The 67,974-nt window shown below is 59.8% G+C and overlaps 4 protein-coding genes across 7 annotated transcripts in view; 3 read left to right on the top strand and 1 right to left on the bottom strand.

Moving 5' to 3' along the window:
* Positions 1-7,453: 7,453 nt before the first annotated feature.
* TEPP (testis, prostate and placenta expressed) lies at positions 7,454-14,708 on the top strand. Its single transcript, XM_055146350.1, has 8 exons — positions 7,454-7,477; positions 8,310-8,534; positions 10,842-10,903; positions 11,121-11,299; positions 11,891-11,948; positions 12,140-12,204; positions 12,509-12,541; positions 14,615-14,708. Exons 2-8 carry the CDS (start codon positions 8,312-8,314, stop codon positions 14,634-14,636), a joined length of 642 nt encoding a protein of 213 aa, XP_055002325.1. The 5' UTR covers positions 7,454-7,477; positions 8,310-8,311; the 3' UTR covers positions 14,637-14,708.
* Positions 14,709-20,097: 5,389 nt separating this feature from the next.
* On the bottom strand, positions 20,098-27,533 carry ZNF319 (zinc finger protein 319). Of its 2 annotated transcripts, none has more exons than XM_055145666.1 (2): positions 27,417-27,533; positions 20,098-23,715 (listed from the first exon to the last, which is right to left on the bottom strand). In XM_055145666.1, exon 2 carries the CDS (start codon positions 23,443-23,445, stop codon positions 21,682-21,684), a length of 1,764 nt encoding a protein of 587 aa, XP_055001641.1. In that variant the 5' UTR covers positions 23,446-23,715; positions 27,417-27,533; the 3' UTR covers positions 20,098-21,681. The 2 variants fall into 2 exon arrangements, with proteins under 2 accessions (XP_055001641.1, XP_055001640.1); XM_055145665.1 differs by lacking the exon at positions 27,417-27,533 and adding an exon at positions 26,597-26,716.
* On the top strand, positions 27,499-39,088 carry USB1 (U6 snRNA biogenesis phosphodiesterase 1). 3 transcript variants are annotated; one of them, XM_055145668.1, is made up of 7 exons: positions 27,499-27,760; positions 28,496-28,662; positions 30,142-30,325; positions 34,646-34,699; positions 35,809-35,914; positions 37,347-37,430; positions 38,843-39,087. In XM_055145668.1, exons 1-7 carry the CDS (start codon positions 27,657-27,659, stop codon positions 38,945-38,947), a joined length of 804 nt encoding a protein of 267 aa, XP_055001643.1. In that variant the 5' UTR covers positions 27,499-27,656; the 3' UTR covers positions 38,948-39,087. The 3 variants fall into 3 exon arrangements, with proteins under 3 accessions (XP_055001643.1, XP_055001642.1, XP_055001644.1); XM_055145667.1 differs by lacking the exon at positions 38,843-39,087 and adding an exon at positions 38,615-38,825; XM_055145669.1 differs by lacking the exon at positions 37,347-37,430 and having other exon boundaries at positions 38,843-39,088.
* A 16,273-nt stretch (positions 39,089-55,361) lies between these two features.
* The window catches only part of MMP15 (matrix metallopeptidase 15), a 19,837-nt gene continuing 7,224 nt past the window's right edge, over positions 55,362-67,974 (top strand). Inside the window, exons 1-3 of the mRNA XM_055146155.1 lie at positions 55,362-55,665; positions 66,583-66,731; positions 67,175-67,303. Of these exons, the coding sequence (XP_055002130.1) occupies positions 55,498-55,665; positions 66,583-66,731; positions 67,175-67,303 (446 nt within the window). The 5' untranslated portion in view covers positions 55,362-55,497. The remainder of the gene's footprint in view (positions 55,666-66,582; positions 66,732-67,174; positions 67,304-67,974) is intronic.

The following is a 67,974-nucleotide window of genomic DNA, read 5'->3' as shown; positions in this document are numbered from 1 at the left end:
GTAAAGGAGCCATGTCCATGGGCCCCAGAGTTGCTCCCACGTTTTGGAGGCTGCTTTGCTGCATTGCACATTTCCCCCTTTCCTAATCTTACCTTTGGTCATTTTTGCAATCATGCCTTAAGGAATTTGCCTTCTAGAAATACTCAAGTCTGCACGTTATGCATAACGACGTTGGTCATGACAGTGTCTTAGGAAAAGATGAAAAAGGGGGCTGGAGCGATAGCACAGCGGGTAGGGCGTTTGCCTTGCACGTGGCCAACACGGGTTCAATCCCCGGCCTCCCATATGGTCCCCCAAGCACTGCCAGGAGCAACTCCTGAGTGCAAAGCAATTCCTGAGTAACCCCTGAGCATTGCTGGGTGTGATCCAAAAAGAAAAAGAAAAGATGAAAAATACCCTTTCCTGGAAGATGGGTTATTGGAAAGTATCTACATATTCCACTGTAAGAGGGACATCAAAATTAATTATAGAGGGGCCAGAGAGATAGTACAGTGGGTAAGGTGCTTGCCTGGCATATGTCCAACCTGAATTCGATCCATGAGTCCAATTCGATCCATGGATTTGGTCCCCTGAGCCCTGCCTTGACTGAACCTTGAATGCAGAGCCAAGAGTAAGTCCTGAGCACAGCCAGGTGTGGCTCATCACCAAAACAAATAAAACACAGAGTCAGAGAGATAGTACAACAGGTAGGGTATTTGCCCTTGCATGTTGCCAAGCTGGTCCACTGAGCACTACCATGGGAGGTCTCTGGACAGGAGAACATTCTACATAGGCCAGGTGTGATGTCCCCTAATAAAAAAGAAAATGCCTCTCATGATGGAATATTATAGACTCGTTAAAAAGTAAGGAATCCATCAATTTGAACTAACATGGAAAGATGTACATGCTCTAGAATTTGGTCATGAGCCAATAAAACTCTATGCCTCAGTTTGCTTGTCTGTAGAATGGAGATGATAGTTGTACCTACCTGGTGAAGGTGTACAAGTGAATAAACTAAGCTGAGAGGAATGGGAACTGACACACACTTAGCACTTACTAAATATTGTTTAGATTATTTGGTATCAGACAAAAATTCTAATTGTGAAATGTTCAGCAATGACAGCATTTAACATTTTTAGAAAGGAGTGATTAGTAGCATATAGATAAAAAATTTTGGTTTTATGTAAAAAATTAATGGATTTTAATGTTTTAAGGACTGGAGTGATAGCACAGCGTGTAGGGCCTTTGCCTTGCATGCGGCCGACCTGGGTTCGATTCCTCATCCCTCTCAGAGAGCCCGGCAAGCTACCGAGAGTATCCAGCCCACACGGCAGAGCCCAGCAAGCTCCCCATGGTGTATTCGATATGCCAAAAACAGTAACAAGTCTCACAAAGGAGATGTTACTGGTGCCCGCTCGAGCAAATCGATAAAGAACGGGACGACAGTGCTACAGTGCTAACGTTTTAAAAGAAAAAATGTCTGTTGGGACTAGAGGGACAGAACAGCAGATAGGGCACTTGCCTCGTACTTGGCCAATACAGGCTCAATCCTGATCACTGCTAGGAGGGATTCCTTGGTGCAGAGCCAGAAGTCACCCCTGAGCATTTCCGGGTGTGGCCCCCAAACCAAAAAAAGCACCACAATGGTCCCCCAAGCCCTGTCAGCAATGATCCCTGAGTACAGAGCCAGGAGTACTGAGCGAAAACAGGATCTACGAAAAGTCAGTGGTTGGAATCAACCGCAGGTGTGCCTGGAGCGGAGGGAGGTAAGAGAGAAGGGACCAAGATGCCAGCAATAGCTGGGAATGGTCACACTGAACAACGTCTGAGTGTTAAAAGTAGGTAAAGGGGTACACACAGGAACCTTTCAGTATCTGTACTGAAACCATAGCAAACCACAATGCCTAAAAGGAGAGAGAGACAGAGACAGAGACAGAGAGACAGAGAAAGACAGAGAGAGAGAGAGAAAAGAGAGAGGAGAAGAAAAGCACCTGCTATAGAGGCAGACAGAGGGTGGAGGGTGGGGTGACGGGAGGGAACCTGGGGACACTGGTGCTGGGAAACATACACTGGTGGATGGATGAGTGTTGGAACACTGTAGGACTGAAACCTAGTTATGAAGAGCTTGGTAAAGATCTATCTCACAGTGACTCAATAATAAAGTCTTAATAAAAGGAGTAAGCCCTGAGCACCACGGGACAGGGGGTCCCAAAGACTGAGAAATGATGAAGGGCTGTTAAACCCTCTTCGCGGGCTTCACTGAGCCCTCCCGGCCCTGCTGTAGAAAGGCGGAGTTTCTAGAAGCATTTCTGGGCGGGGAAGGCTCTAGCCTCAGACTCAAACCCCTGCCGGCTGTCCCGGCTGACACCACCAGGCCAGTGCGGGCCAAGTGAGACCCGGGGCCCAGCACCGCGCACGCCCACCCAGCCGAGCCGAGGGAAAGGGCAGGAGCAGACCCCGGGTCCAGAACCCCAGCCCCAGGCCCCGCTGCCTGCCCCTCCGGTCCCTCCTGACTCTGGGCGGAGTCAGACCCTGGCTCTCACCCCTCTGGTGTTCACTGCCCCGCAGGTAGTGGACGTACCGCGGTGCCTGAGATCTCATGTCTAGGATGGCATGTGGCTCTGGCCCGACCAGCCGCAGGAGCGCCAGGGCCCAAACCCTGAGGAGCGCTCTCTCAGACCACACACCCCTCAGACCACCCTTCATCCCACCCTCCCCGCAGGACCCAAGAGGCACAGAGAGGTCAGGCATCCTGCCCAGAGCCACACAGGCAGGATGTGGCAGCTCACACCAGGCCTGCCTCCAGAATCCTTCAGGTCGGATAATAATGAGGTGAAGGCGCTGGCCTTGCTCCATGCTGACCCCAGTTCAAATCCCGGGTACTGCACCTAGGGTGCAAGTGCTACCAGGGGGTCGCTCCTGAGCACGGAGCCAGGAATCGTCCCTCACCCACTGCTGGCCAAATTGCCATTTTTCAGGCAGGGGCCAAGAGGCGGTTGGAGGGCAGGTAGCTGTCATAGGCTGGTTCTGCAAAACATGTCCCATAGGGCAGCACTTTTGACTTGTGTTTCAGAACCTTCTGGAACCTTCTGGAAGGGTCTAAGGAAGCCTTCCTCACTCTCAGTGTTTCCCCTCTCCCCCAGTACTGCCTTTTAGGCATGTCCCTGTTGGCCCCATGTGGCTGCGGGACAATCTGTTGAGACAGTCCCCTGGGAAGGGCTGTCCAGGATAACGGATGCAGCTTGCACCACAGCCTTCCAAAATCTTCTGGAAGGTTGGTAAAGACACAAGTTCCAGGTCTCCACATGCTGTGGGGACATATTTCACCAGCTGCCCTGAGGATGCTGAGACAGGCTGAGGTGTGAGCGCCACAATGTAGGGGGGTGGGAGTGGGGGGGTGTCCCCCAACCTAGCACAGTGCTCAGACCTCACTAGCAGAGGCAGGGGGGGTCCCACCAACTGCCCCCCCACCCCAGCCCCATTACCTGCTCTGAGTGTCCCGCCAGCCAAGAAGGGCCTTGTCCCGGCCACTCAGCGCTGCAAACACTCAGGATTAGTGACACGGCCAAGCCGAGAGAGAGAGCCGTGTGCAAAGGATTAGCAGGTGCTGAGAGGGGTGGGAGGTGGCGGGCGGAAGAGCCCTGTTCCCCAGGGAGAGAGCACCACTACCCGACGCCCAGCGGCCGCGTGCAGGGACCCTCCGGGACCTGCCCGGGAAGCAGGGTCCAGCTCCGCCGCCCACCCCGCTGACTGCGGCCAGGACACGGCCGGGCTGCCGGGAGGGAGCGCCGAGGCCCACTGTTGTTCCAGGAGGGTCTGCGGGCGGGTCCACTCGCAGCACAGCTTCAGCACAGGAGACGGGCTGGGCTCTGCCCGACCCACGCGGGACGCCGGCGGCCGCGTCTCCAGAATCTGTTGCTGCTGCCGCTGACCCCCCGATCGGGCCTGGACTCTGCCTGCACGACCGTGAGTGTGGCGGGGGGCCGGAACAGGAGAGGTGACAGACAGACAGGCAGACAGACAGACAGATGCTGTGGATGCTGGCCGGGGGCGCGGCAGGGCGGAGAGGAGGCAGAGCCCACCGCAGCGGGAGGGAGCCGAGGGTGCGGTGATGTGGGGACAGTGCTCGGCGGGTGCAGAGCGAGAGCAGGGCCAGGTGGCCTGGGTGAGTGGGGGGGGCCTCCAGGCCACGGTGGGGTTTGCTCCTGGAAACCCGGGGTGCTGCAAGAGGGACCAAGCCCCTCTGTGGTGGGGCTTGGGAGCACATCACCGGGAGTCACGCTAGACTCATCTGCATCTGGGACACCCCAGGGCCACCCCTCCTGTGTCAGGCCTCTGGAGAATGTCCTCTGTGCCCTCAAGGGCTCTGCCCGTGGTAACCCTCCAGAGTGCCCTGCCCCTTCTCTGTGCCAAAGAGGGGAGGGGGAGTCTGCCCTTGGCTTCGCCTCCAAGCCCCCCTGGACCAGCCACCCTTGTGCTCTGCCAGGCCTGCAGGCGACCACGGGGCATCGGACGTGGCCCCGGCCAGGGCAGGGATGGTGCGCCCAAGCTAGGCTGGTGGTGGCAGGGGGGAGGAGAAAAGGGTGGAGGGAGGGGAGAGGATAGGGGAGTCGAGGGTGCTCGCCCGGGGCTGTGGGTGACTGGGGAGGAGCCTCTTACTGAACAGGAGACTTTGTCAAGGGGCCTGAGAGCGGCTGGAGACCCTGTGCATGTGTGCGTGTGCATGCATACGTGGGCTGCGTATGAGCATGTGTGGGTGATGTGTGTGACTGTGTGGGGGCTGTGTATCGTGTGTATGTGTAGGATGTGTACCTGTGTGGTATGTGTGGCTGTATGTGCATGCATGTGTGTGCATCTACACGTGCCATGTGGGCTATGCAGCTGCATGTGCGCCTTGTGTACACATTGTGTCCCTGTGCATGTGTGTGTGGCTTCATGTGTGTATGTGCACATGGATGCATGTGAGTGGTTTCAGGTATGTGCGTGTGTGTGTACTGTGTGACTTCATACGTGGGCATGTGTGTATGTGGTATGTGTGGCTTCGTGTGTGCACGTGTACATGCGTGTGCCTGCGGGGGTGTGCAGTCGGGCACAGGTGAGCTGGAACTGGAAAGCTTGCAGGTGTCGGCTCAGTTTGTGGAGGCCGCGTGGAGCCCCAGTAAGCCCATCTCAGAAAGGGACAGAAACGACTCCTGCAGCGCTTGGGCATCACTCAGCTGGCAAAGGAGGGGGATGACGAAAGTAGAGAGAAAGAAAGAACACACGTGCCACCGTGGCAGGGGATGGGATGGGGTGAGGGGTGGGGGAGGGATACGGGGGACATTGGTGGTGGAAAATGTGCACTGGTGGAGGGATGAGTGCTCGATCATTGTATGACTGAAATGTAATCATGAAAGTTTGTAACTATCTCACAGTGATCCAATAAAAAAATTTTAATTAAAAAAAATATAAGGAGAGGAATGAGTCACGGAGGGGCGAAGCATCAGGAGATGGGATGTTGTGAGCCCAGAGCAGAGAGTGCGGGAGGAGGTCTGGGAGGGAGCCCCGGGGTGGGCGTGCCCATGGGAGCCAAAGTTGACAGGTGCCCTAGGCTAGACCACCCAGAGGCAGCTGCTCCCCCATCCCCCTGGGGGCCGCAGTTGGGTCTGAGTAAGTAATAACAGATCCGAAGGTGAAGAAAATAAGCAAATGTCAGTCACACCGCAGTTTGCGTAAATGTCCTGTGTGTATGGACAGGACAGGGAAAGGCCAGATTCGAAGGACCCCATGAGGCTGGAGAGGTAGTTCAGGGGTTAAGAGTCACCCTGGTGAGGCTGGAGCGATAGCACAGTGGGTAGGGTGTTTGCCTTGTACTCGGCAGGCCCAAGTTCCATTCCCAGCATCCCATATGGTTCCCGGAGCACCGCCAGGAGTGATTCCTGAGTACAGAGCCCGGAGTAACCCCTGTGCATCGCCGGGTGTGAGCCTAAAAAGATTCATCCCTTGCATGACCCTGACCCCGGCTCAATCCCTGGCACCAGATAGTCCCCTGAGCATCACGTCCTTGAAGCTTCATACTGAACAGCTGTGCCTAAGAACTGCTGGGCGGGACCCCCTGGACTCCTGAGTACCACTGAACCCCTCATGAGAGACTCCAGAGGTCCTTACGTATAAAATTCAAAAAGGGCAAAATCAGCCTGTCTTAACAGAGCCCAAGGGTTTATTTTCATTCATTGGTGAATTGTTCATGATCCTTCGCCCTTTTTGTTTCTTTATACACGTCTGCATGAGGTCATTCGGTACTAATTTGTTTCACTTAACAAGACCCTCTAGTCCCACCCATGTTGTAATAAAAGGCAATATTTCATCTTACAGAGGAGTCGTATTCCATCGTACGTATAGACTACAATTTCTATTCTTTTTTTTTTTTTTTGCATTTTGGGTCACACTCGGTGATGCACAGGGGTTACTCCTGGCTCTGCACTCAGGAATTACTCCTGGCAGTGCTTGGGGGACCATATGGAATGCTGGGAATGGAACCCGGGTTGGCCACATGCAAGGCAAATGCCCTCTCTGCTGTACAATTGCTCCAGCCCCTAGTCTGCAATATTTTTATCCACTCATCTGTTGTTGAACATCTGGGTTGTTTCCAGATCTTGACTCCTGTAAATAGGGTTTCAATAAACATAGGTGTAACATAGGTGTACATATATCTTTATAAATGAGTGTTTTTGCATTCTTGGCATCACTGCCAGGGAGTGAAACTGCTGGTATTGTTAACTTTTTTTATTGCTAGTTGAGAAGTCTTCTAGCTGTTTTCCACAGCGGCTGAACTGGCTGACCGCCCCACCAACGGTGAATGAGGATTCCGATTTCAGCACATAGCTGCAATTATTGGTTATTTTCAGTTGTTGTTTTCTAAAATCACTGCTCTCCTGGAATAGTGACCAGCTGACCAGTGGCAGGAACCAAGGGTGGGGAAGGAAAGTACTCAGGGAGTACTCAGCTTAATCACTCATGACCTTGCTGCCCTGGGAAGGGGGCGGGGTGCCTGGGGGGCTGCTAATCCCTGTCCTGCTGAGCCACCACTCCCTGATCCCCATATGCTGGACAGGCTAACCCCAAATCCCCGCCCCAGCACCTCAAAGGCAGGGCAGCCCCTCCCGAGGGGACACGAGGCCTCCAGGCCTTCTGGTGGGGTCCAGAGCCTAATTCAGACGGGAGGACTGAGACCCAGAGTGCGCTAGGACCTCGCCCAGGGTAACACAGCCCAAGCTGGCTGGTCCCCAGGAAGCCCCAGACCCAGCACTTCCCCAAGTGCCTGAAAGGAGCCCTCAGCCAGCAGGGGGCGGGGGGCGCCTCACAATCCGGCTGCAGTGGCATCGCCAGGGCACACAGCTCCTTTGTTCTGCCGCTGCAGAAGGCCCAGCCCCGCCCCAGCGCCCTGTCCACACTGGGCAGGCCAGAGAGCAGAAGGTGGACCCAAGCCGGGGGATCTGGACCCGCACCACGCACACAGGTAGTGAGGAATGGGAGCTACAAAATTTGGGAACCGCAAAGCAGGGATTCCTCCCCAGACAGGGCCAGCCCAGGGCCTGTCCCCACCCGTGCCCCCCCCGCCCTGCCTCCTCTAACTGGGGTGAGGAGGAAGCTGGCTGAGGCCACACTGACCCCCGCATCTCCTGGGAAGACCTGCTGTGTGACGTTGTGGCAGCAGCTGTTATTTTGCTATATTTATGTGACACTCGGTGACACTTGGGTGGCCCAGTCCAGGGGCCTGACCCTCTGGTGTGACTCGGACTGGGCGATGCTGGGGTCAGGGGACATGAGGTGCTGGCGATCAAACTCGGGGCTTCAGGCCTGCCCTGAGCCATCCCTCTCCCTGGCCTAAGGCCCGCTTTGGAAAGGTGACCAGGGTGACCGGCAGCAGGTGTCCTAGTCGCAAGGTGGCATCCGTTCCTGCGTCTTGAAAACCTCGCTGCCTCCTGGTGGCACGGAGCAAATGCAGAATCCTGAGCTCAGTCATCATTAGCTACCCAGAGGTTTATCTGAGCTAATTCTGAACCCACTGGCAGCTGCTGCTGCCTCCTGTTTGTCACTTAAAAATAGACATCGAGGCCCCTCTTTTAGCGCATTCCCTGCATACCCCAGCCCGGCCCTCGCCGCCTCACCGGGACTGACCCATCACTGCCCTCAGCCTATGTGTGTGAGAGCAGCCCTGGCCTTAGGGGGACCCCCCGGCACACGGCAGGCGCCACGCCTGTCAATGAGACACACCGGCCCTGGCCACGGTCAGACTCCCAGGAAGGGGTCTGATCGGCCTGAGCCCCTGGGTGTCTTCTGCTCCCCAGCCATGGCCCGCATCTTGGAGCTGGTACCCTGGGACGATGGCTCCATCCACGCCGTCACCTCTCCGGTCTTCCTGCTCCCTGTCGTGCGCCAGCGCCACCCACTGGCGAGTGTGAAGCAGAGCCTCTACCACCCGCAACTGCCCACCCTGCGCCGCATGGACATGGACTCCGTCAGAGGCTACCTCCCGGACGAGCACTGCCAGTCCTCCACCTATTGCACCAAAGGTCAGGCACCCAGTTGCCACCAAGTCCCTTGGGCCTTTGGGGATCCCTTCGGTAGGGCGGGGGGCTGGGGATTGAACCCAGGCCTCCTGCATGGCAAGCAGGTACTCCACCCACTGGGCCACCTCCCTGGCCCCCGAGACTTGGAAGCAGGAGGTCTTGGTGGACAAAGCCACAAACGGCAGATCAAAAGGCCAAAGGGGCCCAAAGAATAACCTTCCTGGGGCTGAGAAGCTGGTCGCAGAGACGGGGTGCCGCCTGGACAGACGTGTGCATTTCAGCATATGTGTTCAGCATGTGCTTCCTGCCTGGCGTTCTGCTACGTGGAGACATGGGCAGACGGGGGAGGGGACAGCATGGGCTAAGGGCCGCAGGAGGAACGTGGGGAAACCGGGGCGAGGATTTTGAGAGCTGCAGCTAGGCCTGGGAGGGGAATACAGCTCAAAAGAGAGTGACTGGCTCCGGGACGTAACTCAGGAGGGATGCGTGAGACTGGGGCTAGCCTTTACCTCATCGGAGCACTGGCCCAGAAGGGAAGAGAAACCTCTATAAACTCTAAGCAGAAAGGAAGTGTGATATCTGTGTAGAGGAACGGGGACCAGGGGTGGGTCCTAGGAGGTTGAAGGGGAGTGGTTAGGACCCAGGGAGAGACATGGGGTGTGTGGGGGGGGTCAGGGGTCAGGCAGAGAGTTGAGAGATAAAGGCGGGACCAGAGAGCTAGCTCAGTGAGACTGGGTGCCTGCTCCCAACCAGGCATGTGGGAGGCCCAGGCTCAGTCCCCTGCACCCCATGTTTCCCCGAGCGCTGCCAGGAGTAGCCCTGAGTACAGCCAGCTGTGGCCCCCAAACAAATTCAAAACAAAGGTAAAGCAGGCACCTTTGGTAACGATGTTGGCAGGAGGGCAGGAGGGGGTGCCTGGGTTCTGGGTGCAGGGCTGGGTCTGTGAGGATCAGGGGCCGTAGGGGGGGCCTGAGGTGGCACAGAGGGCCCTTGAGGGCCCAGGTGGGCAGCCCAGAGGCAGGATGCAGGTGAGGAGCAGTAGGCAGGGACAGGAAAGGGCTGTGCAGGGCTCCCTGTTCCTCATCTCTCTCTCCCGGGGACCGGCGTGGGGGGTGGAGCGACACAGCGACTAGCCCTTCCCATCTTCTGGCCTTGGGGGAAGCCCTTCAAACACACAGATGCTTTTTTTTTTTTTTTTTTTCTTTTTGGGTCACACCTGGCGATGCACAGTGGTTACTCCTGGCTCTGCACTCAGGAATTATCCCTGGCCGTGCTCAGGGGACCATATGGGATGCTGGGATTTGAACCCGGGTCGGCCGCGTGCAAGGCAAACGCCCTACCTGCTGTGCTATCGCTCCAGCCCCAAACACACAGATGCTTTGAACACCAGTCACCAGAGCTTCGGAACTCAGGATGCTGGGTCGGAGAGGGAGTCCAGGGGCTCGAGGGCCTGCCTTGTATGTATCCAAGCCAGGCTTGTTCTCGGCACCACGTATGGTCCCCTGAGCACTCCCAGGAGCTCTCCCTGAGCACGGAGCAAGGGGTAATCCCCAAGGACCACTGGGTGTGCCCCTCAAAAAACAGAAACTTAAAACACTGTAAGCATGTAACTTACTTCCCTTACTATAGGAAATCACAGAAAGTTTTCACCTTATCCTACTGTTGTATACTAATGCAAACACACATATTGTTTTCCCCAACTTTTTTGTTATCAGGCTATTCAATCATAGAGAAAGCCTGAAAGAACAATTCAGGGAAACTTCTACCTTTCTCCAGCTTTTAGTGAACATTTTGATGTATTTGCATATTTCCTTCCCCTCATACACACACACACACACACACACACACACACACACACACACATACTTTAGGAAGCTGCTCCAAGTGATATGAACAACTTTTAGTTGTTTGGTTTGGTTTTCATGTTGGCCACACCCTGCTGTGCTCAGGGCTTACTCCTGGCTCTGCACTCAGGGATCACTCCTGGTAGGGCTTGGGGGGCCATCTGGGGTGCTGGGGATAGAACCTGGGTCTGCCACATGCAAGGCAAACGCCCTACCCGCTGGACTATCTTGCTGGACCCTAGATGGTTTCTTTTTTTTTTTCCTAGATGGTTTTTTTAATTAAAAAGAAAAGAAAAGAAATCTTTGATGTATTGAGTTTATTGTGAGTTGAAAGTAAAATTCAACTTTAAGAGGGTGTTTTGGTCAAAAAAAAAATTCAATATAAAAGCAATGTGTATGGTCCAAGCCCACCCCTCTCCCAACTGGCTGCTGACACAGGACCGCCCCTTTTCTCTTCTTTCTTCAGAGGACTTTGACAGTGCCTGCTTCACACTCCTAGGGATCCCCAACAAACCCCTACACTGTCTGGTGAGTGGCAGGTGTTGGGGAGCAGCTTCACCCAGCCCCAGGAAACGGGAACCACCTGACCAACTTAGCTGCCTCCTTGGGGCCCCCTCGTGCATCCATCCCCCCAGGGGCGCGTCAGTCCCACGCGCTGGGCACCGGCTCCAGCTGACGGGGTGGTCTGGGTGGGCACGTCGGGCTTCCGCGCCGACTGAGCGGCCCTTACTCCCACCCCCGGCAGGACATCACCAAGGAGGGACAGAGACTCCGGAACAGGTACCGCGAGGGGAAGCTGGCGCCCCTCGCACCGGGCATCAACCGGGCCAGCTGGCCCTCCTTCACGCACGCCATCGAGGACTGGTCCCGCCTGGTGTCCTGCACCGAAGAGTTCAAGCTGCCCTGCCCGGACAACAGGGGTCAGTCCAACCGGTGCGGGGGAATATCCAGTGGGGGACAATGCCTCCCAGCTGGGTCCCTGGAGCAGACACTAGGGGAGAGCGCAGACTGCGGGCAGGAACACCGGGTGGGCTCCTGCAAAGACAAGGCAGGGCAGGGATGGGAAGGGACAGAGACTGATCTACCCAGGAGAGCTGCCCGGGTGGGGCAGAGGTGGTATCAGATGGGGCGGAGCTCCATGCCATGGGCGGGGCTATTTTGAGAGGTGGAGCATTGTGGGCGTGGCTACGCTAAGGAGCGAGGTTTAAGAAACAGGGCTCCTTGAGGGGCGGGTCCTTAGGCGGAGCTCTATGCAAGGAGCAGGGCTCCGCACTGTGGGCGTGGCTTTGCAGGCTGGGGGAGGGGTTTTTGAGGGGCGGAGCTTTGTGGGGCGTGGCTTCACGTCAGGGGCATGGCTTTAAGGGGAGGGCTCCTTAAGGGGCAGTGCTTTGTGGGCGTGGCTGCACTGAGGGTCGGGGTTTTATGGGACAGGGCCCCTTGGAGGGGCGTGTCCTGGGGCGGGGCTCCATCTCCGCGCTAGTGGAGGCCTCAGGAGCTCACCTTCTCTGCAGTGAGGGGTTGCAGTGGCTATGCGGTGCGGTACCTGAAGCCGGAGCTGACCCAGAAATGGAGGGTAAGGGCAGGGCTGCTGCACCCTGCCTGGGATTTGGGAATCCAGAAGATGGGGAGGAGTGAGGACAGGGGTGAGCGGATAGGAGGCCGAGGGCAGAGGGTCCTGGGTGGGGCGTAGGAAGGGGCTTCATGTCTCACTTCCCCACCCGACTCACGGACCTTTCCACTCCCATCTCTTTTGATTCTCTCCAGTACTTCATCAACCAGAACCCTAGCCTGGACCGCTACGGACAGAAGCCCCTGCCTTACGACTCCCTGTAAGTGAGGCCCGGGCCCCATAGCCCTGGAGAGGGGGTGGGGGCTGGCCGCTTCCTCTGGCGCAGACTTTACGCCCTGGCAAGTGTGAGACCTGGAAGGAAAGGCTCACAGGAAAAGCAGGAAACTCCTGCTTCCAACCCAATACATGTTTCATTCCCCGCTTTTGGAACCCGGGCACCCAGCCCCGGGCCCTCCTTTCTTTCTGAGTGGGATGCAGGTGCGTTGTAATAATCCTTCATGGGGGGCAGGTTTCAGTTTCCCACCTCCCCCTCGTCCACTAGGCTCACTCTTCTTCTTTCCCAGAAATACTTTCCGGAACTTCGGAAACGCCTTCAGGTAGGCGAGCCCTGCCCCCACCACCTGGCCAGGCCGTGCCACTGTTCAGGGTCCTCCCTCTCGCTGCTCCAGTGCTCAGACCCACCTCCAACCTGCGGGGTCCCCAGGAAGAAGGGAGGGCCAGTGTACGCTCCCGAGTAAGCAAAGGGGGAAGCGAAGGGGGAAGCGAAGCGCCTTGGGCACCAGCCCTGAGAGAGGAGACTCTGGTACCGGGTGTCTCAGGAAAACTTGGCCCGGTGAGGTCTGAGGAAGAGGAAGAAAAGGGCCTGAGGTGGAGATAGTACAGTGAAGAGGATGCTTGCCTTCCAGCGGCCAGCCGGGTTCGACCCCCAGCTTCCCATATGGCCCCCAAGCCCTGCCAGGCATGATCCCTGGGCGCAGAGCCTTGAGCACCAGCAAGTGTGCCCCTCCAGAAAAAGAAAAGTGGGGTTGAGGGGGGGACAGGCAGGGAGGGTACAAGGAACCAACAGAGCGAGCAGATCACAGAAAGAACTTCAGGGTGCAGATCCCAGCAGGAGTTTCTTGCTCCTGACAGGTGTTTGGGCCTCCTCCCTCTGGGCCACACCATACCCTGCAGCTCCCTTCCGCCCCTCTGGGCCCCCACACCCGTGTCCTGGCGCCCAGAGGCTCCCCCTAGCCTGGAGACCAAAGCTCCACCTCACAGAGGTCCATCCTGAGGGCCCACCCTCACTGACACTCTCTCCCACAAGCCACCCATCCCCCCTCCCCAAACAGGGGTGGACTGTGGCCAGGTAAGGTGGGAGCGGCCTCCTCTTCCTCACACCCTGTGCACATACGCACATACGTGGTGGCGGAAGTGCCAAGGCGTGTCTGGGGTTTCACGCCTACAAACGCCTGGGCCACCACCGTGAGGTGCATGAGCCAAGCAGAGCACGGCTGCAGGCACAGGCCAGAGAGATCGGGCATGGGCTAAGGCACGTGCCTGGCAGGAGGCAGACCTGGTCTCTGTCCCCAGCACCACGCGTGCTTCCCCAAGTCTCAGCGGGAGCGGCTCCCGAACACAGAACCAGGAGTAAGTCCTGAGTGCGGCCCGACCCACTCTCCCCCACAGCAAAAAGGTGACTGGAACCTCTCCTCGAATCACGCGGAGCAGCTGCCGACACAGGGAGCAGGAAGAGCTTGACGGTCTCTGAGCCAGAGGCGGGGAAGAAGCTGTGTTCTCGCAGCTGGAGGGCAGCAACTCAGGGCTTTGGGGAAGGACCCCAAACCTTAAACTGTTTTTATGTTTATTTTTATTTTTGTTTTTATGTTTATGTTTATTTTTGATTTTTGGTTTTGTTTTTTGGGCCACATCCGGTGATGCTCAGGGCTTACTCCTGCCTCTGTGCTCAGGAGTCACTCCCGGTGATACTTAGGGGACCCTATGGGGTGCTGGGGCTCAAACCTGGATCAGCTGCATATAAGGCAAGTGCCTTACCCACTATACTACCTATATGGCCCCCTTTTCCCTCTTTTTTTTTTTTTTGCTTTTTTAGGTCACACCCGGCAATACACAGAAGTTACTCCTGGCTCTGCACTCAGGAATTACTCCTGGCGGTGCTCAGGGGCCCACATGGGATGCTGGGAATCAAGCCCCGGTTGGCCATGTGCAAGGCAAACACCCTACCCCCTGTGCTATCGCTCCAGCCCCCCTTTTCCCATTTTTGACCTCTTTTGCCAGGGAAAAACTTTGCCAGGCTCTTGGGTCTATGGATATCTAACATAGCTATACAAATTTAAAATGTTACTGATAATAAATCATAAATAAAATTATCTAGTAAAAAATTTCTAGGGAACAGAGTGATAGTACAATGGGTAGGGTGCTTGCCTTGCATACAGCCTGCCAGGTTCAAACCCAGGCATCCCATATCGTTCCCCAAGCACCGTTAGGAGTAATTCTTAAGTGCATAGCCAGGGGTAACCCCTGAACATCACCGGGGTGGCACCAAAACAAACAAACAACAACAACAAATTTTAAGTTATAAACCACAATTTCCGGAACCGGGGCCTAAACAAGCCCCGCCCTTGTTTCCCGGGAACACCTGGAGGTGCCACTTATGTTTCTCTCCACAGCTACACAACCCCGTGGCGTTAATCCGGAGAGGGGAGCTCCTGCACAGAGAGTGCCACACTTTCAGAGTTCAACCTTACCGGAAGTAAAGCTAACACTCCTCAAGGCGGTATCAGACCCTCTCTGTGTGTGCGTGTGTGCAGAGAGGGGCCAGGAGGACCTCGGGGGACCGTGTCTTACCCTTAGCTTCCCAGAGGCCAGGTGGGGGCTGGGGGACGCTGTGGGGGATCCCAGGTGAGGGGCAGGGCCCTGGACATGAGTGAGCGATCTGGCCCTAAAGAGAAAAGGGGTTTCGTGCACCTCTCCTTGAACCCCTCACCCTACCAGTGTGTCCTGGGGTCACTAGGGAACAAACAAACAGGACGAAGCTGAAGAGGTGGAGGCAGGCTTGGAGGGCTGGCCAGGCCCATGGCCTCAGGTCTTTAGATGCTGCGGGGTGAATAAGTCTGCATCGACACGAGGTGCTCAAGGTGAAGGGAGTCACTGCACCCGAGTCACTGCCATTGAGCCCCCATGCAAGTGAGAAAGAGTCCTTATCACCACGACTTCAGGACTTGCCTTGTCCTAGCAACATGGAGGAGGTAAGGTCTGGTGTGTTGGGGGACAGCCCTGGGCCGCCCCGCGCACCCCCCTCTCCAAGGGCATATGCAGCATGGCCAGAGGTTGGAGAAGCCCCAGGTACACTCAGCTGCCATCTCCCCGGGGCTCTGTCCCCCTACTAGGCGGTCTGCAGGAGAGCCTGGGACCACCAGGCTCCAGATGGGCAGAGCAGGGCTCCTGGGGTGGGGGCTGGGGCTCCAGGAGCCCAGGCACCTCCTGACATGACCGGGAAGCTGGCAGGTGCCCGTTCTCCAGAAAGGCTCGGGGGAGTCAGTCTCTGCCCCGGCCGCACAGGTTCACCAGGAGCCAGGTCCCGGGAGGAAGTTTTGATCTGTCTTTCATGGTATGGGTTTGGGGGCCTCTCATGACTTAGGCTGAGGAGTTATTCCTGGCTCTGCACTCGGTGCTCAGGGGACAGTATGGGATGCTGGGGATCGAATCCAGGTTGACCTCATGAAAGGCAAACACCCTACCCACTGTACTATCTCTCTGGCCCCTAAGTCAAGCTCCTTAACCCCTGTGCTCTCTCTCTAGCCCACGGTATGAAGGGTTTAAAGGATACAAGCCCCTCACTTTGGAACCCAGTCTTGTACTGGTGCAAACACATTACACATGACCTAGTTAGCTCCTCCTCCAGGCCTCAGACCTCATGCATTTCAAAGGAAAGGGAAACCGTGTCAACCTATTTCACAGATGGGAAAGCTGAGACCCAGAGCGGGGAGCAACACACCTCTGGCCAAACCCAAGATTCAAAGCAAGTCTTTTGGATCTTACTTGTAAAATAAATTCTCAGAATAGGGTCTTCGAGCCACCACCCCCAGGCGTGGTCTGTGGAGCAGAGCGAGACTGCCTTACAAACTTGGGGCTCTCCTTGGGGTGGAGCTGACAGTTACCACCCTCCTCGGGGTCCCCCTCTCTGTCCTCTGGGCAAAGATGAGCACACGAGGCAAGGGCTGAGGGAGAACAGATGGGAGCTGGAGGGAGGGGCCAGAGCAATAGTTGAGTGGAGAGTGCATCTGCCTTGCATGTGGCCGACCCAGGTTCAACCCCCAGCATCCCATGTGGTCCCCTCAGCACCCCGGGAGTAATTCCTGAGCATCGCTGACTGTGACCCCCACCCCAGACTAACGGAGAAGGAGCAGAGCCCAGAGCTCCTTCTCTTGGGGAGGCAGCTCTCATCTAGAAGGTACCTGGCCTTCCCCATTTCCCAGGACCCCTCCCAGGAAGAAGCTCTTTTCCCCCAGCTCAGCATGGTGTCCCAGGGAGCCAAGGCAGAAACCCCTGGGGGTGCTGGCCCCATGCTGCATCTCCCAGTGCCCCCTGCGACGTGGCAGCTCAGAGAAGAACCGGGTGTGGTCCAGGATCCCGTCGGGGCCTGGGTGAGACAGGGTCGGCTGAGTGAGTGCTCCCGAGAATACCTGCAGCTGTTTTGGGGGAAACGAGGGCCAGAGCCCAGCTCCCGGGACACCCTCAGGAACTTGGCACAGACATCAGAGGCCCTGTGTGGGGTCCAGAAGGCTGTCTCGGCCTTGGTGGGGCTTTGGGTTCAGTGGGAGAGGACATAGACACAACTGCTTCAAAAGCCAGACCAGGGCCAAGGAGATAGCTCCGAGGGCTGCAGTGCTTACCTGGCATGCGAGAGCATCCTTTAATCCCCAGCACTGCATGACCACCTGGACACGGCCAGAAGTACCCCTGCACCCAGCTGGGAATGGGCCCAAAGCACTGAGAGTGCCCCTCCCCCCACTAAAAAAAAAAAAGAGGAAAAGAAAAACCTGGGGCCAGAGAGACAGATAGGATAGCATGCCTTGCACGCAGCTGACCTGGGTGTGATTCCGGCACCACACATGGTCCCCCAAGTCTGCATGATCCTTGAGCCCAGAGCCAGGAAGACAGGAGGAAGCCCTGAGCACGACCTAATGTGGCCCCCCCAAATGGACAAACCCGAGTGAGGACATGAGTGGGGTTGTGGATATACCCACCCCACCTTCTTAGAACCCCACGACTCTGCCCGGGGTCTCACACCTGCAGTTCCGTTACTCACACCCACAGTCGTCCTTTGGGCCCGATCTCATAAAGATGCGTGCTGGCTGTGGATGGAGAGCACTTGGAGGCCGTGTTCCACGCCGGGCACCTGTGGCCCCTGAGCACCTCTGGGTGGATGGTGACCTGGTGTGGCCCCCAGGCACTGAGCGCCACCCAAGGCAGGTCCGTAAATCGAGGAGATGCAGATGAGCACAGGAACCTGGACTGGGACACGTCCCCTGTTGGCTGAAGCCCAAGGCGACAGCAGCTCGGGCTGGACAGGCGAGGATGTGGACTCGGCCTGCAGCCCTCCAGGGCAGACCTGGTGATGGACAGAGTTGGGACCTGTAGCCAGGGACCTGCCTGACCCCAGAGCCCAGGGCTACCCACTCTACTGCCGGGGGTGGGGCGACTCTCCGGGTGGCCACCAGAAACTCCATCCCCACCAGAAACTGATTTGCTGCCGGTGAAAACAGCACGTGGACCTGGGGATGGGACGAAGCCCAGATGCCACTGCGCCAGGCTCCCCTCCTCCGGCCCCCACGTCCCCTCCTCCTACAACTCTTTGCTCATCAGGCTGGTTGTCTTAAAAACCGCCCCTGTGGCCACCCCTGGGGGACAGCTCACCTCCAGGCTTTCCTGGCTTGGGTCCAGCCCACCCCGGGCCCCCCCAACACAAACCCACCGCCAGCCTCACCAAGCCTGGGTTCGTGTCTACCTCCAAATCTCTGGGCTATACTTTCCTTCCCCCCGGAAATGCTCCGTCTTCCCCTACCCTGAGTCCACCCATTCTTCCCAAAAGGCTCTGCGAGTGCTCCCTCTCCCCACTCTTCTCTAAGACCACGGGACGGGCATAACTCACGGCCCAGTTGGTACTGACGGACTTGCCTGGCCAGCTGGGACCTCCAGAACCCCCAATTTGGAAGGGACAGGATGAAACACCTCTGACACAGTAAGCGTCAGGCTTAGTAGAGTAACGCAAAACTCACCTCTTTGCCCAGCAGCAGCAGGGGGGTCAGGGAGGGGTGCTGGGGTGAGGGTTGGGGGGACTCCTACACACAGGGATGGGTGCTGGGGTGAGGGTCAGGAGGGACTCCTACACACAGGGAGGGGTGCTGGGGTGAGGGTCAGAGGGGACTCTTACACACAGGGATGGGTGCTGGGGTGAGGGTCAAGGGGGACTCCTACACACAGGGAGGGGTGCTGGGGAGAGGGTCAGGGGGGACTGACTCCTACACACAGGGAGGGGTGCTGGGGTGAGGGTCAGGGGGGACTCCTACACACAGGAAGGGGTGCTGGGGTGAGGGTCAGGGGGGACTCCTACACACATGGAGGGGTGCTGGGGAGAGGGTCAGTGGGGACTCCTACACACAGGGAGGGTTGCTGGGGTGAGGGCCAGGAGGGACTCCTGCATACTGTACTAAAACACCGGCATTTACTTGGTTTTTTTTGGGGGGGGTTGTGAGGTTGTTTTTGGGTCACACCCAGCAGTGCTCAGGACGTACTCTTGGCTCTGAGCCCAAGGATCACTCCTGGTGCGATTAGGGACACTGTAGGATGCCAGGGATTGAACCCGGGTTGGCTGGCCACGCGAGGCAAGCACTGTATTACCTGCTGCACTGTGGCTCCAACCCCGAACACCAGCGTTTTGGAGCCTGTCGTCTGCTACGGGAAAGCTCAAAACTCAAGGACAGTCCTGCTCCCCCCTGGGCCCGTGCCTGGCACACCGCGGAACATGGTGTCTGACTGACCGTGCCCCCTAGCTCTGCCTCATCCAGAGGCGGCTAAGGCATAAGGCATGAGGGTCTCCAGAGGAAAGAAGAGCCCTCCCTGTCCCTACTGAGGTTCCCCTCTGAGAACACGTTTGTGAGGGCGGGTGGGGAGCTGGGGGGTGGGGTGAGAAGCGGGAGACGCGGGAGGGCAGTGGGTAGGTAGGGGAGCCGGCGGGTTTGCTGCAGTCTGAATGGCGGGTCTCTATTTTTTTTGTTCGGGTTATTTTTTGCTTGGGGGTCACGCCCAGCAACACTCAGGGGTTACTCCCGGCTCTGTACTCAGGAATCACTCTTGGCGGTGCTCAGGGGACCCTATGGGATGCCGGGGATTGAACCCAGGCCTGCTGCGTGCAAGGCAAACGCCCTACCCGCTGTGCTATCACTCCAGCCCCAATGGCAGGTCTCCGAGGACCCCCAGCAGGATGACAGGGGCCGGGCCTCTGCTGCGGGTGAGGAACGAAGGCCCTGAGAGGTGCAGGGACCGGCCCTGGAGTCACGGGTGTCTGAAGGCCCCCTGCGGGCACTCAGGCCACTCCATTCACTGTTTCTCCTCTTCTCCCCCACACCCCATGCAGGCCTCTGAGGAATGAAGGAGCCAGCTGCAGCTGGGCCCCGGGGGGACAGAGATGACGTAGGGTGGGGTGATGAGACCAGAAGGGCAGCTGGGGGCAGGTCAGTGGGGCCAGAGCAGGGGAGATGGGGCAGGGTCTGGGGGCGCCATCCACTGCAGCTGCAGGCTGGCATCAGTCTGAGGCTCCCCAGGTCCCTTCCCCCAGCCCTCGACGTCCCATACGCTGCGGGCCCCTGCTGTCTGCTCCCTTTCGGGGGGCGGTGGGCCCAGCCCTGCCTCTTCTCAGCTTCCCTTCCTGGACCGCATGCACGCGTCCTGTCAGTTGCACAAGCACTAGGCTAATCACTCTCCCATTTTATAGACAAAGTGATGGAGTCTCAAAGAGGTTCAGCGATGCGCCCAGCGCCACGGCCCAGACGGCTCCGCGTGTAGCACGGCGCTCTGCCCGCCACCCCCTGCCTGGCCCGCCTCCCACCACTGCCCAGTGGAAGAATGACCAGAACAGCAGTGCTTTAGGTCTCGGAAGGCCAAGGACTTTACTTCTAGGACATACATTGGACTCACTATATATTAACATTGAAGGGGACTATCTAAAATGGAGCTGATCATTTTAAATCCAAATGCTTTATGAGATTCAAAATGATACGAAATTAAACTATACAGTTACGAAGAGTATAACAACCGCTTTTAGAAAGCAGAATGACAGGGAAAGCAGGTGGACGGTTGCCAGCCTGGGCCCCGTGTCTCCAGGTACTGCGAAGGACAGTCCGTGCCTGGGACCCCATTCCTGGGGGGGCCCGGGAAGGGCGCCCAGTCAGACGGAGGTGCTACAGGCTTCTCAGATGTCTTCAGAGAGAGAGAGAGAGAGAGAGAGGACAGAGGAGAGGAAGAGAGAGAAAGAGAACCGGGTAGAGACGGGTGTCCCTGCCCCTTGGTGCAAGCACTGATCAAAGTCTTCTTTCGGGACCCAATATCTGCAGCGGGACCTGCCAGAGGCAGGAGCAGAGCTGGGCTCAAAATCATCATTTTTATTAAGGGGTCCTCTGCCTCCTGCCATCTCAGATGACGCCACCCACCTTCTGTTTCCTGGGCGACCCTCTTCCTGTTCTGGCTGAGGCCCCTGGGAGAACCCAGGGAGAAAGCTCAGCTCCTGGAATTAGCAGGGTGGCATGGAGGGGATCTGGGACATGCCAGACCGTGGGGTCACGGTCAGCCGCCAGACTGATGGCAGAGGCTTCCCAGAGGCTGGGAGGGCACCGTGCCCTCAGGGGCTATGCCCATAGTCCCGGCCCCTCTGACCTTGGGTCCCCAGGCCCAGTCTAGGTCCGGGAGCAGGACGAGGCATGCCCTAAACAACCTGAGTCCACACGCCGCACCACTCCACCTCCACTGGGAAGGGAAGAGCATGGGCTTGGCCCTGCTTCCTCCAGGCACCAGGGCCCTTCATGATCCCTCCTCGTCTGGGGGAGAGCGGTCCCCCAGTAGCCTGGGACCAGGCTGCCCAGGTGAGAGGCGGGGCTGCCCTGCCTCCCTTCTTGGGGACTCACTGTCCAGCTGGTATCTGAGCTTCCCTGCCTCCCGCCTCTGGCTGGGTCCCCATTCCCTGGGTGGCTGAGCTCACAGAAGTGCTCTATCCTGCCTGAGCCTGGGGAGCACATCCCCACACTCGCTGGGGTGGACAGAGGGCACCCAGCCTGGTCTTCCTCCCGCAAGCCCCCCGCCCTGGCGAGCCCATCACACTACTGTACCCTCACCCTCCTGGCTGAAAGGCTGAAAGGGGTGGGGGGGAGGGGAGGCCGCCCGCGTCCACTGGGGTCAGGAGGCCATTGGCCTTACAGCCTGGTTGTGCCGGCGGGGAGGGGGAGGTTGGGAGCGACACACATGAATCCTGTGTAGCCAAGAGGCTCCCGAGCAGGCCGAGCTCCAGCCACCTTCCCCCACCCCCACCTCCCGCTCCGGCTCCCCCACCCCCACCTGCCCATTTTCTTCTCCCTGGGGCCCTCAACACAAAAGAGCTGGTTGCGTGGGGCGTGGGGCGCTCAGTGCCCGGCATCCGGGCGGCCGGGGGGGCCGCTGGGGGCGGCGGGGGCGGCAGGGGCGCTCAGGGCAGGCAGGCGGCCACCTGGTAGGCGCCCTCGGCCGCGGCGGCCGCGGCGGCGGCGCTGTGCTGCGCGCTGTGCTCCTGCAGCAGCGCCACGTCCAGGAAGCGCTCGCCGCACCACACGCACTTGAACTGCTGCTCGCGCGCGTGCACGCCCTGGTGCTTGTTGAGGTGCTCGCGCTGCTTGAAGGCCTTGTCGCAGCTGGGGCACTTGTAGGGCTTCTCGCCCGTGTGCACGCGCCGGTGCCGCTGCAGGTCGGACGCGTACTTGAAGCGCTTCTCGCAGTCCGGGCACTTGAGCGGCTTCTCGCGCGCCGGGTCGCAGCGGTGCTGCACGAACTCGGACGAGGAGAAGAAGCGGCGCTCGCACAGCGTGCAGCGCAGGGGCTTCTCGGCGGCCGCGCAGTGCGCCAGCTGGTGCTTCTGCAGCGCCCCCGCCCGCTTGTAGGCCTTGCTGCACACCGGGCACTTGAAGGGCCGCTCCGTGGTGCCGGGCAGGCACTTGTGCCGCAGCAGCTCGGCCGACTGGTCGAAGCCCTTCTGGCACACGGGGCACTTGAAGAGGGTCTCGAGCGAGTGCACGTGCTGGTGGTAGAGCAGGTGGCTGGGCTGCCCGAAGCCCTTCTCGCACAGGCCGCACTTGAAGGGCTCCTCGGCCTTGTGCGTGCGCCGGTGCCGCATGAGCGCGTACTGCTGCTTGAAGCCCATGGGGCACAGGTCGCACTTGAAGGGCCGCTCGGCGCTGTGCGTGCGCTCGTGCTGCCGCAGGTCCGAGGGCCGCTTGAAGGCCTTCTGGCACTCGCCGCAGCGGAAGGGCCGCTCGCCGCTGGGCGTGCACGGGTGCTGCAGCAGCTCCGACGACTCCTTGAAGTGCAGCTCGCACACGTTGCAGCGGAACAGGTGGTGCTCGCCCGAGTGCGCGTACATGTGGCGCACCAGGTGCGAGCGGTGCTTGAAGGTCTTCTCGCACACGGCGCACTTGTAGGGCCGCTCGGAGCTGTGCGTGCGCTTGTGGTGCACCAGGTGGGAGGACTGGCTGAAGCTCTTGTCGCACAGCGTGCACTTGTAGGGCTTCTCGCCCGTGTGGATGCGCTCGTGCCGCGACAGCTCCGACAGGTGCTTGAAGGGCTTCTGGCAGATGGGGCAGCTGTAGGGCTTCTCCACGTGCTCGGCGGGGGCCACCGCGCGCGGCGCGGCGGGGGGCAGGGCCGGGGTGCCGGTGGGGCCCGCGTCGGGGGCCTCCGAGGGCTTGTAGGTCTTCTCGCAGATGGAGCACTTCACCAGGCCGCCCGCGCCACCCGTGTGCGCGCTGTGGTGCTGCGCCAGCGAGGTGAGCAGCGAGAAGCCCATCTTGCACACGCCGCAGACGAAGGGCTTCTGCTCGGCCTGCACGCACTGGTGCTCCAGCAGGTCAGTGGCCTGGTGGAAGATCTTGAGGCACTGCGTGCACTGGAACGAGCGGTCGTGGCCCGCCAGGCACTGGTGCTCGTGGGGGCTGGACAGGTGCGCCAGGTCGTGGCCGCACACCCCGCACTTGGAGGCCGGCTCCCCCGCAGCCTGCAGGGGCGGGTGCTGGGGCGGCTGCAGGCCCCCGTCGGGCTGCAGGAGGATGCCGTAGACGGCGCAGCCCAGCGGGTTCTCGGCCGAGCCCGGGGGCAGCGCGTGCTCGCCCAGGGCGGGGGGCGGCTCCGCATGGTGCTGCGGCTGCGGGGGCTGCGGCTGCTGCGGCTGCGTCTGCGGGGGCTGCTGCCAGCTCTCCGACATGCTGGGGAAGATGAAGCAGGGTTTGGAGAGTAACGGCTTCAGTTTCCCGCTTTAGGTGGCCCAACCAAGAGAGAGAGGGGGGCGCTGCCCGGGGCTGGGGGAGGGGCCGGGCCGGGAGCTGGGACCAGGCACCGAGGCAGGCAGGCGGGGCGGCCCAGGCCAGGAGCTAAGCCGCACAGAGCTCCAGAGCTCCTCGGCACGGCTCCTCTCGGCGCCTCAGCAGGGTCCAGGCGCGGCTCCAGGCAGGCTCCGTCCTCCTTGCTGACCGGGCTATCGGGGAGAGAAACAGTGAGTCAGGGCAGGGGCACCGAGGGGCAGGGCTCTCTCCCTGTTCGGCCCCCGTGTGACACCTGCACAGCCCACACACAGGGCAAGGAGAAAAGCTCCAGAGGGGCCCGATCCACATGCCACCCTAGAATCGTGCTGGCACTCAGTGCCACCAGCCAGGGGGACAGACAGACAGTGTCTCACCCTCCCCCTTCCCCCCTCCAGGGCCAGGGCAGCCCAGCTCCTGCTCTCTGCCAACCTCAAATCAGAGGTCTCAGGGGCTACCTGGGGTCATCTGCCAAGGACAGAAAGGAGTCACCAATTCTACCACCAAGGGAAGGGGAGTAGGGGGCAGGGGATGGACATGTTAGGGTCATGGTTTCCAAAAATTAATAATAATAATAATAATAATTTTATGATCATAACTGTTTCATTTTTCCCCACAAAGTTTTCTTGGAAGCCCAATATATATCTTTTTTTTTTTTTTGGCTTTTTGGGTCACAACTGGCGATGCTCAGGGGTTACTCCTGGCTCTGCACCCAGGAATTACTCCTGGTGGTGCTCGGGGACCCTATAGGATGCTGGGAATCGAACCTGGGTCAGCCGCGTGCAAGGCAAATGCCCTCCCCGCTGTGCTATCACTCCAGCCCCTAATATATAAGATAGAAGCAGAGAAGCTCTGGCTGACATCTCAGGGATATTCCCGCTGTTGCCTAGAATCTCAGCTCAGGACACCAAGAGAAAGGGGTGCTGGGTTCAGGTCCCCCCAGACCTAAATGCCTAGCAACAAACAGCCACAATCAATATCGGCTTAAGTGGCAGGTCCTTGTCTCTTGACTAGACCCCTCCTCACACACACCCGGTCTCTATGATACTGACCTGTAACAGGCTGGTACCTGAGTCTTTTTTATTTTTATTTTTTATTTTTTTGGTTTTTGGGTCACACCTGGCGATGCACAGGGGTTACTCCTGGCTCTTCACTCAGGAATTACCCCTGGCGGTGCTCAGGGGACCATATGGGATGCTGGGATTAGAACCCGGGTCGGCTGCGTGCAAGGCAAATGCCCTACCCGCTGTGCTATTGCTCCAGCCCCTTTTTTATTTATTTATTTATTGGTGGGGAGAGTTATCATAGTCCACCCAATCCAGAACTCTCTCTCCTGCCATCTCCTAGAGACCCAAAACAAAGGAAACTGGCTCAGGAAGACAACTCAGTGAGTTCCCAGGTTCGATCCTCAGCACCACTATCACTGTCACTGTCGTCCCATTGCTCACAGATTTGCTCAAGCAGGCACCAGTAACGTCTCCATTGTGAGACTTCTTGTTACTGTTTTTGGCCTATCGAATATGCCATGGGTAGCTTGCCAGGCTCTGCCGTGCGGGCGGGATACTCTCGGTAGCTTGCCGGGCTCTCCGAGAGGGGCGGAGAATCGAACCCCGGTTGGCTGTGGGCAAGGCAAATGCCCTACCTGCTGTGCTATAGCTCCAGTCCCCATCGCACCACATGGTTCCCCCAGACACCATTGGGAGTGATCCCCAATGTCACTCGAAATAAGAGTAGAGCCCTGGGGCTGGAGCAATAGGGCAGGTAGGGCGTTTGCCTTGCACACGGCTGACCCGGTTTCAATTCCCAGCATCCCATATGGTTCCCCCGAGCACCGCCAGGAGTAATTCCTGAGTGCAGAGTCAGGAGTAACCCCTGAGCATCACCAGGTGTGACCCCCCAAAAAATAAATAAGAGTAGAACCCAGAGCATCATCAGGTGTAGCCAAAACCAACAATAACAACCCAAACAAAAACCAAAAAACTCTAGAGCAGCAACAAGTAAACCCAGAATGTTCTGCATCTCCCAGTTCAGTGTCACAGCCAATAGCAATACGGAAACCGAGTTTGCCGTAGGGGTGCAGGAGGCAGCCTACCGGTGTGTTCCTGAGCTCCTGGGCGCCAAGAAGGCACCGTTCTGGGGCCACCAAAGCAGCCCATAGCCCACAGGGGGCCCAGGCAAATCTCTCCCTCACCACTTTGTGGCAGCACAAGGCAATGACAGCCAGATGGAGGAACTTTTCAGAATTTAGACAGAGCCCACTTCCAGGTTCCCAGTTCTTCGGTCTTCAACGCGGAAAAAGTTTTGAAGTTTCCTCCCGGGGGCAGGAGGAGGAGGAGGAAGGAGATGCCATCCCCAGGCCAGCCCAGCTCCCACCGTGCGGACAAAGAAAGCGGAGAGCGAGGATGCTAGATGCGGGCATCCTCGGGCTCTTCCCAGAGGGAGGAGGGACCCGGGCTGCGGGTGGCAGGGGGCCTCCCCGCCTCCCCGGGGAAGCGGCAGGAACAGCCAGGGCTGCGCTAGGTTCCGCTGCGTCAAACCCAACAGCCTCTCCCCTCCCCGCCCCCACTGCCCAGACTCCGGATCCCGAGCCCTGCCCCCGACCCCACACCCCCACGGGTCACCACCGCCACCACCCCCCTCCAGGAAGATGCAGCCCGGAGGCTGCTCCAGAGGCCAAGGGGAGCAGTGACCAGGCGAAGGGCGGCACCGGGAGCCCCGCACCTGTGCCCCACCCCAGCCCTCCGTCCTCGCCGCGCAACGCAATCAAGGCGCGACCCGGTCCCCCGCGGGGCCACCTCCTGTCACGGCCAGGCCGCTGCGGGGCCCCAGCGCCGACCCCCGCGGGGGTGGGGTGGGGGGGACCGGGCCCGAGAGAGGCTCCGGGGCTGCAGCGGGGGCCCGGGAAGCAGCTGCGCGTCGACGCCGCCGCGGGCCGGGGGCCGCCCAGTTGCCCGGAGGCCGCGGGGCGGACGGAGGAGGATGCGGGGGGCTGGGGCGGGGGTGGGGTGGGGGGAGAGGCGGCGGCGCGAGTGGCCCCGGGCGCCCGGCGGCGCTCACCTGCTGCGGGCCGGCGCGGGGCCGAGAGGCGGCCGGCGCCGCTCCCCGCCGCCCCTGGGTGCCGCGGCCTACGCGCGCCGCCGATCCCCGGCCTCGCGTAGCGGCGGCGGCCGGCCCGGGGGCGGGGGCGGGGCCCGTGGCAGCGGCCCGCACCGGGGAAGCGCCGCGCGCGCGGCTCGGCGGGCGGGGCGGCGGCGGCGGCGGGGCGCCGGGAGGCGGCGGCGGGGGCGCGGGCGGGCGGGCCGGCGGGCGGGCGGGCGCGCGCGCGGGCGGCCGGCGGAGGGCGGCGGGGCGGCGGGCGGCTCGGGCCGGGGAGGCGGGCCCGGAGGAGGAGCGGCGGCCCGGGCGGCGCGGAGCGAGGCCGCCCCCTGCCGGGGACCCTGCGGCCGGGCCGGGGCGCGCGCCGCGCTGCTCCCGGGGGCGTCGCCGCGCCCGCTGCCCGGCGCCCCGCAGGGAGATGCCCGGGCGCCGCCGCCGCTGCCGTCCTGGGCGTCCACCGCAGCCTCCGGTCTTCCGGAGCTGACACACCTCCCGGCCGCTCTGTCGCCCTGAGGACAGAGACGGACCCCCCCTCCACGCCCCGCCCCGAGACTCGGATTAAGAACGGGGAGGGGGGGCTCTGAGACCTCCGAGGACGGCCTCGCCGCCCGCCGCCGGGGACCTCCGCTGCGTCCAGCCTGCGGACTGCTGACCCAGGGGTTCTGCCGGGGCCCTGGGAGTCCGAAAGAACCCCGGTGGCCCCAAGAAGGAGCAGCGGACAGAAAAAAAGAAATAAATCATATCAACTCGGGGCCCAGAGCGATGTGGAAAGCGGACGCACCGAGGCTGGGGGGTTGCAGGCGGCTCCCGGGAGTCCTCGAGGCCGGTCGCAGACGCGCTCCGGGTTCACGCCGGGTGGGGGGGTTGCCGCGGTGCAGCCGGGCCCCGCCCCTCCAGGCCCCGCCCCGGGGCGGAGCCAGTCCCGGCCCCGCCCCTGGCGGGCACTTCCGGCGGGGAGGAATTCCGGGCTCCGGCCGCGGTTGCTGCTGGAGGTGTCGGCGCTGCTGCCCGGAGCCCCCCTATGAGCGCGGCGCCCCTGGTGGGCTACAGCAGCAGCGGCTCCGAGGATGAGGACGAGGCTGAGGCCGGAGCCCGGGCCCGACCCGGAGCTGAAGGCAGCAGCCGGTGAGGAGCAAGGAGATCCTCTGCTGGTTGATGGGATTCGCGCGCTTCCGCGACCCGACCGGTCCAGGGGGCGAGGGTAGGGGTCGGACTTGCAGCGGGTGGGGAGGAGGATCCGGAGAACCTCACCTCTGGACGAGGCCCCAGGGTGCTCCCTGGGGGAGCCGGGAACGTGGGTTTGGATCCAGCCCCCACGACCGGCCCCCTCTGGCCCTTGACTGGCTTCGCCCATACCACCCACGGTCTGCTTCCTTGCTTGAACCCAGCTGCAGCTGGAATTCGTTCAAATTGCTTACATTCACCCAGGGCATGCTCAAGAAGCACCCGGCTAGCCCAGGACTCGGGACTGGGGGCACAATGGTGAGCAAAACCATGCAAGTGCCTGTAGTGGGGTTTTGGTTCTGGGTGCCAGGCCTTCTGCTTGCTGAATGCTGAAATAAATGCGCGCTCGAGCAGGGCCTGGGCTGGTCCTGCAGCAACTCTCAGAAATGCGCTTCACCGGCAAGGAGGCGGAGGGCCGCGGAGCTCGGGAGTTCCCCTGCAGGTGGAGATGATACCTCTGGGCCACGCTGGTCCCCCTGTCTGTCTGCTCTTGCCTGCCGGCTGAGCCCTGCGGCTCCCAGCTGTGGGGAAAAGGCTGTGTGCTTCTCTCAAAGCTAAAAAGGTGACTGCTCTTGTTGCATGCAGTGCATGTCGACAGAATTACCGATGTGCACCTTCCCTTTCTCTCTCTTGCAGTCGCCAGAGTCCCCTTCCCAGCCAGAGGTGGCCGGTACCTGACAGTGTGCTCCACATGTTCCAGGGCGCCGAGGAGGGGCCAGAGGATGACAGTTCAAAGCACGGGGGCCGGATCCGCACCTTCCCCCACGAGCGGGGCAACTGGGCCACTCACGTCTATGTGCCGTGTGAGTCCTGCGGGGCGGAGGCGGGCCGACTCTGGAGGGCGCCTCAGCAGAGGGGACATATTTCAGGGTTTGGGTGGGGGGAAGGGAGAGAGCTGTAAACTTGATTTTAGTTGGCCACAGGGCCATTGCGCTCCCCACTCATGCAGACTGAGCAAGGAGGGTATGGGGGCGCTGGTCAGAGCAGAATGTTAAGATGACCCAAGGAGAGTTGTAGTGTGATGGGGGTGTGGCCAGTCACACTGTGAGGGAGTAGCCAAGTGAGGGAGTGGCCAGCAGAAAGTGGGCTCAGAGTCATTTCACTGCTTGGCCTGGATTCAGTCTCTAGCCTTCTCAGGACCTCCCGTTTTCTCATTTCTAAAACAGGGATGGTGGGCTGGAGCGATAGCACAGCAGGTAGGGCGTTTGCCTTGCACGAGGCCAACCCTGGTTCGATTCCCAGCATCTCATATGGTGCCCCGAGCACCACCCAGGCATAATTCCTGAGTGCAAAGCCAGGAGTAACCCCTGTGCATCGCCGGGTGTGACCCAAAAAGCAAAAGTAAAATAAGTAAATAAATAAAATGGGGATGGGCTGGAAGGATAGACAGGGGTTATGGCGCTGGCCTTGCATGCAGCCAACCCCGGTTTGATCCCTAGCACCGTATTTCAGAGTGATGCCTGAGCATTACCAGGTGTGACAGCCCGCCCCACTCCCCCTACAAAAAAAATAAAATTTGTATTCTCGAGAGTATACATCTTTTTTTTTTTAATTTTTTAAATTTTATTGAATCACCGTGAGATAGCTACAAGCTTTCATGTTTGGGTTACAATCTCACAATGATCAAACACCCATCCCTCCACCAGTGCACATTCCCCACCAATATCCCGGGTATATCCCCCCTTTTCCCACCCTCCCTCTGCCTCTATGGCAGACAATATTCCCCAGAGAGTGTACATCTTGCAATCTAGTTTTGAGGAATTCATGCTTGGAATTGATAAATCAATGTGCTTTTTTTTTTTTTTTTAGTGGGCGGGGAGGGGTGCGCACCCTTGCAGTGCTTAGGGCTTATTCCTGGCTCTGCACACAGGCGTCAGTCTTGGCAGGAATCAGAACTCAGAGGGGGGCTAGATGGGGTGCTGGGGTTCAGACCCCGGTCGGCCAAGTGCAAGGCAAGAACCCTCCCCGCTGCACTCTGGCCAGCCCGGTAAGTATCCTCTTGTTGCAGTTTTGTCAACAAACTGGTCTAAGTCACAGTCCCAGTGAAGACGACTTTGGAGACCGCGATTACACAGGCCCCCGCGCTCTCCCGATCTTATTTTCCTTCCCCTCAAATTCCCTCCGAGGAACGTACAGGCACCGTAAGCACACATGAGATTAGCTCCAGTGCACAGACCCAGGACCTCGCAAGGGCGCTTTCTCCCCAAGCTCAGAGTGACCCGGCTGTCTCTGCCTCCTGGGCCCAGCCACCCTGGCTAAGAACACACCCCATTCCCCTCCAGACGGAGCCAGGGAGGAGTTCCAGGAGCTGCTGGCCGCGCTGCTGGCCCACGCACAGACGTACGTGCCCCGGCTGGTAGGGGTGGAGGCCTTCCACCTCAGCCTCTCTCACAGCGTGGTGCTGCGTCACCACTGGATCCTGCCCTTCGTGCAGGCCCTGAAGGATCGCCTGGCCTCCTCCCAGAGGTGAGTGCCCCTCCATGGCCACCCTGCCTTTCCTGGGCAGGAAATAAAAATGAGTGGGGGGGGTGGAGCGATAGCACAGCGGCGGGTAGGGCGTTTGCCTTGCACGCAGCTGACCTGGATTCAATTCACAGCATCCCATATGGTCCCCCGAGCACTGCCAGGAGTAACTCCTCCTGAGTGCTAAGCCAGGAGTCACCCCTGTGCATCGCTGGGTGTGACCCAAAAACAAAAAAAAATAAATAAAGAATCAGGGTACAGCATATTTGGTGGTCGAGAACGGCCTCCCCGGCCTCCCCAGCAGAGGGACAGAGAGACGGGGCACCCACGGATTGACGGGCAAAATGGCCTGTTTATTTCAGACCTAGGTGCATACCTATAGACGGTCCCAGGGGGTTCAAGGTACAGGACTGCATGTAGGTGTGATTGGTCGTGGGGGGGGCCTTACTGTCCACCTCCTCCCGTGGGACTGTGGGGGCCCAGGCCCCCTGCTGCTGAGCACTGTCAGCCCTTGTGTGCAGGTGCGGGGAGGGGGGATCCACCTCTCGTGAGAGCGAAGCAAGGTCCCCCGGGCCCCCACAGGCTCTCGGTAAAGCTGGCCCCAGCTTCTGCTTTCGTATTCTCACCAACCCCCATTTCACACTGCTTCCTCCTAGAAACTCGAAACACTTCCTCCTAGAAACTGGGCCCGACAACCCTGCCCCTTCATGGAGGCCCTTCCAGATGGTGCCTCCCCCAGAACCCGCAACTGCCGGGCACTGGGGGGCCGGGGTGGTTCGGAGCCTTAGTCAATCCCCTTTGGAGCCTGGGTTCCTGCAGCTTCTCTCTGTGCCCAGGGCCTTGGCGCATGGTGTTTGCCTAGTGACGGAGGGGAGAGTCCAGAAGCCGCCCTCCGGGTGTCTCAGACCTCACAGGCATCAGCAGGGGTGGGTAGGGGTGGGGGACCCACTCTGGGCTCCCCTGCAGGGCCCTTTCTGCCACGGAGTTGTACCCCAGCAGTAGGAGTGACAGTCCAGAGGGTGGGGCTCTCGCCTGGAGCACAGCCAGCCTGAGTTCAGTCCCCGGAGCCCCCTACAGTTCCCCGAGCCCACCAGAAGTGATCCCTGAGTGCAGAGGCAGGAGTGACCCCTGAGCATCAGGGTGTGCCACAGCCCCCCCCACACACACACAGACCCAGAGGCGAAGACGTCTCCACGGATACACAGACCAGCAAATTCTACCCCCTCCTCAGCACCGTGATGTCATGCCCGTTTACCTGAACCCCTTCTGGGGGCCAGAGGATGATAGGGTTTGTTCCCGCTCAATCACTCAGAGGATCGGGACGAAAACCCCTCTCTTTTATTCATTCATTCATTTATTTATTTATTTATTTATTTATTTATTTAATTGAATTATCTTGAGATATAGTTACAGAACTTTCATGTTTGAGTTTTAATCATAACCGTGATCGAACACTCATCCCTCCACCAGTGCACATTTTCCACCACCAATGTCCCAGTCTCCCTCCCACCACCCCCATCTCACCCCACTGCCTGCCTCTGGCAGATAATTTCCTTCGTTTTCTCTCTCTCTCTCTCTCTCTCTCTCTCTCTCTCTCTCTCTCTCTCTCTCTCTCTCTCTCCTTTTGGGCATTATGGTTTGCAAGACAGATAGGAGGCCATCCTGTTTGGTCCTTTATCTACTTTCAGCGCACATCTCCTGTCCTTAGCAATCCCTCCAACCACCATTGACTTAGGGGTCCCTTCTCTATCCCAGCTGCCTTCTCCCCCAGCCTGTGAGGCAGGCGTCCAGTCATGGAGCGATCTTCCTAGCCCTTGTCTCTCGTGTCTTTGGGTGCCAGTCTCATTATGTTATTTTATATTTCACAAATGAAAACTCCTTTCTTTCCACTCTCCTGTCACTCTTGACTGAACCACACCGGACTTCACATACTCACATACGAATGCTTCGGGCGCCAGTGGGACCCGGACCTGGGGTGATTTTGCATTTAGAGATCATAAAGATGGTAGAGGCACAAACTGAAGATATTTCTTTCTTCTTTCTTTCACGTGGGGCCGAAAAGATTGTGCAGGGGTTAAAGCGCTTGCCTTGCATGCAACCCACCTGGGTCCCACCCCTGGCACTGTATCTGGTCTCCCGAGCCCCACCAGGAGTGACCCCTGAACACAGAGCCGAGAGTAAGCCTTGTGACCCAAAAACCAAGCCAGAGCAAGACAAAAGAATGTGGAGGACCGGGATGCAACCCAAACTATTATCCTTACTAAAGGAACATGCCTCGCATATCTGAGGTCTGGGTTCGATCCCTGGTGTCACAGATAAATAAAGTGGAGAGATCTTTCAAAATAATTGTTCTGAAAAGCAACCGCTGCTGGAGAGGATGTGGGGAAAAAGGGACCCTTCTACACTGCTGGTGGGAATGCCGGCTAGTTCAGCCCTTTTGGAAAATAATATGGACGATTCTCAAAAAACTAGAGGTTGAGCTCCCATTTGACCCAGCAATACCACTGCTGGGAATATATCCCTGAAAAGCCAAAAAGTATAGTCAAAAGGACATCTGCACTTATATGTTCATCGCAGCACTGTTTACAATAGCCAGAATCTGGAAAAAACCCGAGTGCCCTAGAACAGATGACTGGTTGAAGAAACTCTGGTACATCTATACAATGGAATACTATGCAGCTGTTAGAAAAAATGAGGTCATGACGTTTGCATATAAGTGGATCAGCATGGAAAGTATCATGCTAAGTGAAATGAGTCAGAAAGAGAGAGACAGACATAGAAAGATTGCACTCATCTGTGGAATATAGAATAATAGACTATAAGACTAACGCCCAAGAATAGTAGAAATAAGTACCAGGAGGTTGTCTCCATGACTTGGAGGCTGGTCTCTCATTCTGGGTAACTCAGGGAAGGGACCACCAAGTAAAATGTGGTCGGAGGTCATGTGGGGGAAGGGTGATGCGGGCCGAATATAGACTAGAGACTGAACACAATGGCCACTCAACACCTTTATTGCAAACCACAACACCTAATTAGAGAGAGAGAACAAAATGGAATACCCTGTCATAGTGGCAGGATGGGGCTGGGGGAGACGGGAGGGATGCTGGGTTTACTGGTGGTGGAGAATGGGCACTGGTGAAGGGATGGGTTATCGAACTTTGTATGGGGGAAACATGAGCACAAAAATGTATAAATCTGTAACTGTACCCTCACGTTGACTCACTAATTAAAAATAAACTAATAAAAAATAAAAAAATTTAAAAAAAATGTGATATACCAAAAAAAAATTGTTGTGGAGTAAAAGAGATAGTGCAGTGGATAAGACCAGGGCGCTTGCCTCACTTGTGGCAGACGCAGGTTCCATCCCCAGCATCCCTTATGGTCCCCCAGGGCCAGTCAGGAGCAAGCACTGGGCACAGCTGAGTGTGGACCGAAGCCAAACAGAAACTAAGATCAGCCCCTGGAGCACCAGGAAATGCCCTGGTGACTCTTTGTCTCACGCCTGACCAGATCAGAAATTTATTTATTTATTTATTTATTTTTACCTGCAAAGAATAAATTGGCCCGTAACTTATCTATAGTCACGCACTTGATGAATCACTTTCTCAAATCTCTTCCATAAAGCTGAGCTGGTCTCAAATATTTTTATTGAATGAACTGCTATTAATAAAGTAAGAGCTTTGCCAGTTCCTGAATAAAGCCATGTGTTTCCCTGAACTGGGCAGAGATTTTGCTTATTTGTTTGCTTGGGCTTTGTTTGTTTGTTTGTTTGTTTGTTTGAACAGTTTGTTTTTTACTATGGCTCTGCACTGGGGAATAACTCCTGGTGGTACTCGGGGAATCATATGGGATCCCAGGGATCGAACCTGGGTTGGCTGCGTGTAAGGCAATCGCCCTACCCGCTGTACTATCGCTCCAGCACTTAAACTTGGCAGTTTCGAGATCTCAACCAGCTCTGATATTTTAGGGGTTGATTTCCCACCTGTAGTGTAATGGGATATTCCTAAATATGATTCTGTTTTCCAAAATCTGTTTTGTTTTTTTTGTTTTTTGTTTTTTTTTGCTTTTTGGGTCACACCCAGCGATGCTCAGGGGTTACTCCTGGCTTTTCACTCAGGAATTGCTCCTGGCAGTGCTTGAGGGACCATATGGGATGCCGGGGATCGAACCCGGGTCGGCCGCGTACAAGGCAAACGCCCTACCCGCTGTGCTATCACTCCGGCCCCATCCAAAATCTGTTTTTAACGTAAACAGATTTTTTTCCCCCTGTTTGTTTCCTGATCACTCCTCCTGAAGTATGGTCTTTCTTCTTCTCAATTTCAGATTCTTTTTCACTGCCGACCGGGTAAAAATATATACTAATCAAGAGAAAACCAGGTGCGTCTCCCACTCTGGGTCCCTTGGCACTTCCAGAAAGATTCTTCGGGGTAAAGAGAGAGAGAGGGAATGCTTTGCTTCTGGCCTGCCTGTCCCAGTGTGGGGGTTTTTGTTTGTCTTTCAGGTAAGCCGCACCCGGCAGCGTTCAGAGGCTCACACCTGGCCGGGAGGTGGCTCCAGGAGGCGCTCAGGGGACTGTGCAGTGCTGGGAAGCCCGACCCGGGCCCACGGCTTGCAAAGCTTGTGCTTGGCTGTGTGCGTGTTTCTTAACCAACTCTGTGACTTCACGGCAGCTAATCCCAGGCCACAGCCTTTCACTAAGAAAAATGATGAGGGGCTGGATCGATAGCACAGCGGGTAGGGTATTTGCCTTGCACGTGGCCGACCCAGGTTCGATTCCCAGCATCCTGTAGGGTCCCCCGAGCACCGCCAGGAGTGATTCCTGAGTGCAGAGTCAGGAATAACCCCCAAGCATCACCAGGTGTGACCCAAAAAGCTTAAAAAAAAAAAAAAAAGAAAAGAAAAGAAAAATGATGAGGGGCTCGGGAGAACCACTAAGAGGACTGGAGCACATCTTTTGCAGGCAGGAGCCCTGGGTTCCATCCCTAGCCCCAAACGGTGTCGTCGTATTCCCCTCCTCCCCCGCCCCCCAAATACTGCAAGGAGTTATATTTCAAGCACCACACTAAGAGGGGCGCCCCTGTGGGGGAGGGGCAGAGATGGGAAAGACCATCTTGGAATGGTTCAGAGAAAAAGCCTGAGACTCAAAGGGACCCCCAAAGCTTGGCCAGCCCTGCCCCGGTCCCGCCTTTAGCGTGGCCCTGTCTCTCTCTCTGCCTGCCTGCCCATAGCCCTTGCTACATCTGTCACCGGGCAACAGGGAGACTCAGGCCGTGAGAGAAGCAGGGGAGAGCTGGGGAGGTGGGGGGAGGATTGGGGGGAGGGATGGGGAGTCAGAGCAGGAACGCGCCCCCCATCCCACCCCCACCACTCTGCCTCTCCCCAGTGCCCCTTCCTCTGTCCGCCTCCCCGTCAGCCCCTCGCCCCAGCTCCTGTGGCTTCTGCTCTTGGGACTGCAGCTCCTCTTCCTGCTCCCCTCTGTCGCTCAGGACCTTCCTGGGGCTTGAGGTGACCTCGGGGCACGCCCAGTTCCTGGACCTGGTCTCGGAGGTGGACCAAGTCATGGAGGAATTCGAGCTCCCCACTTTCTACCAGGTAAGGGGCGGGCCGACTCTTCCTCCCCGGGGACCCGTCCTTAGCGAGAGTAAGATCAGCCTGAAGGAAGGCCTGTGAGAGGCACGCTAAAGTGCCTTCCAGAACTTTCCCAGGCGAAGCACACACCTCTGGCGTGTGGAGAGGGGCCCCCAGGAGACTCTACGAAACCCAATGTTTCATAGATTACTTTAGTTCTGTGAGAGACAGGAACGTGAGCTGTTTCCTGCTCCAGGACAGCCACGGTACCTTTTTTTTTTGGCTTTTTGGGTCACACCCGGCGATGCACAGGGGTCACTCCTGGCTCTGCACTCAGGAATTACTCCTGGTGGTGCTCAGGGAACCATATGGGATGCTGGGATTCGAACCCGGGTTGGCCGTGTGCAAGGCAAACGCCCTACCCGCTGTGCTATCACTCCAGCCCCTAGCCATGGTATCTTGATGCATTTTTAAAGTAGTAACTTCTGACACACACACACACACACACACACACACCTGTTTTTGTAAAATTGGCACTCCAGAAAGAGCTACAGCTTCAGGAACCTCCCGGCACCCCGATCTGCACTCCCGGAGTGGAGCCGTCACAGGGCGGTGGGCCAGCCTTGCCAAGGACCGCTGAGTCCGGGGATCTGTGTTCAGTCCCCAGCACGGCGGGGTCTCCTGAGCACCCCTGGGAGCGAGCCCAGGTGCAAAGCTGGGAGTATCCCCTGAGCACTGCCAGAAAGTCATTCCCAAGCCACGCAAAACTGCACTGTCAGGTCTGTATGGCTTCAGTGGGGATCGTCACTGTTCTCCGCCAGTCTTTGCCTTTCGTTCACTTCCTCTTAAGTTTGTCACCTGTTGCAGTGCGTCAGCTCAGAAAGTAGGTGCGGTGGCTCTCTGATACTTAAAATAAAGTGATCTTTGCCATCACCAGGTGGCCTTATAGGCAGCCGGTCCAGGGTTCATCCCTGGCACCCCATGTGGTCCCCCGAGGCTCCCAGGAGTAACCCCTGAGCACAGCTGGGTCCAAAATTCAAAACCAAACAATCCCCGGGACCTTGTGGCTTCCATCCCCAGATGGTTTTCTTAGTCCTGGAGCCGGCAAGTCCAGTCTCTGAGGAGGGTGTTTCCTGGCTGGCCTTCGGGCTGGGCCATCATAAGTGGGGACACAGGGATCCAGACTTATTCCCCCGGCCCCCACACCCGCATCCCAGCCTTGTCCCAACCTACTCTCAGCCTGCTTTTCCCCTAAAGGCCCCACCTGGCTCCAGACCCCATCACGTTGTGGGTTTAGGGCTTCCGTGTGCTAATGGGGGGATGTTCCGTTCAGTCCAGACCATGCCCACTCCCAGAGGGTCTTGGGATGAGCCCAGTGCAGACCCAGGGTCTCACCCCGAGTGGCAGGCTGGGAGCTCCCCACCCACAGCCCCTCACACCCTGCCTCCCCTCTCAGGACCCTTCCTTCCATATCAGCCTGGCCTGGTGTGTGGGCGACGCCCGTCCCCAGCTGGAGACGCGGTGCCTGCGGGAACTCCAGGTAAGTCCCCAGGCAGGGGCACAGGGCTGCAGATCCCCAGAGGAGAGGGGGTCTGGCCCGCTGTTTGCCCTGGGAAACGAGAGGGCAGGACGGGAGGTCTCCCAGCCAGCTGCTGCCCCTGGCTGCATACACACACAAACCCTGGCCCCATCCACCAGCTGCTCCCGACACACACACACACATATACACCCTGCCTCCTGCATACACACACAAACCCTGGCCCCATCCACCAGCTGCCCCCGACACACACACACACACACCCTGCCTCCTGCATATACACACAAACCCTGGCCCCATCCACCAGCTGCCCCCCCCCCACACACACACCCTACCTCCTGCATACACACACAAACCCTGGCCCCATCCACCAGCTGCCCCCGACACACACACATACACACCCTGCCTCCTGCATACACACACAAACCCTGGCTCCATCCACCAGCTGCCCCTGACACACACACACACACCCTACCTCCTGCATACACACACAGATCCTGGCTCCATCCACCAGCTGCCCCCGACACACATACACACACACACCCTACCTCCTGCATACACACACAAACCCTGGCCCCATCCACCAGCTGCCCCCGAGACACACACACACAGATACACACACACACACACTACCTCTGATCTTTTTTTTTTTTTTTTGCTTTTTGGGTCACACTTGGTGATGCTCAGGGGTTACTCCTGGCTCTACACTCAGGAATTACTCCTGGCGGTGCTCAGAGGACCATATGGAATGCTGGGAATCGAACCCAGGTTGGCTGCGTGCAAGGCAAACACCCTACCCGCTGTGCTATTGCTCCAGCCCCCTTTTTTTTTAAATTTTTAAATCATGGCCCAGAGAGGCCACTGCACCAGCTGGGCCGTGTACACACACACACACACACACACACACACACACACACACACACGAAAAAAATTAAAAAACAAACGAGGGAGGTGCCAAAGTTACAGCAGAGAGGCCACTGCACCAGTTGGGCCCCCCCCCACACACACACACACGGAAGAAAAAAAAACCAAAAACGAGGGAGGTACCAGAGTTACAGCTGAGCAGTAAAACATCTGTGAGGCCCTGAGTTGGATCCCTCACCCAGCCAAAAGAAAAGGAAAGGCAAGCCAACTGAAACCAGCACCCCGGTCTCCTGTGCTGCCTTTGCTCTTGGCTGGTCTTGCAGGGAGGTGCCGAGCCTCGGTCCCAGGTCCGAGCTCCAGACGTTCCCTCCCCCCCAACGTTCCCTCCCCCCCAACGGCCAGCAGGTCTCAGACCCCAGGGCGCCTGTTTCCTTGGTGCAAAGTCGGACAGGCTGCAGAGCTGACGGGGTACACAAGCGCGGGGGCTGGGGGTCCTCAGCAGGCCTCTGGTCGCCCCAACCCGCCCGTCCGCGCCCTGCTTCCCCCCGAAGGAACTCGTGGAGGAGTTTGAGGACTCGGAGGTGCTGCTGCGCGTGCTGGCTGAGCACGTCCGCTGCAAGGCGGGGAACAAGTTCTTCTCGCTGCCTTTGAAGTGAGCCGAGAGAAGGAGCCGGCCGAGGGGCTGCCCCACCGCCTGCTGACCGGGTCACTGACCCCGAAGCCACCAGCAGAGGGCAGCCTGGGCTTGCTTGTTCCTGCCTGGAAGAGGGGAAGCCAGAAATAAAAGTGGGTCACCTGCAGAGCGCCGCCAGAGTCCCGGTTGTAGTTCCATCTGCACACGGCGGCCAGTCTCCCAGTTCTGCCCGCTGAGGTGTTTAACAGACCCCCCCACCACACGCACACACACACACACACACACATTCTCTCTCTCTCTCTCTCTCTCTCTCTCTCTCTCTCTCTCTCTCTCTCTCTCTCTCTCTCTCTCTCTCTCTCTCTCTCTCTCTCTCTCTCTCTGCCCCGGGACTCCCTTGGGGCTCCCCCACACACACACACTCCCTGGGAGCGAGTGTCCGACTTTGATTTTTCATTTTCATCCGGCAGAGGCAGGGCCTGGAGGGCCTGGGGCTCCCTTGCAGCTCGCCTCCCACTCGCCCCCAGCCAGGTGCCGGGGGGGGGGGACCCCACACGTAGCACAGAGGGTGGTTCTCTGTGGTTCTGGCCGCCCATGGCTTTGGGTCAGACCTCCAACGGAGCCGGGATTTGGGATCTGGTCCATTTTCCCAGAGAGACGGTGGAGCGGGCAGGATTCCTGGCTTGCCCGCGGCTGACCTGGGCTCTACCCCGCGCTGCCCAGAGGCCCTGCCAGGAGTGATCCCTGGGGACAGCCCCAGGGGTAGACCCTGAGCACTGCAGGATGTGGCCCCCAAGCAAAACATTTTTCCAAAGAGGCTGGTGGAGGGCCTGGGGCGGGCGAGATGTTCACTCCCCCCTCCCCACCCCCCCCCCCAGCGCCCCGGAGCACGGGTTGATCAGCTCCGCTCCAGCTGGGCTGGACGCCGGATGTGCTGCAGCTCCTGTTTGTTACAAGTTTCAGGCAGGCTGGGTCTGGGATTGGGTTGGGGTTCTCCTTGTGGTTTATGGACCGAATCCCAGGATGCTCAGAGCCTGCTCCCGACTCTGCGCTCAGGGATCCCTTCTGGAGAGGCCAGGGTACCGGGCATTCCCCCACTAGGAGTCTGTGGGCTTCGCTCTGCACCCCCTCCTCAGCCGCGTCTCGCAGTGTCTGGAGACCGGGAGGACCCCGGGGGACTCGGCACACATGCCATGTCTGGCCTGAGGCCTGGCCCTGCAGGAGCCTCATTTCCTCATCAACAGAACAGACACTTAGACCTGGGTCTGCTGTGACCTTTCCAGTCCTTTCCAGGACCTTCTCCCTTGCAGTAACACCACCACCACCACCACTGAAAAATGAACAGGGAAACAGGAAGGAGTGTTGTATGTGTGTTGCGGGCGGGGGGACATGACTTGATGGGCCCCCCGCCACCGACTTTCACCCTTAGTGCCCACCAGTGCCCCCAGCTCTCGGCCAGACCCTAGGGAAGGGCGTGGGGAGGGGTCTGCCCCCTGCATCCCTGTCCTGAGAGATCAGGAGATCTCGGGCTCTGGTGCCCCCGCCCGCTGCCTGCAGCCCGTCTGCCATTCATCTCCACTTAGGCCATGGGCAGTCTTGCCCAGGAGGGAGAAGTGAGGCTCCTCGCTCATGCCAGACCCTCAGCGAGTCTCTCGGGGGCTGCCAGCCCTCCACTGGGCAGGGGCTCAGACAGACCCCTCTGCACCCCGCAGAAGCTGGGAGTGGGGGGTGTCGCCGGCAGGGACAGGTGGAGAACAACCACATCCACCTGGGCCCCTCCCGGGTGGGCTGCAGGGACCCCCCGCCGCCCCTACTGCACTGCCCACCCGGATTTCCTCAGGAGGGGGGCCGCGGGGTGAAGCACCACCGTCAACACCCACTCCCCAGGAGAGGATGTGGCTGGATGGAGTGAGCGCGGCGGGGACTTTGAGCAGGAGCCAAGATCAATACGGCCTCCGCCTCGGGTGGGGATTGGAAGGTGGTGGGAGAGGAAGGAAGGAGGAGACGGCCGGGGGGAGGCTGGGCGCGGGGCTTGGCGGGCGCCCAGGCCAGGGCTGCGTATCCGGGGCTGCTCCCCGCGGGAGGCAAGGCCTGGGGCAGGCTGGAGCACAGTGGGAGATGCCCTGACGGGCCGTAGAACCCACATCGCTGGACGCAGGGCAGGGCCCAAGGAGCCGGTCCACAGCTTGGGTCTACTTCCACCTGGCACTCCACATCTCACGCACACATGCACACATGCACACACACATACGTACATGCACACACACACACACACACACACACACACTGCACGCCACTCCAGAGCTTGGGCCCACTTCCACCTGGCACTCCGCATCTCTCTCTCTCTCTCTCTCTCACACACACACACACACACACACACGCACGCACGCACGCACGCACTGCACCCCACTCCAGGCACCCAAACACCACCACCACCACCACACACACCCCACACATATACACACAGTGGGCCCACTTCCACTTGGCACTCCGCATCTCACACACACACACACTGCCACCCACATCAGACACCCAAACACCACCACCACCACCCACACCCCACACATACACACACAGTACATACCTCTCCAGGCACTCAACCACCACACACACACAACACATAGACACACACAGAACACCCAAACATCACCACACACACACAACAACATTTTATTGCCTCACTTGCTTGTTTATTCTTAGGAGCCTGGGTCCTAGGGGGCCCTGAGCCTGATTCCCCCAACCCCACTGCGTTTCCTTGAGTGGACAAGGGAGCCGGGAGCACACCTGAATGTCCTCTTGCCAGTGAGAAGGGGAAGCCAGAACACAAAGCAGCCGCTGGGGCACGCCCTGTGGACCGCCCCAGCCCCTCACACCACACCAACAGCTCGCCTGGCCTGCCTTTAGCCAGACACCCCAGGAACGCGGTCTCGGAGGAGTTTCCACGCACTGATGTCCGCCCTCCCACTGGGCTCTCAATCAGTGTCCATCTGGTGGTTTTCCAGACTCCCCTGGGCTCTCTGCCCCACCATGAGTTGCCTTACTGTTGTTTCCAATAAAACCTTGCTTCAGGGGCTGGACATACGGTCCCACTGGTCAGGCACCTGCCCAGACTGCTGCTGACCCAGGGTTGATCTCTGGTGCTGCATATGGCGCCCACACACCACCAGGAGTGATTTCTGAGCACGCTATGGCCCCAGACAACCCAAATTCTTCTTTTCATTTTTTTTTTGGGGGGGGCGCAGGTGGTGCTATCAGCAGTGCTCAGAACTTACTCCTAGCTCTGCCCTTAGGGACCACTCCTGGTGGGGCTCAAGGGGCCACATAGGGTGCTGGGGATTAAACCCGGGTTGACTCCATGACTCCATGCAAGGCAAGTGCTCTGCCTGCTGTACTATCACTCCAGCGCCACAATCACTGTCATCCCGTTGCTCATCGACTTGTTCGAGCGGGCACCAGTAACATCTCTCATTGAGAGACTTATTGTTACTGTTTTTGGCATATCCAATACGCACGGGTAGCTTGCCAGGCTCTGCCGTGCGGGCTCGATACTCTCGGTAGCTTGCCGGGCTCTCCGAGAGGGGCGGAGGAATCGAACACGGGTCGGCCCCATGAAAGGCGAACGCCCAACCGCTGTGCTATCGCTCCAGCCCAGCTCCAAAATGAAAATGAAAATTCTTGCTCTAGAGCTCTGACTTCTGTCCTGATTATCTGGTTCTTTGGGGTGGGGGGGGGCGCTGTGTCTTAGACAGGGATCAAAACCACCATGGGCTCCAGGGACGAAGCAAGGTCCCCTTGTACATCGACACCCCTCACGCCAGTCTGCTTGTGGGTCCAAGAGAGACGCCTGTGAAGGGAGTTCCATGAGGCCAGATTTCCTCTCTTAGGTGCGTCTAAGACACACACACACACAACCCAGATTTTAGTCCCTGTACTACTCCCATCAAAACTCCGTGCATGGGGGCCGGAGCAATAGTACAGTGGGAAGGGCGTTTGCCTTGCATGCAGCCAACCTGGGTTCGAGTGTTCCCCAACCTGTCAGCATCCGTGCACTGGCCCCGGCTGTGGACAGGTGGTTGAAGACGCCGCTTTAGAAGCTGAGCTAGGGGGGCCGGAGAGAGTACAGGGAGGAGGGCGCTTGCCTTGAATGAGAGCAACCCAGGTTCAACCCCCAGTACCCTGAGCTCTGCTAAGAGTGATTCCTGGGCCAGAGCGATACTCCAGCGGGGAGGGCGTTTGCCTTGCACGCGGCCGACCCGGGTTCGATCCCCGGCATCCCATATGGTCCCCCGAGCACCGCCAGGAGTAATTCCTGAGTGTAGAGCCAAGAGTAACCCCTGTGCATCGCTGGGTGTGACCCCCCCCCAAAAAAGAGTGATTCCTGAGCACAGAGCCAGGACTAAATCCTGAGCACCATCACATGTGTATCCCCCCCAAAAAAATTATAAATGGCCCAGATGGCATAGTGGCTGCCTCAGGACCACACAGAGACTTGGAAGCGATGTCCCAGCAGCCTCTGCGCTGCTTGCAGGCACTGAGCAGCCGCAGATGGGCGCTCCAGGGCACGGTACAGAGAAGCGACAGTAACCAGCGGCATGCAAGCCCGTCTGTGCTGCAGACCTCCACCGGGCAACCGGAAGATCGTGTTTCCCAAAACTTGGAGCGTCCACATCAAGCTAGTGGTGTTTGCACTGAAAGGGCTGGAAGGTTTGAGACATCGAGCCACGCTCCAAAATCAGGCTCTCCCCTTGCTTGGAATGCTTGTAAGACAGAAAAGGACACGAGGTCCAGCAGCGCCCAGCCCTCGAGGGAAGAGAAACGACCAGGGGTCCATTACACCAGAAAAACAAACCAGTCTCCGAGGAGGTGAAATGCCGCATCTCAACTGCCACTGAATGCACAGGGAGAAAGAGCCCCGGCGCTGAGAGGCAGACTCCCCCTCCCCTTCTCCAGGGACACTCAGCCCTGCCTGCTGGCCCCTGTCTCCTGCTCAGCCTCTATCCCAATTCCTTGACACTCCCCTGCAGCTCTCAGAGCACAGCACAATTTTCCTCTTATTCTCCAGCCAGTCAGAACCTGTCAGGAAGGAATCTTGTGCATTAGAATTTAGCAGTTCACTCGGCCCCTGGGGGACCCCTGCGGTACCTGAGCCCTCGTACCCCCGCCCCTCTAACCCCTCCAACCTAACGCACACGCACGCATGCATGCACACACACATTCCAGGTTTTAGTCCCTGTGCTTCTCCCATCAAAAGCCCGTGCATGGGGGCCAGAGTGATAGCACAGCGGGTAGGGCGTTTGCCTTCCGCGCAGCCACCCCAGGTTCGATCCCCAGCATTCCATATGGCCCCCGAGCACCGCCAGGAGTAATTCCCGAGTGCAGAGCCAGGAGTAGCCCTGGAGCATTGCTGGGTGTAACCCCCAAAAAAGCAAAAAAAAAAAAAAAAAAAAAAAGAAAAAGTCCGTGCATGACTCAGAGGCTGACAGCCTGCCCTGCAGGGAGGATGCCACGAGTTTGATCCCCAGGCCTACCCACATGGTGACCCCAGAAACTCAGCTGGGCGGGCATCCACGGGGCCTGCCTAGCAGAACGTGTGACCTCGGGCAAGAACCTCTGCTAGAGGGAGGCAAGCACTACGGCGAGGAGCACTGGTACGAGCGTGACAGAGACCCCTGTTGAGTTCTAACACCACTACCACCACCACCACGCTCTCCCCCTACCCCCAGACAAGCAACCTGTAGTTGCGGCGACAACAGCAACCGGGGAAGGGGAGGGGGCTGGGCAAGCGTGTCTTTCGGCAGTCACACTAGTTTTACTCCCCTCCCCCGGCGTTTCAGTCCCGAGCTTCCCCGTCATTCTCGGTTGCCTTCACCTGCTGTCCCCCACAGGATGCCTGGACGATAGGCACAAGGTTTGTCGCTCACACCTCAGTGCCACAGGGAGGGACCACCCTTTAGTCCACAGATGTCAGCTCTCTTGGGGTGACACCTTCTTCCCACATCATCAGCAAAGGGCCAGGGGTGGCTGAGGAGGAAACCGCTGCTCAGAGAGTGTGCGGGAATGTGGGTCAGGACCCCGCTGGCGGTGGCGCTGTCGCCACAGACCGGGCTCGGCACTCAGCGGCGCTGAGCTCAGACTGCTCTCCGGGAGAAGATGGCAGCTGGCAGGTCCAGGGGAACAGATGTGCTACTGGTGTCTTCATGAGTGTCTCACCGCGCCTTACAGTGACTGCGGAGCACCCACCCGCAGCCAGCACCCTGGGGCTTTCCCCTTCCAGCCCAGCCCTGGGCTTCTTTCCCCTGGATCCTGCCTGAGCTAGAGGGCGAGTGTGAGTGTGAGTGCAAGGGGCCTGTCTGTGAATGAGGGGCGTGTCTGTGAGTGTGAGGGGGAGTGTCTGTGAAGGACACCTGAATGAGGGGCATGTCTGTGACTGAGGGGGCGCGTCTATGTGTGCGGGGGTGTGTCTCTGGAGAGAGAGGTGTGTCTGTGAGTGTGAGTGGACCTGTTTGTGTGAGGGGGTGTGTCTGGGTGTGAGGGGCGTGTCTGTGAGTGTGAGGGGGCATGTCTGAGTGTGAAGGGGCGTGTCTGTGAGGGGCATGTCTCTGAGCGTGAGGGGGTGTGTCCGTGGGTGTGAGGGGCGTGTCTGAGTGTGAGTGGGCATATCTGTGGTGTGAGTGGGCATATCTGTGGTGTGAGTGTGCGTGTGAGGCAGTGTGTCTGAGTGTGAGGGGATGTGTCTATGGGCATGAGAGGGCGTGTCTGTGAGTGAGAGGGCGTGTTTGAGTGGGAGGGGGCGTGTCTATGAGTGGGAGGGGGCGTGTCTATGAGTGGGAGGGGGCGTGTCTGTGGGAGTGAGAGGTGTGTCTGTGTGAGGGGATGTGAGTGTGAGTGGGCATGTCTGTGAGTGAGAGGGGGCATGTCTGTGGGAGTGAGAGGTGTCTGTGAGTGTGGGGATGTGAGTGGGCTTGTCTGTGGGTGTGAGGGGCATGCCTATGAGTGTGAGGGGCGTGTCTGTGGGTGTGAGGGGCGTGTTTGAGTGTGAGGGGGTGTGTCTGTGAGTGGGAGAGGAGGAGCTTGTCTGTGAGCGTGATCGGATACACAGCTGACACTGGAGCCTACTGGGATGTCACCAGTCGGCCTTCAGCCCACTAGCAAAGGCACAGAGAGCCCCTTGCCAGCAGGTGACCGCCACTGGCCCCTGGCATTCGGGAGGAGGTCATCTCGGGGACCTGTGCTGATTGCTTCCTGAAAGGCCCAACCCTTTTCCACATACTCGTGGCCTCTTATCAAATCTTATGATTCCTCTGTCACCAGACATTTATGTCCAGCCCTAATCCTGCCAACATGCTTCTCTTATCACCGCTGGGACACCCTGAGTCATCGGAAAACCCTCTCTCCCCTTTGGGCCTCATTTTTCATTTCAAAACCCAGGACGGAAAATGGGCCTTTGTGGCTGGCTGTGCCGTCCACTGCCCACTGAGATACACCTTCTGGAATATCCGACGCGTCGTGGAGCTGCTGGAATCGTGAGCCCTGCCAAATGTCGATGCAGCCTGAGAGCTAAGTTAATTGCTTCTCCTCAGGCTGGCAGAAGAGCAGAGCAAGGGAAGGATAATATTTCTACTGGTAGCTGCCGTGCCTTTGGGTCTGTTATGGAAACAAAGAATTCATGAGCTCTCCTCCTCACTAGCACGATTTCTGCAGGATTGTCACTGCTGTGGCAGATCACTAGAGTTAAAACCGAGGGACACAGGGACAGGATGCAGGGCTCCGAGGGCCAGAGCACACGTGCTGCTTATGGAAGGCTCAGAGTTTGGTCCTGGTATCACAGTCTGCCCCGTGTACCCACACCCCCGCCCCGAATCACCAACTGCCGCGCCCGGCCCTGGTCGCGTTGATCCTCACAGGGCCCAGGCGGCACTGAATTGCAGGACCAGAGCATTGAAAGGTCCAGCCCGGTTGGTCAGATACTCTGGGGAGTGACTCCAAGGGGCTCTGAGCATTGATGAGGAGATGCCCCACCAGGACAAACACAACCAACACAAAAGCTGAGGGACATAACCAAAATGTCCAGCCAGGCTCAGGCAAACAGAATGATGGACACAAACACTGGGCTGCCTCTTCCTCAGCCGCCCAAGGGAAATCCCATATCCAAAACTTGGGGTCACGGCCCCGGGCCCACCTTTAACTCCCGGGGGAGGGACTGCTCCCTGTGGAGGGCAGGAGGGATTTAGCACCACCCCTGAATGACAGCCACCGAGTCCAGTGAAAGGTTAGTGCCAGGAAGGGTTCTTCAGGCCCAGAGAGGAAATCTGGATGGTCGATCCCTTCAGGTGGACTTTGGAATCACCCAGATTCCAGTGCCTGGGGTCCCCAAGTCTATCTCTCCTGTCATCATGACTCACTGCAGGGACCTCCGCACTCCTCAGGAGGTGTGTCCCCCCCCCTCGGGGACAACTGTAGACGCTGGTGGTGAGTCCCTTAGGGTCCGTGTGTCCTGTAGAGTGTACAGGACTCTATGGGACACACACACTCTATGGGACACACAGACCCTATGGGACACCCACAATCTATGGGACATGTAGTGGTTTGCGCCCTCTAGCTTTCTTTTGGACCACGCAGCTGTCCCCTGATACAGCTCTGAGAAACAGTCATCCCAGAAAATGGTCAAGGCGGGGCTGGGAAGAGACGCGCTCCCCTTCCTTTCCCGGGTGAGTATTAGCCAATGACCGAGTCGTACCCACTTTCCGAGTGGCGAGAGGCTCTCCCTGCTGCAAGGACAAACGACCCCGCCCCACTGCAGAGACACAGGCCCTCATTGCCTTGATAAAATTGAACAGGAAACGGAAAAGGCAGCAGGACTCCCTCCCCTGTCAGTCACCAGGCCCCACTGAAAGAGCCAACCACACGTTCGAGCGGCCACTGTCTGCAGATCCGGGCCCGTGAGCACTGGTCTCTGGGCTGGAACTGGGGTTCTCTGCCATCTCTGTGACCAGGACCCTAAGCTTCATTCTCGGTGACCGTCCTAGGTGCTCTCACGGGTTAATGAAATACAAGCCAGCTTCTAGCCACAATTCCGGGTGCCCTTGGCCGCCTGCCCTCTAGAAGGTCCTGACCGGGGGCTGGAGAGATAGCCCAGCGGGTAAGACGTTTGCCTCGCACGCAGCTGACCTGGTTCAAATCCAACCCTACATATGCTCCTCTGAACACCACAGGAGTGACTTCTTGAGTGCAGAGCCAAGAGTAAGCCCTGAGCACAGCTGGTTGTGACCCAACTACCAAAAAAAAATTAAATTAAAAGCATCCCACCCATCCCTTGACATGGCTTTAAGTTTGTTATTAAGGTTTCCTGGAAACGCCACTACTGCAAACAGAGCCCAGATGGAAGGGGTTTGCACTCTCTGCTTACATGGCTCTCACCACAGGGCCCTTGACCTCACGGGGGCACGCTGGGTCACGTCTCACAAGACATAAAAGAGCCCTCCAGGCTTGCTCAGGATGGGAGACGCGTGCTGAGAGCAGACTATGGACTGAACATGATGGCAGCTAAGCACCTATGTTGCAAAGCATAACACCAAGAAGGAGAGAGAAAGAGGGAATGTGCCTGCCACAGAGGCGAGGGGGGCAGGGCAGAAGGGTGAGGGTGGCGGAGAGATACTGAGAACACTGGTGATGGAAAATGGGTATGGGTGGAGGGATGGGTACTCGAACACTGTATGACCTAAATGTAATCCTGTAAGTTTGTAAGTCTATAACTGTATCTCACGGTGATTCATTAAAATTAAAAAAACATATATCTTAGGGGCTGGAGCAATAGCACAGCAGGTAGGACATTTGCCTTGCACGCGGTCGACCCGGGTTCAAGTCCCAGCATCACATATGGTTCTCCAAGCACCGCCAGGAGTAATTACTGAGTGCGTGAGCCAGGAATAACCCCTGTGCAATGCCAGGAGTGACCCAAAAAGAAAAAAAAAATTTTAAATAAAAGAGCCCTCCAGACTGTAGAAGTGTTGGGCTGGAGTGACAGTATAGTATAGTGGGTAGGGCACTTGGAGGTTGCACCTGGCCAACCAGGGTTCCATCCTGGCACCCCACAGGGTTCCTGGAGCCCTCCAGGAGTGATCCCTGAGCACTGCTCAGTATGGTCCCCAAATAAACAAAAAGAAGTGTTCTAGGAACCATCAAACCAAGGTTCTGCAGGGCACCTCCAGGAGCACGTGACAGACAGAAGCAACAGACGCCCCAAGGACCTGGCCCAACAGACGAGGCCGGGAGGGGGCGGAGAGCACAGAACCACTCTCGCCTTTCTTTCTCCTCTCCCCCTGCGTCTTTGTTGCTACTTTGCGGTCACACTCCGAGATGCTCAGGTCTTACTCCTGGTTCTGCGCTCAGAGATCACCCCTGGCAGTGCTGGGGGGACCATACGGGATGGCAGGGATCAAATCTGGGTTGGCTTCGAGCAAGGCAAGAGCCCTCCCAGTGGTACTATCCGTCCAGCCCCTTCCCCTGAACAGTTATCCTCGCCCGTGGCCAAGAGAGCCTCCCCCCTCCCATACGCACCCTCTGCCTTTGGGGGAGCTTCCCGCCTCCACCTTTCCCTTTTTTTTTTTCTTTTTGGGTCACACCCGGTGATGCTCAGAGGTTACTCCTGGCTCATGAACTCAGGAATTACTCCTGGCAGTGCTCGGGGAACCATATGGGATGCTGGGAATTGAACCCAGGTTGGCCGCGTGCAAGGCAAAAGCCCTACCCACTGTGCTGTCACTCCAGCCCCCACCTTGCCCTCTTTTTAGGAGTTCTGGCTCCTCTTCCCCCTTCCAGCCTCTAAAGTCCACTGGCCCACCAAACCTTTGGCTCACATGGTCCAAGCTTGTCTCCACTTCCCATCATGCCACAGTCTGCCCTCCAAGGGGCCCCAGTGTCCACTGGGGTACCTAGTATGCTAGCACCCCTCTTCTCCCCCTCCACCCTTTCTGACTGGACAGCTGCTAGCTGTGAGAAACGGTGACCTCTCCCCGGCTCCGCTTACAAGGCTCAGGTCTGTGTCCAACGGAATTGCACCCCGGCCCCTTTCTGGGAGTGGACATCTGTCATCACTTACTAGCTGTCACTAAATCCAGCAGAATGCCAGTGGCTCCCTGGCTCTCCCTCGGAAGGAGGAAGATGGCCCGTCCCTGCCCGCCTGCCTTGCTGGCCCGAGCCAGCCACGTGAGGACGGCCACTGCCAGCCTCTGCCACCATCATCAGCGTGTGGAGGTCGCCCCTGGGTAGCCTCTCTCTCTCTCTCTCTCTGGCTTACCCCATAATTCCCTTTGTGAAGCGCAGGTTTCTTGGTTGTTAGGGGCGACCTTGCTATTCCTAATCCCTTCCCTCTGCTCCCATTAATTCCTGGTTCTAAGTCCGGGATCACTCCGGGAGGGGCTCAGGAGACCCTGGGCACAGACCAGACCCAGGTTGGCTGTGTGCAGCCCGGTGCGCTGCCCACTGTGCTATTTCTCCAAGCCCCTTCCTCAGTTATTCAGGTTTTGCTATAGGGGCCATACCCCGAAATGCTAAAAGGGCCACCAGGGCTACACCTAGTGGTGCGAGGGGGCCATGAAATGCTGTGGGGTCAAACACGGGGCGTCCCCACCTCTGCTCTCCCACTGGAGTTACTCCCCAGCCTACTTTCTTCCTTTCTTGAACATTCTAAACTGATCACTGATCCGTCTCGTCTTCCTTGTCCTCCCTTACAGAACAAGAGGTATTCAGGGAGCCAGGGCGATAGCACAGTGGGGAGGGCGTTTGCCTTACACGCGGTCAACCCAGGTTCGAACCCGGGTATCCCATATGGTCTCCCAAGCAGCGTCAGGAGTAATTCCTGAGTGCATAAGCCAGGAGTAACCCCTGAGCATCGCTGGGTGTAACCGAAAAAGAAGAAGAAGAAGAAAAAAGTATCCAAATCATCACAGGTTTCCTGAAGGGGAGACTGAGCAAAAGCGGCTACAGACGGGGCATAGGCTCGGTCCACAGCCTCACAACCTGAGGCTCCCGTCTCCTGACTGAAGAATGTAGGCTCAGGCTGAGAGAGCTAGTCTGGGGCTGACAGTCTTTGCCGTGCATGTGACCCTCCCCAGTTCGATCCCCACATGGTCCCGTGGATCACCGAAAGTGACCCCAAGAACACAGAGCCAGGAGTGGCCCCTGGCACGGCAGAGCGGTCCTCCTCTCCCCACTCCCCGTGAGGTTGGACTCCATGACAGAACCTTGGGGTCACAGACCCAACAGAACCCCGGGGTCACAGCTGTTCTCTGGCTGGCCTCCCTCTGGCTTCCGGTCAGCGAGCCCCACCTAGAAGACCACCAGTGCTCTGTTCTCTGTTCTCCAGAACTGCATGCCCCAGGATGAGCCTGTCTGCCCAGGTGGGCACTTACCCAGAGGTGGGGGTGACTGATGCACCTGTGTCCCCAGCCATGCACGTCTCTAGCCTAACTAGACAGCTGATAGACAGGGAGAAATGTGCGCAGCCGGGCCCGAGTATTCCCACCTCCGGAAGGACATGGTTCCAGGCCCCTGCTGGTCTAGGATTCTGGGCAGATACAGGCAGCACCTCTCCTCCCCCCTTTTTCTGTGTTGCAGGATCAAGCCCACGGCCTCACACATGCAAAGCAAGCATTCTACTGCTGAGCTATGTTCCCTCTGAAGACAAGGTCCTCAAGTCTGTCCTTCTGTTTCTCTTCAAGGTCTTCTTTCTCATTAAAAGTCTGTGCACCCCGATAATCTCATCATCAGCCACCATCGAGAGTCGCATGTCCTTCTCTCCGGAGAGGGAGCATAACATGACACTCACTATAACCATGCTGCCAGACCCCATGCCGGGCACCCCTGAGGGGGGTGGGTGAGACCCCATCCTGCCCCAAGGGACCCAGCCCTGGCGGCCACAAACCCCCAGAACTCAACTGCCGCCATGCTCACGGCCACTTTCCACACACTCAGGCAGAGTCTCACCCATGACTGAACCTACTCCTGGAATGTGTGGCCACATGTGTGGCCGCATGTATGGCCACACGACACTTCATACCACACACCCTACCCATACTCCAAGAGTACCTCACCACATTTGATGGGGTTCAAAGTAGGAGACAACTAATATTAGAGGGAAATGTGTGTGTATATATATGTATGTATATATATATATATATATATATATATATATATATGCACACAAGGCTCAACCTTTAACAACATGTTAGTGATTTCTTATAGAAGAGCTTAATGGCCCCTGGGTGAAATACAACAATCTTCACACTCTTTCCTCCAAGGAAATTTTCTGTAGCATTTTCAGCGGTTTTTCATAACAAACAATACAAAATATATTACTTCGGTTCTGCTTTGGGGCAGGGGTTGAGGCTCGGGATAGAAACATCCAAAATACGGCAGTAGGAAGGTGTAATGGTGTGGGATTGGTGTTTGAATATTAAATGCAATTAAATATTGTGAACCACTTTATAAAATTAAAAAAATGAAAGAAAAAAAATTCTTTGCACATGAGGCTGGAGCAACAGGCAGGAGGGCATTGGCCTTGCATGTGACCGACCTGGGTTCAATCCCCCATTTCCCATATGGTTCCCGAGCACCGCAGGGAACCATATGGGAAATGAGTGCAGGGCCAGGAGTAAGCCCTGAGCATCACTGGATGTGGCCCCCAAACAGAACAACAACAAAAACTAACGTCAAGGCACAGCCACCTGCAACCGTCACCCCATCTTGACTGTTCAGCTGAGCCTGGAGGAAACAAAGGACTTGGACAGCTGAGAGGAAAGAAGTCTTGGGGCTGGAGTGATAGCACAGTGGGTAGGGCGTTTGCCTTGCACGCGGCCGACCCGAGTTCGATTCCCAGCATCCCATATGGTCCCCTGAGCACCGCCAGGGGTGATTCCTGAGTGCAGAGCCAGGAGTAACCCCTGTGCATCGCCAGGTGTGACCCAAAAAGGCAAAAAAAAAGAAAAAAGAAAAAAAGAAAGAAGTCTTCCCTGGAAGGAGGGGGAGGGAAGCCCTTCCCTTAACCACAGGTGAGTCCCGCTCCCTTGAGCCCTACCCAGAAGGCCCATCACAGACTTCCTCCTAGGACCCAGTTTGATCACAAAACCTGCTAAGTCAGTTGGAGCAGAATCTCCCACCCTTAATATCTGATCCAGCCAGAATCCCCACTGCCCCCCACCCCCAGGTGATATCCGATCACACACACACACACACATACACCATACACACACACACCACTGCCCCCCACCCCCAGGTGATATCTGATCACACACACACACACACACACACACACACACACACACACACACACCCTTCTCAGACTGGCCTCCTCTTGGCAATTTTCCATTCCCAGTGGCCACTCCCCCCTCCCCCACACTTGCCTCTTGGCTATAAATCCCTACTTGTTCTGGCTGTATTTTGGATTGAGCCCAATCCTATACTAGAATCCCTCTCCCCCTATAGCAATTTTTTTTAAAGGGAAAGGGAGGATTGAGAAGACAGGTGGGGAGAGTCAAGGTTCCTTTACCAGAAGAGGGTCCCTGTATTTTTATTTATTTAGGGTTGGTTTTTTGTTTTTGTTTTTGTTTTTTGCCACACCTAGAGGTGCTCTGCACTCAGGAATTACTCCTGGCAGTGCTCGGGGGATCATAAGGGATGCGGAGGATGCAACCTGGGTCGGCCTGTGCAAGGCCAGCGCCTTATCCCTTGTACTACCCTCTGACCCCCCCCACCCTACCCGCTCCCCCCTCCACAGCAATTTTTAAAAGATAAAATCTGTCATTGTTACCACTTTGACTTTTTTGGGTTTTTTTTTTTTTGCTTTTTGGCACCCAGCAATGCACAGGAATTACCCCTGGCAGTGCTTGGGGGACCATATGGGATGCCGGGGATCAAACCTGGGTCAGCCGCATGCAAGGCAAACGCCCTACCCGCTGTGCTATCGCTCCGGCCTCACCACTTTGACTTTTATCTGTTCTCCTTAACATCGCGCTCCCCCCACCCCTTTCACCTTGTGGGTTCAAACAGGTATTTTCTCATGAACTCTCCCAGATCCCTGCGGATTTCCGGAGGTGAGGCGGGTGGGCGCGCAGGTAAGGAAAGCTGCGATTTCCGGGACAGGGAGGGGAGCAGGCGGGACGGTCCCCGCCCTCCCGCCCTCACCTCCGGGCCCAGCCGCCCCTGCCCTGATCTGCTCTGCAGCCTCGTGGACCTTGGACTAGCCCCCACCTCCAGGGCCGCGAGCTCAGGCCTTCCGCGTCCACCCTCCCCAACCCACCTGCGGATCCCAAGCGAGCAGAGTAAGATCGAGCGGGCTCAGTCACGGTGTGGCTGTGGCATGTCGCTGGCAGCACGCACTGGCCACTGCGTGGACCCCTCCTGTGCTCTAGGCCGGGAGAGGAAACAGACTGAAGTTCTCACCCCAGCCCTTGACCCATGTTCCGGAGCAGGACGTGGACACTGAGAAAGCTCCAGGGAAGCGGCCGGACTGTGCTCAGTCCACCGCGCCCCTCCTCACCTGGCACCTAGGATAGGTGGCCAGGTCAGCCAAAGACACCCTTGCCTCGGACCACCACGTGTCTAGGGCTTTGCCTAAAGCAGCACCTCTGGGTGCCTCCTCGCCCGGCCCTTCTTCCAGCCCTGCTCCCACCCCGCACCGCCCAGGTGGAAGAAAGAGGCACCTCCAGACAGTCTTGCTATCGCCCCCTTGGTGGGGGGTGGGGGGATCGCTTTGGAAGTCCATCTCCCCCCCCTCCCTCCCCCGCAACCCTAGCACAGATTGGGAGTGACTGGGAAAGTGGGCGGGCAGGGACGCCTCCCGCCGTCTGGGAACCGTCGCCGAACAGCCGCCCGTGGGGCCCGGCCGCCGGCACCTGCTACGGAGAGGCCCGCCGCTGGGGGTCCCGCCTCCGGCCCCCGCCCGGGCGGCGCGCAGAGAGGCGCGGGCCCTTTAAGAGCGCGACGGCCGCGGCGCGCGGGGAGGAGGGCCGGGAGCGCCCCGAGCTGCGCCGAAGTCGCCGGGGACGTCGGGCGCCGGCTCCCCGGCTCGCTCACTCGCTCCCGCCGGCCGCCGGCGCCTCCTCCCGGGACCTCGCGGGGCAGCCGGGCCCGGTGGGGCGCGGGAAGCGCGGAGCGCCCGGGCGGGAGGCGCGCGCCCTGCCCCGGGCATGGACAGAGGGAGCCGGGCGCGCAGGGGGCGCCGCGGGACCGGGCGGCCGGAGCGCTGAGCCAGACAAAGGCGCGGGACTTGCGCCCACTCTCGGCCGCCGGGCCCCGGGCGCCAGGCTGCGGGACGCCCCCGGCGGTGGGCGCGGGCCGGCCCCCTGCCCCGCGGGCCAGCTCGGTGCGCGGGGACCTGCCGTGCGCCCCGCGTCTCGCCGGCCGTGGGAATTTGCCGGGACGGGGTGGTGGTGGCGGCGTGGGGGGGCGGGGGCACACCTCGGCGGACAGCGGGACCGGGCGGGCAGCCAGGCAGCGTCGCAAGTTTCCGCGCCGCGTGCGGAGCCCGGGCGAGCGGGCCGGCCCCGCGTGCAGCGCGCCCGGCCGGACACCCCGAGCATGGGCGGCGACGCGAGCGCGCCCGGACGGCCGGGCCGGCCGAGCAGCCCCCTGGGCGGCCGGGAGGAGGCGGCGAAGGCGCGGCCCCGGCTGCTGCCGCTGCTCCTGCTGCTGCTGGGCTGCCTGGGCCGCTGCGCCGCGGCGGAGGACGCGCAAGTCAACGCCGAGGTAAGGACCCCCCCGCCTGGCCCCTCGGGCCCCGGAGCCGGGGTTTTGGGGGGCTCCGGGGGCGGAGGTAGCCACGCCCGCCGGCTGGAGCTCGGGGATGGAGGGCGCCCACTCGAGCCCCCCTCCCCCCGGGGGCGGGGAAGAAAGGGGACCTGGCCGGCTGTCCCTCTCCGGCCCGCCCGCCGCGGGGTGCCTCTCCAAATCCCCGAGGACGTTTGGCTCGCGCCCGCTCCGCACCCCGCCGCCCGGCTCCGTGCACCGATGGCCCTGCGCCCCCACCCCCGGACCTTGCCTCCCCTCCTTCCTTCCTGTGGGCCCCCCCCCCCGCCATTCCTCGAGAGCCCGGCGGGCGCGCCGGGACCAGCTTGGCGAGCAGGCAGGGGGCTGCTCCGGGCAAGGGACCCCGGGCGGAGCCGCTGTCGCCTGGGGAGTCGCTGATCGGAGTGGCACAGCCTCGCGCGCGGCGGGTGGGAATGGGGTGGTGGGAAATGGGGGTGCGAACCCGCGGGGCAACAGACCGCGGGGTGCTTTGGCGACTTTCTTGGACTCGCGCGCGGGTCAGAGAGAGACCCTCTCTCCCCTGGAGCTGCCTCCCCGCTGACCCCCGGCGCTGTGCGCCGGGTGGGGCGGGCGCGCTCGGAGCATCTTCTGCCCGGAGCCCGCCTGACGTCCCCGAGGGCCCTTCTCAGGATCTAGTCGCCCGGGTGACAAAGCACGGCCTCCTGGCGCAGGGTCGGGTCCAGCCAGCGCCCCGGGCTCCGTGGGGTGCCCCAGCAGCGCCCTCCCGAGCAGCAGCGAGCGCACCAGCTCCCTGCCCCCGCAGCAAAATGGGAGTCGTTCTTTCCCGACTCGTCGCGACCTCGCCCCCAGACCAAGAGCCGAGGAGGACTGGACAGCGAGCACGGGGACTGGAAATGCGGTCGGCTGGAGCCTGGGTGCCCTTGGGCCGGCCTGGAGCCTCCCTCCGGGGCCCAGTGCCCTGTTTCTATTTGCAGCCCACGGGTGCTCCCTCCCAGCCCCAGTGGCTTCCTCACCTCCCCGGGCAGCCTGGGAGATTTTTCCTATGGAAGCTTGCCCTTCCCCGCCCTACTTTAATAAAAGCTGGGAGGAAGGGCAGGGAATTCCTCCAGGCTCGAGTTACACCTCCCATCAGTCCCCCACCTGCTCGGCCGGCCGCCCTCCCTCCCGGGCCAGCCTGGCGAGTCACTGCTGAGTGCTGGCCCCTGGCAGCCTGGCAGGAGGCAGAGGCGGATCCCAGCCGCCGGCCATCCCCATTCACACAGACACTCCAGCCGGCCCGGAGCTGGTTCCTGCGGGGTGGGGGGCTGCTGGCCCCCCAGAGAGCCGTTGGGTACACCTGCCACTCTGGAGCAGAGAGCAGGGCAGCAAGTCCCAGGCCCTCCCGGAGTTTATGAGTCTCTGGGGACCGGAAGCTGCCAGGGATGCAGCCCGCACGGCTGGCCCTGCCCGTGCATTGGCCTCGGAGATGGCCAGGCGGAGATGGCCAGGCGTGGGGGCCCTGCAACTGAGCTGGGAGGGGCTTCCTGCTCGTCTTCCCTTTGGCCTGCTGGCGCCCATTCCCCTGCCAGCCCCAGGGAGGCCCACAGACTCCACAGCACCCAAACATCATGGTGGCACTGAGTTTCTGTGACAGGCCCGCAGCCTCTCCCCGGGGCCTGCCTGGGAACCCAGAGGGCTGACGGGACCCTCGGATGTTGGTGGGGGAGGTAGATGAAGCTGGACGGAGGGTTCGGGCAGAATGTGCTTCCCAGCTCCGGGTCATCTCCGGGCTAGATCTGTTCTTTGGAGTCTGTCCGTTCTGATCCGACTGGGCTCAGAGCGTCCAGCAGCCCGGGCTGCCTGCCCATCTGCCAGCAGGCTGCAGGGCGCCTCCCCAGCTTCGGAGTCTGAGCCTCGTGCCCCCGAGCAGGGCCGAGGGGCAGGCAGGACCCCAGCCTTCAGTTGGTTCAGGCTAGAGGGGGCGGAGTGGGCCAGCGCCTCCCCTCCCATGTTCTCTGCCCCCCCCCCGCCCCCATACACACGCCCTGGGCGCCAGTGCTGCGGCTGCCCAGCCTGACTTGGTGCCTCTCACCTGAGCACCCCCTTCTGCTCTCTGCCCTTCTCTCTCGGTCTCTCCCCATCTCTCTCTCCCCCACTCTGCCTCTCCCCGTCTCTGTCTCTCTCACTTGCTTTCTCCCTCGCTTTCTCCCCCTCTCTCTCTCCCTCTCTCCTGCTCTCTCTCCTCTCTGTCTCACTCTCTCGCTCTCACTCTCTGTCCCTGCTTCTCTCACTCGCTATCCCTCTCTCTCCCTCTCCCTCTCTTTTGCTCCCTGTCTCTCGCTCTCACTCGTACTCTCTGTCTCTCTGTCTCTCTGTCTCTCTCCCTCTCTCCCTCTCTCGCTCTCTGGCTCTGTCTGTCTCTCTCTGTCTCTCTGTCTCTCTGTCTCTCTCCCTCTCTCCCTCTCTCCCTCTCTCCCTCTCTGGCTCTGTCTGTCTCTGTCTCTCTGTCTCTCTTGTTTGTGGGCCACACCCGGTTGTGCCCAGGGCTTGCTCCTGACTCTGCACTGAGGACTCCCTGCTGGCAGGGCTCAGGGGACCCTGTGGGATGCTGGGATCAGACCCGGCTGCCCGTAGGCAAGGCAGGCGCCCTCCCAGTCTCGTCCTTCTGACCTGCTCTTCCCGCAGCACCTTGCCCACCCTGCAGAAGTGTTTTTCAGGGACGCCCTGGTCCCTTCCTACTGGCCCACCCCTCCCCCAACCCCACTCCTTGCAGGTGACTCACCTGCACGCTGCCTCCACAGGTGTGGTAACTGCAGCTCAAACCCAGACACACCCTGCTCCTCCAATAAATGTCCAGGTCCCCCTTCTCTACTCACCCCCCGCACCCCGTTCATCTGAGCAGGGCATGCAGAAGGAGGGCAGGGCTCAGCTTGAATTGGGGTGGGTGCTGCCCCTTGGGTCTGCTGAAAGCCACAGCCCCCACGCCTGTACCCCCGTCTCTCCCTGTGCCTCCCTGTCCGCCCCCCAGCCCCCGACACACCCTTAAATATGGGGCTGTGGTGATTCCCCCACCCTGCCCTTTCAGGGTCGGGTCATGTGGGGCCAGTGAAAGCCCATAGACCCTGCATCTTCTCTCTTCTCATCCTGGCACCATTTATTTATTTATTTATTTATTTTGGCTTTTTTGGGTCACACCCGACGATGCACAGGGGTTACTCCTGAATCATGCACTCGGGAATTACTCTTGGGAGGTGCTCAGGGGACCATATGGGATGCTGGGAATCGAACCCAGGTTGACCGCGTGCAAGGCAAACGCCCTCCCCACTGTGCTATTGCTCCAGTCCCCTGGCACTTTTTTTTTTGTCTGTCCTTCTTTCTTTCTCTCCAATACTCTAGTTCCAACCCCGGAGACACGCAGGCCAGTGGGCGTGGTGGGGGGCTGGTTGCTGTGATTCGGACCCCATGGACTGCCCCTGGTTCTGGGAGTCAGATGCCTCCTCGTGGGAAACAGCAGAGGGACTGGGCACAGCCCCGAGGCCTTTTGAAGGCTGGGCACGGTCTTTTCACCTACTCCTAGGACGGGGAGAGGCAAGATAGGGACACATCCAGGCCCCGCCAAAGACAGCAGCCAGAATCCCCATGCCCATGGCCCCGAGCTCTGATGCCAGCTGAGGTTAGCAGAGCTGCCAGGCGTGGGCCCGCCCTGCCAAGCACTCAGCTCTGGCCACCCTACCCGCCTTCGGCCTCAGGCCTCATCTAGATATTCCCTGCCATCAGCCGTTATCAGCTCAGCCAGAGACTCGAGTCTGAGTCCCAGGTGTCCCCGCCTGGCTCTGGTTGAAGCCGGTGCGGCCCGGTGATGCCTATACACGCAGCACAGCCAGAGTGACGAGAATGAGGGGTGGGGGCCAGGTTGGGAGCCAGAGCCTCTGGGCTGGGATTCGTGCCTGGGAACCTGTCTGGACGCCTGCCCTTGCCCCAGAGGAAGGCCCGTGAGGAGGTGGCAGAAGGTAACACCCAGGAAGAGGGCTCTTCCCTGCCCCCAGCACCCCAGTCTTAGACTCCCAGCCCCTGGGCCGGAGAGATGGTACAGCGGGGAGAGCGTTTGCCTTGCCTGAAGCCGACCTGGTTCGATCCCCGGCGTCCCATACTTAGGGGTCCCTGAACCCCACCAGGAGTAATCCCTGAGTGTCTCTGGGTGTGGCTCCCCACCCCAAAAAAGACTTTGAGGGGCTGGAGCAATAGCACAGCGGGGAGGGCATTTGCCTTGCATGCGGCCGACCCAGGTTCGATTCCCAGCATCCCATATGGTCCCCTGAGCATCGCCAGGAGTAATTCCTGAGTGCAGAGCCAGGAGGTAACCCCTGTGCATTGCCGGGTATGACCCAAAAAGAAAGAAAGAAAGAAACAAACAAAAAAAGACTTTGAATTCCCAGCACATAGAACTGTTGGAGGGGGGCAGAGAGATAGTACAGCAGATAGGGTGTTTGTCTTGCACACGACCGAGCCGGTTCGGTCCCCAGCATCCCACATGGCTCCCCCAAGCCGTGAGGAGTAATTCCTGAGCATTGCTGGGTGTGGCCCAAAAAGCAAAACAAAAACAACAACAAAAAATGACCAGTGAGGAGTCGTAGGTCAGAGGACGCTGCTGTCTGTGGAGTGCTTGCTCCAGCAGCGCAGGAAAGGCGGGAGGCACCAAGCCCCGTGGCCAGACATCTCTGGGGCTGCAGAAGCATGCGTCAGGGGCCTGTGCTGGGCTCCTGCTCCCCTCCCGGCGTCCTGAAAAGCACCCCACCTCCAGATGTGTGTGAGCCCCAGGGACTCTGTCAGGGCGCCTTGGCCAGAGGAACCCCGGAAGGAAGGAGGTGACCCCTGCAGACACTGTCCCAGAGCCGTAGTGCAGAGGGACCGCCTTGCACGCGGCCGCCCCGGGTTCGGTCCTTGGCACCTCATATGGTGCCCTGAGCCCCACCAAGAGGGATCCCTGAGCATCACCCGCCGGGTGTGGCCCAGAGGCTAGAAAGAAAGAGCGTGTTCCGGCTGCCCGGGCACAGAGGCTGTCGGCGGCTGGTCTGCGGGCGGGCGCTGTCGGTTCCGCAGCCACAGGCAGGAATCTCAGAGGTGTGCCGGCCTGGCCAGGCGCCAGGACACAAAGCCGAGCTCTCTCTCCACACCCCATTCCCCTGGTGGGGTGTCAGGAAGTGAGCCTGCTAGCCCAGCCCCCTCCCTTCATCTGGGTAGGCCCGGGTCCTCGTGGGCAGCCACCCCGGAGACCGGGGGCTGGGTCGGCTCTTGGGCTGGCCCCCAGCCCTGGGTCCTCTCTTCCTCTTTCCCGTCCCCCCTGGGTGAGAGCCCAGATTTACACCCAGCATGTACAGGCAGGGCCCCTGGGACCCGGGAAGCACTTGGGAAATGGTGGCAGCACCCAGGGACGGCGAGAAGCAGGGGGCGGGCACACACTGGTGGGCACGTGTTCCTCGTTTATGGGAAGGGGATGCGCCAGGGGCCGGAGCGATAGTCCAGCGGGGAGGGTGCTTGCCGTGAACACAGCGGACCCGGGTTCGATCCCTGGCATCCCCGAGGGCTGCCAGGAGTGATTCCTAAGCATAGAGCCAGGAGTGAGCCCTGGGCATAGCAGCCGTGACCCCCAGGAAGCAAAAAGGACTCCAGCACCTCCCGGGGCAGTGCCAGGAAGAGGCTTCCCTGTGTGTCGGGGGCTGAGGAGGGTGTCTGTGAGGGGGCAGCAGGCTTCTCGGCCTCTTCTGCACGGTGGTTCTCGCCCCCACTTTTTACTTTAATGCTGCTGTCTTCTGTCTTCTTTGGGGTGTCGGGGCCTGGGGCCATACCCAGCTCTGCTCCAGGCTTGCTCTGGCTCTGTGCTCGGGGATCACTCCTGGTGGGGCTCAGAGGACCGTACGTGGTTTCGGGGAAGGACCTGACCTTGGCTACGAGCGAGGCAAGTGCCCTGCCCGTACTGCCGTCTCTCTAGCCCTGGACGCCGTCTGTGCACTTGACACGCACAGGTGTACGGTGGCTGCCTCATTCTACAGCAGGGGAAACTGAGACTGAGGCCGAAGAAGTGACCCCAGATCTCTGTAGCCGGTGGGGTGACGTCAGGGCAGAGCTGAGCCCAGATGACCGGTCTGGCGTGGAGCCCGGGTTGCCGGCCTCAGGCGGGGTGGAAACTGTCGGGCAGGGCCTTGATGCCCTGCTGAGGCCATGCCACCCGGCAGGAGCCCGCTGGGCCGGAGGGGGCGTGGGAGCCAGAGCGGTCTCCAGCACCGGTGCAGCACCCACAGGGGCTCCCATGGGGGCCCCTCGGCCTGGCCGGCAGCCCACCCGAAGCTGCTAGGGAGCAGGGCACCCCCCACCTCGGGGCCCAGGACCCTGCTGCTTTTCCTCCAGGCTGGGGTGGAACGGGGGGGGGGTCTCTTTCCTGCCCCTGGACAGCCCCCTGGTGCCAGCCACTTTCCCTGTCACGGTTCTTTGGGGGTGGGAAATCTGAGCTCCCCTCCCAGAAGCGAGTGTGTCCCCGGACTGCTCCAATAGATGGGCCTGGCTGCCTGGAACGCCGGCGACTCCCTCCGCGAGGACGGGGTGACTTGGGGAATGCGTGGGGCCAGGACTGCCACCTGTGCCCCTCATCCTGCCAGGCCCAGGGGACAGACGCGGGAGGTGGGGTGCTGACGAGTGCCAGGCCTCTCCCACCCTGACGCGTGGTCTGAACCCAGCAGATTGCTGCTCAGCCTAAGAACTTCCGAGCATCCTGTGCACAGGCTAGAGAGCCCCCCGGCTGACAGTGGGGACCCGTCTCTACAGGGGCGCTGTGGGGTGTGTGCGGCCTGGTGGCCCCGAGGGCCTTCAGGTTCCCCCCGGCTGGTACGTGAGCTCCTGGATGGCGTGTGCCTGGGGCAGGGACCTGGACAGGGTCGCCTACTCCATGCCCGCCCTGTGCCCATTGTCATGGCTGGGACTGAGCCCCCCTGCCCCGCCCTGCCCCGGGGAGGACGGTGCGGGCAGGCGGGCACTCTGCCCACGCCTGGTGCCATCGCGGGGCCTGCTGGGGCCGCCCTGCCCTGCCGGGCAGCCGGGCCGGGACTGCAGAAGGCCTGGGTGACAGCCCCGGAGTTGACAGACCCCAGACTGTCCTCACGGCAGCCTCCGCGCGGGCACGCCCCTCCCCGGGGCTACTTAATGCTGGCTATTGATCGCGGGCCGGCCTTGGCCCGCTCTCCCAGCGGGGGGCGGGGAGGGCCAGTCCCGCTGACGTGGCCCTGCGCCCAGCCAGCAGAGATGGGGGTGCGGGGAGGGTCGGCTGAGCACTGGCCAGGCCTGCGTGTCCCCAGCCAGGAGGAGCCGGTCTCTCGCCCTGCTGCACGGTGCACCGGGGTGGCCCGCTGCTGGCTGCCCGTCTGTGGGGGCTGGGCGACGCCAGCTACACTGGGAGCGGGGTCACTCTTGGGGGTGCTCAGGGATCCGAGCCAGGCCTGCTGCGTGCACACAGCCCTTTGACCGTCTCCCTGGCCCCCACTGCCCCTCTCTGAGCCCCACTGTTCATCTGCCGGGAACGGCCTTGGAGACCTTCCAGGGGACCCGTTTCCAGCCTCCGCTGCAGGTGGAGAAAGGGTGGAAAACGCTGCCTTGGGATGCAGTGCCGTGAACGGCTGGGCGGGCGGGGACGGGCTGGCCCCTGACGGCAGGGCTCTTGGCTGCCGTCTGTGTGGGCTGCCGGGAAGACCAGGGCACCAGGAACCCGCCTCCCCCCCCCCCACCGGACTCTGGGGGCTGTTCTCACCTCTCCCCGGAAGCCTCTGTGCTGATGATGACGACGGGCTGGCTCTCGGCTCAGGAAAGAGGATGAGAACCAGAGCTGCAGACAGCCCCCGGGGCGCAAGACCTCCCCTTCTCCAGCCTTCTGTGCCTCAGTTTCTCCACCTGCACAGCTTTGGGGGTCAGGCCGGGGTGCTTGTGTGAGCACTGCTCTGGGTCACCCAGGGCTGGAGACGGACGGACCGTCCACCCCTTCTCTGTTTTGAGACTGGGAGGTGATCACAAAGTTGGGAATTGTTCCCTGCCACCCTCTTTTGTTATAGTTGTTTTGGGGCCACGCCCGTTGTTTTGAGGTGGTTCTCAGGGGTTACTCCTGGCAGGCTCAGGGCACCATACAGGGTGCCGGGGACCAGAGCCGGGTCAGCCACGAGCCAGGCAAGAGCCCCACCTGCTGTGCGTCGCCCTGCCCCCAACTGCTCGCCCCGTTTGTGCCCTGGCCGCAGAGCCCCCTGAGCGAGTGGGGCCTCAGGGTGCAGGCGCCCCTGCCCCCAGCAGGAGAGACACTGTCCCCTGTGCACCCCTGACCCAGCACCCTCACACCCCGTCACAGCACTGCAGGGGGTACGGGCAGGTCGCCAGGACCAGCCTCCACCTGCCCTGCCAACCGGCAGGTTCCCTGGCACCGCTGGTCCTTGGCACACAGCCCCTGGCCTGCTTCTGCCGAGGCCGGACTGCTGCCCGCCCTGAGAGCCTCCTCAGTGGGGCCTCTCCAGCCCCGCGGGGACCTGGAGGCACAGGGGTCAAGGGCAGCTGACACGCAGGCCGTCTCCCCCGGCCTGCAAAAAAGGGTCCCCGCCCCCAGGGAGCTGCCCGCCAGCCTCTGCGCTGCCCCCCTGGCATGGAGTCTCCCCGCTCCGGGGCCTCCCTCCCAGGTAGACAGGCCCGGTGCCCCTCCCCCGCCGCCCCGGCCCCCCTCGCCTGCCTCCTGTCACCGGCAGACGCTAATCAGCCCCTTGGTGGCCCGTGATTGCGCTCGCTCTTGCGGAGATATTTTTACCCTCCGTGCAGGGTGGCGGCGAGGTGCCCTTGTCGGGGCAGCACCCCCTCCCTTGCCGGCACCCTCAGACCTCACCGGCTCCCCGAGCGCCCGCTCCCCTCCCCCACGCACCCAAGACCACCACCTCGGGAGAGGTTTCCCGCGTGCAGGCCCCCGCTGGGCCCCCCTCGGGTGAGGCGGCCTGTGGGGCACAGGGAGCTCCTGACCCCCCCCCAGACTGCCACCTGGGGGAGCTCCTGCCCTTCTACCCAAAAGGCATTGCGTGGGGGCCACCTCCCCTCCCCTCAGAAGCCCTGTGAGACCCCCTTGTCGGGTGCCGCACAGTTGCTTCTTTGCTCCAGCGTCTGCCCGCCCCTCCCTCCCTCCCTCCCTCCCTCCCTCCCTCCCTCCCTCCTTCCTTCCTTCCTTCCTTCCTTCCTTCCTTCCTTCCTTCCTTCCTTCCTTCCTTCCTTCCCTCCTTCCCTCCTTCCCTTCCTCCCTCCTTTCTTCCTTCCCTCCCTCCCTCCCTCCCTCTCTCCCTCCCTCCCTCCTTCCTTCCTTCCTTCCTTTCTTCCCTCCTTCCCTCCTTCCCTCCTCCCTCCCTCCCTCCCTTCCTTTCTTCCTTCCTTCCCTTCCTCCCTCCTTTCTCCCTTCCTTCCCTCCTCCCTCCCTCCCTTCCTTTCTTCCTTCCTTCCCTTCCTCCCTCCTTTCTTCCTTCCTTCCCTCCTCCCTCCCTCCCTCCCTCCCTCCTTCCCTTCCTCCCTCCTTTCTTCCTTCCTTCCCTCCTTCCTCCCTCCCTCCCTTCCTTCCCTCCCTCCCTTCCTCCCTCCCTCCTTCCCTCCCTTCCTCCCTCCCTCCCTTCCTTCCTTCCTTCCTTCCTTCCTTCCTTCCTTCCTTCCTTCCTTCCTTCCTTCCTTCCCTCCTTCCTTCCCTCCTCCCTCCCTCCCTCTCTCCTTCCTTTCCTCCCTCCCTCCCTCCCTTCTTCCCTCCCTCCTTGCCTTCCTCCCTCCCTCCCTCCCTCCCTCCCTTCCTGTCTGTTTTGGGGTCCTACCCAGCAGTGCTCAGGAGTCACTCCTGGCTTGGCACTCAGCACTGGTGCTGCTCAGGGGGCCACACGGGATCAAACCCAGGTTGGCCCCGTGCAAGGCAAGCGCCCTCCCACCATGCGACGGCTCAGGCCCCAAGCCTCATCCATTGGCCTGTGGCCGGCCCTCTGGGCTCAAGCTCTGGCAGTTTCTCTGCACTGCCCTCTTGGGCCCCTCCCGCTGGGGGTTCCGGCTGGGCTGGTGGGTGTCTGAGGGCACAGGTGCCCTGGGCCCTGGATGCTGCCTCTGGTGGCAGGCAGATGTGGGCGTGGCCAGCGACACGGCTGCTCACTGCCAGCCAGCCTCGAGCCACCTCGCACCCCGGAGAACTTCACAGCGCCTGGCTCTGGGGGGCTGCAGAGCCAGGGCGGGCCGGGGAAGGTGCTGAGGACACAGTCCCATGAGGACATGCCCCCAGAGCCCCCTGCAGTGGACCTCGTGCTCTCCCGGCCCAGGGACCTCAGGTGTCTGGAACCTTTAGGGTTCCCAGTGGTTTGTCCCCTGGGGGGCTAGTGTGGATAATTAGGGCCACTGCGGACACTGCTTCGGGGAGAAGCCCACAGGGAAAGCCCTTGGTAGAGGGGAATGAGGGAAGGGCAAGATCTGAGCTTTTCCTCATCGATACTTCTCTAATACCCTCTCCCTGGGTGATGCAGAGACCTGGAGCAAGCGAGGGAGGGAGGTCTCCTGGCAGTGGGAGCCGTGAGTGCAAAGGCCCTGAGGCCCCCAGAGAGAGCCCAGCTGGTTGGCTGAGTGAGAGCTGAGCGGAAGCAGACCCAGGTGGTGAGAGCCTGGTCATTCCCACAGGGCTGGGCTTTTCCTCTGAAATGAGAAGCTTCCGGAGGGTTTAGAGCATCAGGCAGATCCCATGGAGGGGACCTTTGGTCCAGGTTTTCGAGAACAGCTCTCGAGGTGGAGGCAGGGAGAGCAAGGAGCAGGGTCCAGCTGCAGGTGGCGGATGTGTGTGTGTGGCGGGGGGCGGGGGAGGGGGCTGGCCGCTGAGCAGTCGTGGCCTTGTCTCTGCAGAACTGGCTGCGACTCTACGGCTACTTGCCCCAGCCCAGCCGCCACATGTCCACCCTGCGCTCCGCCCAGATCCTGGCCTCTGCCCTGGCTGAGATGCAGCGCTTTTATGGCATCCCCGTCACGGGCGTCCTGGACGAGGAGACCAAGGCGTGAGTCCCTGCGGCGGGCTAGCTCGTCCCCGCCTCTCCTGGGCATGCGGAGTTACGGGAGCGAGGACTGGTCCTCGGGGACCTGTTGAGAGGGGTCCATGTGGATCTTGGCTCGGAACTGCCAAGGGACGTCTGTCACAGGCGGGAAACGGGCGCCGTGTGTCTGGGGGCACGGCCCAGCCTGGCCTTGGTCTGAGACAGGGACGCCCCGTCCCCGCTGAGCAGAACCTCTCACGGACAGGCTTCCGGAACGCCCCTCCTGGGGCATGCTGGGCACCCCGTCCTCCAGCTCATGGGCCGCCCCGTTCTCCTGAGGAGCCCCCTGGGAGTCTCCCAGCCCCGCACAAGGGCCAGTCGGAGGGGCTGGCAGAAGGGGGGCACCCCTGGGGGAGGCAGAGCCGTGGGAGGCCGGCTCGGGGCTCACTCTTGCACCTCTGGCCCAGGTGGATGAAGCGGCCTCGCTGTGGGGTGCCAGACCAGTTTGGGGTGCGTGTGAAAGCTAACCTGCGGCGGCGGAGGAAGCGCTATGCCCTCACGGGGAGGAAGTGGAACAGCCATCACCTGACCTTCAGGTAGGGACCCCCGCCCTCCCGGGGGCCTCGGAGGGCTTCCTCTCCCAGTCGTGCACCCCGGGGTGCTGGGCAGTGCCGCGAGGTCTTGCTCCCAGGCTGACCACCGAGAAGCTGCTCATGCCGGGGAGTCCTCACCCCAGCCCCCGGCCCTGGCAGCAGCTCCAGCCGGGGGGGACTCCTGGGGCCCACTCTGGCACGCGGGCAAGCCAGGCAGCACCAGGCGTGGGAATCCTGGCATCTGATGGGGGGGGGCAGGCCGCCTGGCACCCACACGAGCCCCATTTCTGGCACCTTCCTCCTTTCTGCGAATCCCCTGGGTCCCAGTCCCCAAGGGCCCTGTTCCAGCCCAGCCACCCGGAGCCTGGGGACTGGAGGAGGAGCAGCCGGCTTGGCAGCCTGGACCCCAGCACCCCTCTGGGGTCCAAGCCCCGGCCGTGGAGATCTGGCCAGCTCCGTGACGCTGAACCGGGTTTATGGGGCGATCACAGGCCCATCTCACTTGGCGGGGCATGTCCAACCTGAGTTCACTGAATCCATCCCCTTGGGGGCCCCGGGGCGGAAGCAGAGGTCACCTGGAACTAAAACTATCAAGGCTGAGTCCCCTGCCCAAGGTCATGGCGATAATGTTAGAGCCCAGCCTGGAACTGGCCCGACGTCCAGCAGCGCTCTGC

Source organism: Sorex araneus, chromosome 8 (assembly GCF_027595985.1).
Source record: "Sorex araneus isolate mSorAra2 chromosome 8, mSorAra2.pri, whole genome shotgun sequence".
Lineage (NCBI taxonomy): Eukaryota > Metazoa > Chordata > Mammalia > Eulipotyphla > Soricidae > Sorex > Sorex araneus.
This window is presented reverse-complemented; position numbering and strand designations above follow the sequence as displayed.

What these genes read in the sequence shown, in the direction of transcription:
- TEPP (XM_055146350.1), top strand. Translation starts at nt 8,312, where the DNA reads ATGGCCCGCATCTTGGAGCTGGTACCCTGGGACGATGGCTCCATCCAC. An exon ending in CTCCACCTATTGCACCAAAG is followed by an intron (nt 8,535 to 10,841) that starts GTCAGGCACCCA and finishes TTCTTTCTTCAG; the next exon opens with AGGACTTTGACAGTGCCTGC. An exon ending in AGCTGACCCAGAAATGGAGG is followed by an intron (nt 11,949 to 12,139) that starts GTAAGGGCAGGG and finishes GATTCTCTCCAG; the next exon opens with TACTTCATCAACCAGAACCC.
- ZNF319 (XM_055145666.1), bottom strand. Translation starts at nt 23,445, where the DNA reads ATGTCGGAGAGCTGGCAGCAGCCCCCGCAGACGCAGCCGCAGCAGCCG.
- USB1 (XM_055145667.1), top strand. Translation starts at nt 27,657, where the DNA reads ATGAGCGCGGCGCCCCTGGTGGGCTACAGCAGCAGCGGCTCCGAGGAT. An exon ending in CGCCTGGCCTCCTCCCAGAG is followed by an intron (nt 30,326 to 34,645) that starts GTGAGTGCCCCT and finishes TCTCAATTTCAG; the next exon opens with ATTCTTTTTCACTGCCGACC. An exon ending in AGCTCCCCACTTTCTACCAG is followed by an intron (nt 35,915 to 37,346) that starts GTAAGGGGCGGG and finishes CTCCCCTCTCAG; the next exon opens with GACCCTTCCTTCCATATCAG.